Source organism: Haliotis rubra, unplaced genomic scaffold, assembly GCF_003918875.1.
Source record: "Haliotis rubra isolate DU_JTF1 unplaced genomic scaffold, ASM391887v1 Scf1713, whole genome shotgun sequence".
Taxonomy (NCBI): Eukaryota; Metazoa; Mollusca; class Gastropoda; order Lepetellida; family Haliotidae; genus Haliotis; species Haliotis rubra.
Window position 1 is genome coordinate 10153 of NW_025765685.1, and position 72089 is coordinate 82241.

The following is a 72089-nucleotide window of genomic DNA, read 5'->3' on the forward strand; positions in this document are numbered from 1 at the left end:
TCTTTAAAACCTACAGTTTATGGAATTTCAAGAAGCTGTCTGGGCTGATGATAGGAAATTGCATTTCAAACTTACAAGTAAATTATGAATGTACTGGGTCAATAATTCTATTTTACAGAGATTTTTAACTATTATTATTAATCACATGCATTTGACCAGAAGTGGGATAATGCCTTTAAAACCTACAGTTTATAGAATTTCAAGAAGTTTCCTTGGCTGATGATAGTAAATAGCATTTCAAACCTACAAGTAAATTATGAATGTCCTAGGTCAATAATTCAATTTTACAGAGATTTTTAACTATTATTATTAATCACGTGCCTTTGACCACAAATGGGATAATGCCTTTAAAACCTACAGTTTATGGAATTTCAAGAAGTTTTCTTGGCTGATGATAGTAAATAGCATTTCAAACTTACAAGCAACTTATGAATATACTGGGTCAATAATTCAAATGTTCAGAGATTGTTAACTATTATTATTAATCACATGCATTTGACCACAAATGGGATAATGCCTTTAAAACCTACAGTTTATGGAATTTCAAGAAGTTTTCTTGGCTGATGATAGTAAATAGTATTTCAAACCTGTGAGCAAATTAGGAATGAACTGGGTCAATAGTTCAAATTTTCAGAGATATTTAACTATATTTATTAATCACATGCATTTGACCACAAATGGGATAATGCGTTTAAAATCTACAGTTTATAGAATTTCAAGATATTATCAGGGCTGATGATAGGAAATAGCATTTCCAACATGTGAGCAACTTATGAATGTACTGGGTCTATAATTCTATTTTACAGAGATTTTTAACTATTATTATTAATCACGTGCCTTTGACCAGAAGTGGGATAATGTCTCTAAAACCTACAGTTTATGGAATTTCAAGAAGTTGTCTTGGCTGATGATAGGACATTGCATTTCAAACTTACAAGTAAATTATGAATGTACTGGGTTAATAATTCTATTTTACAGAGATTTTTAACTATTATTATTAATCACGTGCCTTTGACCAGAAGTGGGATAATGCCTTTAAAACCTACAGTTTATAGAATTTCAAGAAGTTTTCTTGGTTGATGATAGGAAATAGCATTTCAAACTTACAAGTAAATTATTAATGTACTGGGTCTATAATACAAATTTTCAGAGATTTTAACTATTATTATTAATCACGTGCCTTTGACCACAAATGGGATAATGCCTTTAAAACCTACAGTTTATGGAATTTCAAAGTTTTCTTGGCTGATGATAGTAAATAGCATTTCAAACTTACAAGCAACTTATGAATATACTGGGTCAATAATTCAAATGTTCAGAGATTGTTAACTATTATTATTAATCACATGCATTTGACCACAAATGGGATAATGCCTTTAAAACCTACAGTTTATGGAATTTCAAGAAGTTTTCTTGGCTGATGATAGTAAATAGCATTTCAAACCTACAAGTAAATTATGAATGTACTAGGTCAATAATTCAATTTTACAGAGATTTTTAACTATTATTATTAATCACGTGCCTTTGACCACAAATGGGATAATGCCTTTAAAACCTACAGTTTATGGAATTTCAAGAAGTTTTCTTGGCTGATGATAGTAAATAGTATTTCAAACCTGTGAGCAAATTAGGAATGAACTGGGTCAATAGTTCAAATTTTCAGAGATATTTAACTATATTTATTAATCACATGCATTTGACCACAAATGGGATAATGCGTTTAAAATCTACAGTTTATAGAATTTCAAGATATTATCAGGGCTGATGATAGGAAATAGCATTTCCAACATGTGAGCAACTTATGAATGTACTGGGTCTATAATTCTATTTTACAGAGATTTTTAACTATTATTATTAATCACGTGCCTTTGACCAGAAGTGGGATAATGTCTTTAAAACCTACAGTTTATGGAATTTCAAGAAGCTGTCTGGGCTGATGATAGGAAATTGCATTTCAAACTTACAAGTAAATTATGAATGTACTGGGTTAATAATTCTATTTTACAGAGATTTTTAACTATTATTATTAATCACGTGCCTTTGACCAGAAGTGGGATAATGCCTTTAAAACCTACAGTTTATAGAATTTCAAGAAGTTTCCTTGGCTGATGATAGTAAATAGCATTTCAAACCTACAAGTAAATTATGAATGTCCTAGGTCAATAATTCAATTTTACAGAGATTTTTAACTATTATTATTAATCACGTGCCTTTGACCACAAATGGGATAATGCCTTTAAAACCTACAGTTTATGGAATTTCAAGAAGTTTTCTTGGCTGATGATAGTAAATAGCATTTCAAACTTACAAGCAACTTATGAATATACTGGGTCAATAATTCAAATGTTCAGAGATTGTTAACTATTATTATTAATCACATGCATTTGACCACAAATGGGATAATGCCTTTAAAACCTACAGTTTATGGAATTTCAAGAAGTTTTCTTGGCTGATGATAGTAAATAGTATTTCAAACCTGTGAGCAAATTAGGAATGAACTGGGTCAATAGTTCAAATTTTCAGAGATATTTAACTATATTTATTAATCACATGCATTTGACCACAAATGGGATAATGCGTTTAAAATCTACAATTTATAGAATTTCAAGATATTATCAGGGCTGATGATAGGAAATAGCATTTCCAACATGTGAGCAACTTATGAATGTACTGGGTCTATAATTCTATTTTACAGAGATTTTTAACTATTATTATTAATCACGTGCCTTTGACCAGAAGTGGGATAATGTCTCTAAAACCTACAGTTTATGGAATTTCAAGAAGTTGTCTTGGCTGATGATAGGACATTGCATTTCAAACTTACAAGTAAATTATGAATGTACTGGGTTAATAATTCTATTTTACAGAGATTTTTAACTATTATTATTAATCGCGTGCCTTTGACCAGAAGTGGGATAATGCCTTTAAAACCTACAGTTTATAGAATTTCAAGAAGTTTTCTTGGTTGATGATAGGAAATAGCATTTCAAACTTACAAGTAAATTATTAATGTACTGGGTCTATAATACAAATGTTCAGAGATTTTAACTATTATTATTAATCACGTGCCTTTGACCACAAATGGGATAATGCCTTTAAAACCTACAGTTTATGGAATTTCAAGAAGTTTTCTTGGCTGATGATAGTAAATAGCATTTCAAACTTACAAGCAACTTATGAATATACTGGGTCAATAATTCAAATGTTCAGAGATTGTTAACTATTATTATTAATCACATGCATTTGACCACAAATGGGATAATGCCTTTAAAACCTACAGTTTATGGAATTTCAAGAAGTTTTCTTGGCTGATGATAGTAAATAGCATTTCAAACCTACAAGTAAATTATGAATGTACTAGGTCAATAATTCAATTTTACAGAGATTTTTAACTATTATTATTAATCACGTGCCTTTGACCACAAATGGGATAATGCCTTTAAAACCTACAGTTTATGGAATTTCAAGAAGTTTTCTTGGCTGATGATAGTAAATAGTATTTCAAACCTGTGAGCAAATTAGGAATGAACTGGGTCAATAGTTCAAATTTTCAGAGATATTTAACTATATTTATTAATCACATGCATTTGACCACAAATGGGATAATGCGTTTAAAATCTACAGTTTATAGAATTTCAAGATATTATCAGGGCTGATGATAGGAAATAGCATTTCCAACATGTGAGCAACTTATGAATGTACTGGGTCTATAATTCTATTTTACAGAGATTTTTAACTATTATTATTAATCACGTGCCTTTGACCAGAAGTGGGATAATGTCTTTAAAACCTACAGTTTATGGAATTTCAAGAAGCTGTCTGGGCTGATGATAGGAAATTGCATTTCAAACTTACAAGTAAATTATGAATGTACTGGGTTAATAATTCTATTTTACAGAGATTTTTAACTATTATTATTAATCGTGCCTTTGACCAGAAGTGGGATAATGCCTTTAAAACCTACAGTTTATAGAATTTCAAGAAGTTTCCTTGGCTGATGATAGTAAATAGCATTTCAAACCTACAAGTAAAATTATGAATGTCCTAGGTCAATAATTCAATTTTACAGAGATTTTTAACTATTATTATTAATCACGTGCCTTTGACCACAAATGGGATAATGCCTTTAAAACCTACAGTTTATGGAATTTCAAGAAGTTTTCTTGGCTGATGATAGTAAATAGCATTTCAAACTTACAAGCAACTTATGAATATACTGGGTCAATAATTCAAATGTTCAGAGATTGTTAACTATTATTATTAATCACATGCATTTGACCACAAATGGGATAATGCCTTTAAAACCTACAGTTTATGGAATTTCAAGAAGTTTTCTTGGCTGATGATAGTAAATAGTATTTCAAACCTGTGAGCAAATTAGGAATGAACTGGGTCAATAGTTCAAATTTTCAGAGATATTTAACTATATTTATTAATCACATGCATTTGACCACAAATGGGATAATGCGTTTAAAATCTACAATTTATAGAATTTCAAGATATTATCAGGGCTGATGATAGGAAATAGCATTTCCAACATGTGAGCAACTTATGAATGTACTGGGTCTATAATTCTATTTTACAGAGATTTTTAACTATTATTATTAATCACGTGCCTTTGACCAGAAGTGGGATAATGTCTCTAAAACCTACAGTTTATGAAATTTCAAGAAGTTGTCTTGGCTGATGATAGGACATTGCATTTCAAACTTACAAGTAAATTATGAATGTACTGGGTTAATAATTCTATTTTACAGAGATTTTTAACTATTATTATTAATCGCGTGCCTTTGACCAGAAGTGGGATAATGCCTTTAAAACCTACAGTTTATAGAATTTCAAGAAGTTTTCTTGGTTGATGATAGGAAATAGCATTTCAAACTTACAAGTAAATTATTAATGTACTGGGTCTATAATACAAATGTTCAGAGATTTTAACTATTATTATTAATCACATGCCTTTGACCACAAATGGGATAATGCCTTTAAAACCTACAGTTTATGGAATTTCAAGAAGTTTTCTTGGCTGATGATAGTAAATAGCATTTCAAACTTACAAGCAACTTATGAATATACTGGGTCAATAATTCAAATGTTCAGAGATTGTTAACTATTATTATTAATCACATGCATTTGACCACAAATGGGATAATGCCTTTAAAACCTACAGTTTATGGAATTTCAAGAAGTTTTCTTGGCTGATGATAGTAAATAGCATTTCAAACCTACAAGTAAATTATGAATGTACTAGGTCAATAATTCAATTTTACAGAGATTTTTAACTATTATTATTAATCACGTGCCTTTGACCACAAATGGGATAATGCCTTTAAAACCTACAGTTTATGGAATTTCAAGAAGTTTTCTTGGCTGATGATAGTAAATAGTATTTCAAACCTGTGAGCAAATTAGGAATGAACTGGGTCAATAGTTCAAATTTTCAGAGATATTTAACTATATTTATTAATCACATGCATTTGACCACAAATGGGATAATGCGTTTAAAATCTACAGTTTATAGAATTTCAAGATATTATCAGGGCTGATGATAGGAAATAGCATTTCCAACATGTGAGCAACTTATGAATGTACTGGGTCTATAATTCTATTTTACAGAGATTTTTAACTATTATTATTAATCACGTGCCTTTGACCAGAAGTGGGATAATGTCTTTAAAACCTACAGTTTATGGAATTTCAAGAAGCTGTCTGGGCTGATGATAGGAAATTGCATTTCAAACTTACAAGTAAATTATGAATGTACTGGGTTAATAATTCTATTTTACAGAGATTTTTAACTATTATTATTAATCGTGCCTTTGACCAGAAGTGGGATAATGCCTTTAAAACCTACAGTTTATAGAATTTCAAGAAGTTTCCTTGGCTGATGATAGTAAATAGCATTTCAAACCTACAAGTAACTTATGAATGTCCTAGGTCAATAATTCAATTTTACAGAGATTTTTAACTATTATTATTAATCACGTGCCTTTGACCACAAATGGGATAATGCCTTTAAAACCTACAGTTTATGGAATTTCAAGAAGTTTTCTTGGCTGATGATAGTAAATAGCATTTCAAACTTACAAGCAACTTATGAATATACTGGGTCAATAATTCAAATGTTCAGAGATTGTTAACTATTATTATTAATCACATGCATTTGACCACAAATGGGATAATGCCTTTAAAACCTACAGTTTATGGAATTTCAAGAAGTTTTCTTGGCTGATGATAGTAAATAGTATTTCAAACCTGTGAGCAAATTAGGAATGAACTGGGTCAATAGTTCAAATTTTCAGAGATATTTAACTATATTTATTAATCACATGCATTTGACCACAAATGGGATAATGCGTTTAAAATCTACAGTTTATAGAATTTCAAGATATTATCAGGGCTGATGATAGGAAATAGCATTTCCAACATGTGAGCAACTTATGAATGTACTGGGTTAATAATTCTATTTTATTATTTTACAGAGATTTTTAACTATTATTATTAATCACGTGCCTTTGACCAGAAGTGGGATAATGCCTTTAAAACCTACAGTTTATAGAATTTCAAGAAGTTTTCTTGGTTGATGATAGGAAATAGCATTTCAAACTTACAAGTAAATTATTAATGTACTGGGTCTATAATACAAATGTTCAGAGATTTTAACTATTATTATTAATCACGTGCCTTTGACCACAAATGGGATAATGCCTTTAAAACCTACAGTTTATGGAATTTCAAGAAGTTTTCTTGGCTGATGATAGTAAATAGCATTTCAAACTTACAAGCAACTTATGAATATACTGGGTCAATAATTCAAATGTTCAGAGATTGTTAACTATTATTATTAATCACATGCATTTGACCACAAATGGGATAATGCCTTTAAAACCTACAGTTTATGGAATTTCAAGAAGTTTTCTTGGCTGATGATAGTAAATAGCATTTCAAACCTACAAGTAAATTATGAATGTACTAGGTCAATAATTCAATTTTACAGAGATTTTTAACTATTATTATTAATCACGTGCCTTTGACCACAAATGGGATAATGCCTTTAAAACCTACAGTTTATGGAATTTCAAGAAGTTTTCTTGGCTGATGATAGTAAATAGTATTTCAAACCTGTGAGCAAATTAGGAATGAACTGGGTCAATAGTTCAAATTTTCAGAGATATTTAACTATATTTATTAATCACATGCATTTGACCACAAATGGGATAATGCGTTTAAAATCTACAGTTTATAGAATTTCAAGATATTATCAGGGCTGATGATAGGAAATAGCATTTCCAACATGTGAGCAACTTATGAATGTACTGGGTCTATAATTCTATTTTACAGAGATTTTTAACTATTATTATTAATCACGTGCCTTTGACCAGAAGTGGGATAATGTCTTTAAAACCTACAGTTTATGGAATTTCAAGAAGCTGTCTGGGCTGATGATAGGAAATTGCATTTCAAACTTACAAGTAAATTATGAATGTACTGGGTTAATAATTCTATTTTACAGAGATTTTTAACTATTATTATTAATCGCGTGCCTTTGACCAGAAGTGGGATAATGCCTTTAAAACCTACAGTTTATAGAATTTCAAGAAGTTTCCTTGGCTGATGATAGTAAATAGCATTTCAAACCTACAAGTAAATTATGAATGTCCTAGGTCAATAATTCAATTTTACAGAGATTTTTAACTATTATTATTAATCACATGCCTTTGACCACAAATGGGATAATGCCTTTAAAACCTACAGTTTATGGAATTTCAAGAAGTTTTCTTGGCTGATGATAGTAAATAGCATTTCAAACTTACAAGCAACTTATGAATATACTGGGTCAATAATTCAAATGTTCAGAGATTGTTAACTATTATTATTAATCACATGCATTTGACCACAAATGGGATAATGCCTTTAAAACCTACAGTTTATGGAATTTCAAGAAGTTTTCTTGGCTGATGATAGTAAATAGTATTTCAAACCTGTGAGCAAATTAGGAATGAACTGGGTCAATAGTTCAAATTTTCAGAGATATTTAACTATATTTATTAATCACATGCATTTGACCACAAATGGGATAATGCGTTTAAAATCTACAGTTTATAGAATTTCAAGATATTATCAGGGCTGATGATAGGAAATAGCATTTCCAACATGTGAGCAACTTATGAATGTACTGGGTTAATAATTCTATTTTACAGAGATTTTTAACTATTATTATTAATCGCATGCCTTTGACCAGAAGTGGGATAATGCCTTTAAAACCTACAGTTTATAGAATTTCAAGAAGTTTTCTTGGTTGATGATAGGAAATAGCATTTCAAACTTACAAGTAAATTATTAATGTACTGGGTCTATAATACAAATGTTCAGAGATTTTAACTATTATTATTAATCACGTGCCTTTGACCACAAATGGGATAATGCCTTTAAAACCTACAGTTTATGGAATTTCAAGAAGTTTTCTTGGCTGATGATAGTAAATAGCATTTCAAACTTACAATTAAATTATTAATGTACTGGGTCACTAATTCAAAGTTTCAGAGATTGTTAACTATTATTATTTATCACATACATTTGACCTGGAGTGGGATAATGTCTTTAAAACCTACAGTTTATGGAATTTCAAGAAACTGTCTGGGCTGATGATATAGATTAGCATTTCAAACCTGTGAGCAAATTATGAATGTACTGGGTCAATAATTCAATTTTACAGAGATTTTTAACTATTATTATTAATCGCGTGCCTTTGACCAGAAGTGGGATAATGCCTTTAAAACCTACAGTTTATGGAATTTCAAGAAGTTTTCTTGGCTGATGATAGTAAATAGCATTTCAAACTTACAAGCAACTTATGAATATACTGGGTCAATAATTCAAATGTTCAGAGATTGTTAACTATTATTATTAATCACATGCATTTGACCACAAATGGGATAATGCCTTTAAAACCTACAGTTTATGGAATTTCAAGAAGTTTTCTTGGCTGATGATAGTAAATAGTATTTCAAACCTGTGAGCAAATTAGGAATGAACTGGGTCAATAGTTCAAATTTTCAGAGATATTTAACTATATTTATTAATCACATGCATTTGACCACAAATGGGATAATGCGTTTAAAATCTACAGTTTATAGAATTTCAAGATATTATCAGGGCTGATGATAGGAAATAGCATTTCCAACATGTGAGCAACTTATGAATGTACTGGGTTAATAATTCTATTTTACAGAGATTTTTAACTATTATTATTAATCGCGTGCCTTTGACCAGAAGTGGGATAATGCCTTTAAAACCTACAGTTTATAGAATTTCAAGAAGTTTTCTTGGTTGATGATAGTAAATAGCATTTCAAACCTACATGTAAATTATTAATGGACTGGGTCACTAATTCAAATTTTCAGAGATTTTTAACTATTATTATTTATCACATACATTTGACCAGAAGTGGGATAATGCCTTTAAAACCTACAGTTGAAGGAATTTCAAGATGTTATCTGGGCTGATGATTGTAAATAGCATTTCAAACTTACAAGTAAATTATGAATGTACTGGGTCTATAATACAAATGTTCAGAGATTTTTACCTATTACCAATATTATTAATCACTTACATTTAACCAGAAGGGGGATAATGCCTTTAAAACCTACAGTTTAAGGGATTTCAAGATGTTATCTTGCCTGATGATAGTAAATAGTATTTCAAACCTACAAGTAAAATATTAATGTACTGGGTCAATAGTTCAAATTTTGAGAGATATTCAACTATTATTATCAATCACGTGCCTTTGAGCAGAAGTAGGATAATGTCTTTAAACCTACAGTTTATTCAATTTCAAAATGGTATCTTGGCTGATGATATTGAATAACATTTCAAACCTGTGAGCAAATTAGGAATGAACTGGGTCAATAGTTCAAATTTTCAGAGATATTTAACTATATTTATTAATCACATGCATTTGACCACAAATGGGATAATGCGTTTAAAATCTACAATTTATAGAATTTCAAGATATTATCAGGGCTGATGATAGGAAATAGCATTTCCAACATGTGAGCAACTTATGAATGTACTGGGTCTATAATTCTATTTTACAGAGATTTTTAACTATTATTATTAATCACGTGCCTTTGACCAGAAGTGGGATAATGTCTTTAAAACCTACAGTTTATGGAATTTCAAGAAGCTGTCTGGGCTGATGATATAGATTAGCATTTCAAACCTGTGAGCAAATTATGAATGTACTAGGTCTATAATTCTATTTTATAGATATTTTTAACTATTATTATTAATCGAGTGCCTTTGACCAGAAGTGGGATAATGCCTTTAAAACCTACAGTTTATGGAATTTCAAGAAGTTTTCTTGGTTGATGATAGTAAATAGCATTTCAAACCTACATGTAAATTATTAATGGACTGGGTCACTAATTCAAATGTTCAGAGATTTTTAACTATTATTATTTATCACATACATTTGACCAGAAGTGGGATAATGCCTTTAAAACCTACAGTTGAAGGAATTTCAAGATGTTATCTGGGCTGATGATTGTAAATAGCATTTCAAACTTACAAGTAAATTATGAATGTACTGGGTCTATAATACAAATGTTCAGAGATTTTTACCTATTACTGGTATTATTAATCACTTACATTTAACCAGAAGGGGGATAATGCCTTTAAAACCTACAGTTTAAGGGATTTCAAGATGTTATCTTGCCTGATGATAGTAAATAGTATTTCAAACCTACAAGTAAAATATTAATGTACTGGGTCAATAGTTCAAATTTTGAGAGATATTCAACTATTATTATCAATCACGTGCCTTTGAGCAGAAGTAGGATAATGTCTTTAAACCTACAGTTTATTCAATTTCAAAATGGTATCTTGGCTGATGATATTGAATAACATTTCAAACCTGTGAGCAAATTAGGAATGAACTGGGTCAATAGTTCTTATTTTCAGAGACTTTTAACTGTTATCATGAATGACATGCCCTTTGCCCGAAGTGGGATAAAGCCTTTAAAACTTACAGTTTATGGAATTTCAAGATTTCATCTGAGCTTATAGTGGTAAATAACAATTCCAACTTGTCAGCAAATTCTGAATGAAATAATAGTGTAGCATTAATAATGCAATAGTAATAATGATACTCACATGTCCTTAACCAAGAGTGGGAATATGCCTAAAAATCTACAGTTGGATGTATTGTATGAGAAGGATTGATTGTTAGCACACTATTAATGTATTAGTGATTTGCATGTAGTAACATTTAGTATTTTGAGGGAAACAGTGATTGTGCAACGTTTGATTTGTGTCTAAACTGTGTGCTGTGTGTGATGCCCTTGAAGGGTGATAGTTATTTGACTCAAGCTGAATGGGTGTGAGTGTGTAAACTGTTAGGTTCATGTTATATCTATCTGGTAAAGTTATTATGGCGTTCTTATTCCTTGTTGTGACAATATCTGCTTGAGTAAAGTTGACTAAAACATTACAGTTATCGAATCTAAAGATTCCTCTTGGCTGTTGATAGTATTTAGTCATATGTGAAACTTGTGAAACAGAGTCTACATGCAACAGGTCAATATTGCCAATGTTTAGAGATTTTTAAACTATTTTTTACTATTCATATGCCCTTAATTAGATAAAGGAAAACAACTTTAAAATCTGATGATAGTAGATCATATTTCAGACATGTAGAAAGCAGACTATGAAAGCAAATAGGCCATTACTTAGTACAACTTTAAGAGAGTTAACTTGATTTAATCCTGTATGCCTTTGACCAGGAGAGGGATAATGTCTCCTAAGTCTAATACTAACAGAATAATCTGACATTTAAAAATTGTTGGCTGAATCTTGAACAGGACAATATCTCTTATTTTCAGAGAATCTGTACAATATTAGTATAATACATACAGATTCAACCAGATGAGGGTTAACACCATAAAATTACAATCAATGGAATCTTCTGATTTCATTTTGGCTGCTCATAGCAAATCACACTTCATATTTATGAGCACACTGGGCTGATCTACAGTACTAACTTTAAGAGATTTGTTTAATAGTATTACTTATATTCCCTCAACCAAAAGTGTTTGAAGTGGAACAAGTTTAAAATCTATATTTTAATGGAATTTATTATTTTCTTTTGGGTTCTTATACTTCATACTTATGGGCAAAATCTAAAAGTAGTGGGGCAATATTGCATGTTTTAATTTCCTTGACTACATTTATCACACAATTTCCCTAATCCAAAGCTGGCATAAATTGTTTTCGTTAGTTTGTTGTTTGTTGCTACGCAATATTCTAGCTACATGATATCTGTAAATAACTGAGTTTGTACCAGACAATCCAGTTATTGAGATCATAAGCATCCACACATGCAATCATTGAGACTTGATGCTAGACAGTGACTAAGTCATTGAGCCTGACAACCATATCCACATCAGGTAGCATTGGTTTCTGGGGAAAATTACACACAAAACAGTAAATATGAAGGCATCATTTACCTTGACAGTTTCATCTCAGTAACAATATGTCATCAAAGAAGCTTCAGCTGCTTGGCCTTCTAACACAATGAGCAGATGACCCTTTCAAGCAAATAGTGAAGGGGGGGACAACTCTAACCGCGAATTAGTTCAGCAAATATAAGGTTATTAATGACAATGCATGGAATAACAAGTTCAAGCTGCTATGAAGGGCTCAGTGAATTTCCCATTTATATCAAGCTGACCAGGAAGGGGATTTTCAAAGGAACATTAAAGAAATGTTTTTGGATAATTTCTACACCATCATTTTTCTTCAAAGTTATAACTTTAGCCTTCTGAGATGGGGCACAAACTCTCCCACTTTTTTCATTCTGAAGTAATTATGCCTTGTATGTCTGGTGTCTGTTACAAACAGCTTCCATGTACACAATAATGATGAAAGCTATAAATGATCATTACTGGCAAATCTTATATGGTAATAGCAGTAATATTAACACAACATTACTTGGAGGCTAAACATGTTATAAAAAAGGGAGCCACTAACTGCTTAGGGGGGCCATGTGAACTTTTGGGGATGAGAACTTTAACTGGACCTTTAACTCAGCATTATCAGCGTAGTATTATGTGTGATGGTGATGTTACTGAATACACCCTACCATTATAAATAATAGATCACCACTCTTTTTACAGTGTCATGAATGTGTACATGAACCTGTATATTTTTCGAGTATTTCAAAAGTAATATTTTCTGAAAAGTATGACCAAGCAACATACCAATCTCTTATATACTCTCACAAATGGCATAACACAAATAACTTAGAAGTCTTAAATCCCCAAAACAAACTCTAACTGTTATACTTACATACCCATCAAAAATGGATGTAACATCATTAAAAAAATAATTATGACATAATTTAATTTTCTTTTATTCCCCGTTCTTACTTTAAAAGAAACTATTTACTGTATGCAAAAATGGCTAGGCTGGCCGATATTTAGATACAACTTACTATATTTTTACAAATATTAGCATAATTATTAAACTATAAAACAAAAATCCAATACCATTCACATCATATATTTTCTGGTTCTATTTGTGGGCATACACATATATTGTTAAAAGGAATAATTAGCTATATTTTAAAATATCATTAGATATTGCAAGAAAGTCATATTTCAAGTTGAGTAGTAACCATTTCTGGGAATGAATGAACCGTTATGAATACAAAATGAATGAAAAACACCTGACACCTAAATTCAGCATCCACAACCAGGAACATCACTTATTTTAAGCTAGTAGAGTAATTAGAGTAAAGCGTATGAAAATGAATTCTATTTCGTTTCAGTTTCACGTTTCTACATTTTTTGCGCTGCTATATTTAGCTATTATGGCGGACATCGACTATGGAGCGCTGACATTGGCATTTTTAGCAATCAGTAGTTAAAATAAAGGACACGAGTTGTGCAGCTGATTTTGATCTTAATAATTGTTTGTCGATTAAATACATAGTTGACAGTAGGACGTATAATTCTCCATATTAGTTATCCCAGTTCTGGTCGTATCCCAGTTCTGGTCGCAACAAACGAGAATGAGCCGTATAGAGACCGCCATTTTGATGTATGTAGGATGTAACTGTTTGTACATTTGAATATTTATGGAAAAGGTGTTTTTGTTTTGAACTACATAATTTGTGAGATGTGTTATAGAGATGACAAAACTTTATTTTAACAATGGTGACGTTTCGGTATAGATTCTTATACCTTTTTCAAGCATATATTTGCATATGCTTGAAAACGGTATACGAATCTATACCAAAACCATATATTTTATACCATATATATTCATATGCTTGAAAAAGGTATACGAATCTATACCGAAACGTCGCCATTGTCAAAATAAAGTGAGTGAGTGAGTGAGTTTGGTTTTACGCCGCTTTCAGCAATATTCCAGCAATATCACGGCAGGGGTAAAAAAAAGAAGTTGATCATCCATAAAGTTCATATGTTTGAACACGGTATAAGAATCTATACCGAAACGTCGCCATTGTCAAAAAAAGTTGATCATCCATAAAGTCTTGCCATCTCTATATCCGCTTGATTGCAGCAATTCATGGTTTGCAAATATCAAGTTTGCAAATATCAAATGTAAATAATTGTAGGTGGCGATGGGGTGGTTGGGGTCGGGAGAGTAAACTCACATTAATGAAGACTTCTCAGAACTTCACACTTCACACCTTGAGTAACAAAATATACCGAGTATCACATCTGACCTAATCAGATATAAAATACTAGAGTCGGCAGATGTAAGGGAAATAGATCTATGGTTTGTCTGCTTTGTTGTTTTGAAAAATATGTCTGTGTAACTAAGAGGTCGCTCTGACCCAGCACAGCTGTCAGTGAGAGGAAGGTCGATGGTTGCGGGAACCAGTCTTGAAGTAAGCTGGGCCCCGTCTCGCATATCGCAATATGCGCAAGCTAGAGCGCGCAAAGGGAGCCGGGAACCAGTTTAGTCTTGAAGGGCCTTGTACAAACTCCTCACACTGATCGGCAGATGACTGAAAGGAGTAAACTCTTGACAACGTTAGTACCGGAAGAGGATTCGACACAAAGTAAAGGGAAAGAGACAACGACGCTGTGAAAACATTTACTGTAACAACGATGAAATAACGGAAACAACAAGGGAAAAGCACTTCAATGGGAGCCAAATTCTGACCGTATGTTAATTTACATATAAGGTCTCTCTTAAACCCATAGGTCGCGTTGTTGTCACGTCTGTTGGTCTGATCTCTTCTATGGCTGTTTCTTGATTTTAGTGTTAGTCCCAACAATTAAACGTTAAAATTTCCAAAATATATGGACAAGACTCTTTCATTTCCAACGAAAAAGAACCATTCGGACAACACTGTTTGGAAATGCCTTATCAAGTTTCAGTTGAATTCTCGTTGTTTCAACGTAAACTTGTAAAGACCTTCTTGAATAGCAACTTTAAAACAAATCTTGTTATATTTGAATAATATGTCTTCATTGTTGTTAAGTAAGATACTTTTAGAAAATGCTTGCGTAGACATTGTTACTAACACTGAAGGGGGTAGTGGTCAGCATGAATAATATAGATTAATAGATATGTACCCCAGGTGTGTTTTTGAATGCACAAATATTCTGTAAACAAAGTCAAATTACAAGTAAAACAAGGTACTCTAAATGGCAGACGAGTCCATATTCCTCAACCCAAAACCAGTTCATGTTATAGTTCCTGTTCATCTGATCACAGTGCATCATTAAGAATATGTTACCTAGGTGAGGCACGGTCTACAAAAGTGTATACAGATAGGGTATATGAAGGAAGGTAGAATCTGTAAAGGTGTCAGGTTGACATGCAGCTTACTCTGTTACTGTACCCTTGATAACTCAAATAAAGCAGGAAAACATTGATAATATGCAACAACCTGTTTTTGATCAGAGATTGGAACATGTTGGAATGATACGTAATATGTGTGCATTCAACCAGAAACACCTTTACAAGGATCTATGTTCTTTAGACCCAAGCACTCATCATTGAATGCACTATAGTATCATACCACGCACAAACAGTGGACTTACCTGTATAAGACAACTCAGTTGATAAGGACTTACTTTTCTGGCTGATAAAGGGCTAAAAAGTGTAAGGGAGATAACTCTTCTGTTTGTCAACTTTTTGTGTGTTAAAGTGTGTGAGACTGAGAAACTTTCCCAAATTGTCACAAATATCTCTGCACCATTTTGTCGTTGATATTTTATACACTCTGTTCCTGAGGTAAACACCTGAAAGGGATACCTGTGAACATCCGGGGTTAGACTTGGTCTTTAGCAACCAATGCTGCTTGTAAAGGTGACTAAGGGGATCGGTCGGTCAGGCTTGCTGACTTGGTCGACACATGATCCTATCCCGATTGTGTAGATCGATGCATATGTTGTTGATCACTGGATTGTCTGGGCCACATAGCAAAATTATTATGAAACAACAAACACAACAAATCTGAAAGGGAATATTTGCCCTGCGTTGGTTTTCCTTTGATAACATTGAAATATCTAAATTGATGTGAGAAAGAAATGTGATGTTAGTGCGTTCAAGAAAGCCATCATCTAATTGGCCCAAAGTCCTCTCGTGTCTAATCTGATTGGGCAGTCAATGGGTACAATTAATCAAACACCCGGGTTCGATTCCCCACATATGTACAAAATGTGAAGGACAGTCTCCACGGTGTAGTGGTTAGAGCATCCGCCTGGAGAGCGGAAGGTGGCGGGTTCGAACCCCGGACCACGTCATACCAAAAGACGTTAAAATATGGTACTTGTTGGCCCCTGCCTGGCGCCCGGCATTAATGGGTACAACAAGGACTGGTCGGCTCGGAGTCAGTATAATGTGTCTGAGTAGGGTATTCATGTCTCACTGCGGCATGATATCTCAGTGGGCTAGCACTATAAAACCAGCTTCAGTCTGGGCTAGTACAATCAGCCGCACATACACATACACATGCATGCACATCATCAAATGCGCAAAATATTCTCAAGCACAGCGTTAAACTGAATTTCACCTCACTTCACAAAATGTGAAGCCTATTTCTGGTGTCCCACATTGTGATATTGCTGGAAGATTGCTAAAAGCTAAAAACTAAACTAACTAATCACTCACTCTTCACTCAGAGAGATATTGTATCCAAGTTAAAGGTCTGATTTTAATGAAATTGGCTTTATTTAGAAACGAAAAAGGATGCCTAAAAGACAAAAAATGATGCCATTGTATGTTGTCAAACTGATCCCTTCCCCAGTTGTGATATATTGAGAATAATGGATATATACCCAGTGGACTTATAGTGACAGTTGTCTAATGCTTGAAAGTGAATCCAAAGGAGCAAGAGGAGAAAACGATGAAACTGAGAAGAAATAATCACCTGGGAGCGTGACTATATTTGGAAATTAGAATCATTGTTAGACTCATGAAGATCCGGGTTAGAATTGATCTTCAGTAACCCATGCTTGTTGTAAGAGGCTTGACTAACGGGATCAGCTGATCAGCCTCACTCATGTGGTTGAGACCTCTCATCGCATCCCAGTTGGTAGATTGATGCTCATGCTGTTGATCACTGTATTTCAAGCATAGCATTTCAAGTTGGGGGTCATCTAAAAAAAATAATTTTTTTTAATCTTTAATCTTCGCAAAGACATGAGGGCCTGTGCTTCGGCGTGGCGAGTGAACACTTTAACCACAAGGCTACCCCACACCACCTGACTGGTCCTAACTGGTACAATGAATGTGAGGAAGCATTTCAGGAAGCAAGTTGCTTGGCACACATGAGAGACCCACTACCATACCAGTTTGGGAAAGCAGGATGTAACTTGTGTGCTGCTCTTCTGTGCGTCATGCTGAATTTCAGCCTTTTCCGTCCACGGACCTCCTTGGAACACGCTCAAGAAGATCCAAGTTAGAACCCATGCTTGTCATAACAGGTGACTATCAGGATCGGGTGGTCAGACTCGTTGACATGGTTGACATGTATCAACTTATCTCAGTTGCGTAGTATGATGCTCGTGCTGTTCAGGGTCGGTGGGGTAGCCTACTGGTTAAAGCGTTCGCTTGTCATGCTGAAGACCCGGGGTTCAATTCCTCACATGGCTACAATGTGTCAAGCCCATTTCTGGTGTCCCCTGCCATGATATTGCTGGAATATTGCTCAAAGCAGGGTAAAACCATATTCACTGACTCACACATGCTGTTGATCAGTGGATTGTCTGGTCCAGACTCGATTATTTGCAGACTGCCGCCATATAGCCTGAATATTGCTGAGTCCGATGTTAAACACCAACCAACCGACTAGAATCATTAGAATCACTGTGTTAGACACAGCCATAAGACTCTTAGCCCAAGACAAGTGAAAATCCATGAGGGACTGGTTGTTTTCAAACTCTAGATATCAGTGATCAGATGTGACCAGTATAACCCACCCTTGAGAATACATCCTGAACCGTTCACTCTTAACTATTATATGTTCATTCATCCTGTTCCCTGTACCAGTGAGTGAGTAAGTTTTAATGTCACTTACGGCAATATTCCAGCAACATCACAGCGGGAGATACCAGAAATGGGCTTCACACATTGTACCCATTTGTAAAATAGAACCCAGGTCCTCCATAACAGGATCGGGTGGTCAGGCTCGCTGACTTGGTGTTGACACATGTCATCGGTTCCCAGTTTGCGCAGATCGATGCTCATGCTGTTGATCACTTGATTGTCTGGTCGCCATATAGCCTGAATATTGCTGAGTGCGGTTTAGAACTAAACTCACTCATTCTCTCACTCCTCCACATGACAAGCGAATACTTTAACCACTAGGCTGTCCCACTGTCCCTTACCCTGTGCGAACAATGCATGTTGATATATATCTTGACGTCAGTGTGATATTTTTACCAACAGTATTTAATTTGTTGTGGCCTGATTTTCTTTACCAAAGTCTGCATCATTACTTTTCTTTCAGATCTAAAAATAGCTGTTTGCTACTGTTGTAGGGAGTCACACTTTAAGATGGACGTCCATGTAAGTATCTTTATATTTAGTATATTTTGAGGCCAGACATATTTTTACTGCTTGTAAGACCAGTCCCTCCTGGATTCCGCGATTCCGCGGTTGCAGAATAAATTGCAGAAATTACCTTTTGATGCAGAAAAACGTCTGGTCCGCGGAATTTCATGCAGAATACATGCAGAATGTACCATTTTTCTACTGTGGAATTTACTTATTTTGAATGTTGAATCAAGATTGACCATCAACCGAAACGAAAAGTAGGGGTAGATGTCAAAACTATGATTGGTTACACAAAAATGAACTGAGAAATTTGTTATAACGATATTTTCAAAAAATTCACAAAAAAAGATGACTTTATCATGAGGTAATATTTTCTTCAGCACCAGTCCTTAAAATAATATTATATGAATTTGACACTGCAATTATGTTCACAAAATCGATCTTTTTTGAAGATTGAAATTGCATTATTTTGTGTGTTTTTTTTCTTCAAGTTTTTAACTGTAGAATATTTTGCAGAATCTATTTAAATTTGCCGTGGAATTCTTAGAAATTTGTCACGGAATCCAGGAGGGAATGTCAGACTAGTCACGAAAGAAATGCTTCCAGTCACTGTTGCAGGTGTTTCAGTTTTATCTGAGGCATTGAAACATGACAAATATCATTCAGGGATTTACGTGACACGCAAATGTGCATCCAGTACTCAGAAATGTAGAGAATGGACACAGAAAAACAATTCACTGCGTACAGAGGGACGCACAATATTATTCATTGTACCCACAACACATCTAGGACTTTGCGATGTGTTTGGTTGTTTCTGTCAGAGCAGGTACGTGCATCATTTCATCCATCAGTCCACATGATCAATGATTCATTCCAGGCTCTAAAGAAATTATCAAATGTATACTGTTACTTCACAGGTCCCTGATATTGTATCGGGCCGGCAGTTTCAAATATTTGCAGGCCCTTGTGACCTTCAGTAAATTGTTGAACAGTCATTTTATTGAACTGGAATCTTTTCCATATTTTTTTCTTTATTAACTTTTGGGAATCATCCATGATCCGTCATGTTATGATAACTTACAGCGTCACTTCCTGATATTTCAGCACATTGCGCATAGGAATGTCAACCCCAGTATTTAACAAATAAAAACTTTTCTCTGCACCATAGGCTTCACTAATTGATTTTGTAGAAACTGGGTGGAACTGTGTACAGTGTAGTCTATTTTGTTTTTATTGGTTTGACTTCAACAAAATGGGCCTGCAGATTTCATTCAGGGCATGTAGGTTTTAAAGCCTGCAGGCGGCAACAACCCTGATGGCCAACTGGCAAATTAAAGTATTGCAAACACTGGTGTAGGACCCTTAAAACTAATAAATAGGGGTCTCCGGCACCTGCATGTTTGTGAGTGAATGTAAAACCCTGATCACTATTGATTAATAGAGGGATGGTTAGATCTCTACAATTGTCGGGCTGAGCCGTTGAAGCATCCAGGGTACTAGTGCAGATTTGTCAGTATGTATACCCTGCAGATTGTCGAGGGAGGGCTTGTCCAAAATATCTGGTAACTTTAGATCAAGTAGGTTTTCCTGCAGTGTCTGAATTTCTGATGAAACAGGAGCCATATGGAGAAAGCTCACGTCCAGTAGAGTGCGAGAGACTCCGGAATAACTACATGGATGTGGAGGTTGCAACTGACGACAGTCTTTTGTGTAAGTAGCATGTCTAGGTATAAAAAAACATACAGTGAAAGAGTTTTCTCAGGAAAACATTTTCTCAAAGAAGAATTGCCATGCCCATTCACACACTATTCTGATCAAGTTCAAGAAACATATCTCAACTCGAATGCTGATGTCTTTGCAGCTGTGGAAAACTTTTGAAACAGCCCAGAGAAGGCACTAAATGAAACTGGGGTAAAGTCCCCCTGACATGGTCAGGCCTAAAAAAAAATGTTGTGGTTCCAATTACCCCACCGACCCTTGAATTCTGGTGCCGACCCTAGTTTTTTTACGAGGTATGAATAAAATAAGTTTTCAGATACCATTGTTTTTTCCCGGCACCAACGGACATCGGTCATTCTGATGTCTGAAAGTCAACATGATGGCCACAAGCTTGATTGAATAAACAATTACACATTGATAAATGTGTTATTAGTTAGTACTTTACTTCTAAAAGAAATGTAAACAAAAATTCCTTCCTACCTACCTACCCTAAATTTTAAAGAGGTGTAATCGGAACCACAACATTTTTTTTTATTTGGCCTCAGTAAACTGGTATCAGTGTGGAAGGGCATGATTTTGAAAAATATGTCTTCATGTCAAGTCAAACTTTTTATGTGGAGGCTCAGAACATATCAATCACCCCTCAGTATTACCACAAAATGGTGCTTAATATCTCTTGTCTTATCTGTGTGTGCTGTCAAACTGTCACTAGTGTGTTTGTGTTCCTCAGATTGCGAAGACTGCAACATTGAGTACGAAGGGGACTGTTCAGTACATGGACCTCTCCTCATGGTTACAGATGTCAAGGTACACTCATCTTCATTGTGTTAATAAGTGGACTTCCATAGAGGATCTCATCATATTCAGTGGAATTGCATTTGTGACACAGTCGGAAAAAATATCATTTGTCTACAGAGGTGAAATGTTTATGTCGATGATTCTGCTAACATCTATGTAAAAGATACTTTCATATGGATATATGATTTCTTTAAGAGTCATTTTAGAAGTAGGAAAACCAAGTTCTATGGATAGTCAACTTCCTTATTGCAATGAATGCCACATTTCGGGGGTGGGGGGTTGTTAGGGTAATCAATTTTGTACACATGTACTATGGAGTGCGTCACTGATTTTGTGCTTTTGTGCATGACAAGCAGGGGGGGTGTCTTTGTTCATAAACTTTTGAGGGGTTGTCATTCACATTCACATGCTTCTCCATAAAAGTTCCACCATATTATCTGTCTCTTAGATATATGATGTTATAATCTATTAAAAGAAGGACAAATCATAACCTATCAGATTATCAACTCGTTACACTGCTATACTGAGTCTAACAAATCCTAGTAGAAGGTCAGCTAACCTTTTGGACTGACCAATCAGAACACATCTTACCAAATCGCAAAAGTTAACATTCGCACATACCATTTGAACCTTTACCTAAAAAAATCAAATGATTCCAAATACTATTTTCCGCATGATCGCTCCTGAGTGATACACATGGAAGAAGCAATGATTAAACAGTCGTTGAAAATAGCACTTTTGTCAATGTTCAATATTCTTGCAGAAATGTAAGCCATGTCATTAGAAACCCCTAAGCATATATACTGCAGGTCAAATATCTGTGTTTATTGCGGATTTTCATTTGTTGAGAGATCAGTGTCAGCAACCAGGGAAGAGAAAATCCATAAACTGTTTTAAGTCCCGAGGAACCCTAACAAGTAGTCGTTATCTGATTGGTTAAATATGTTCGGCCGTCTTGTGTTTGATTGGACAGTCATAGGTCGCTCAAAGGTTAGCTGATGCGACCTTCTACGAGGGTTTGTTAGACTCAGTATAGCAGTGTAACGAATAATACTGAGCCTAAGTTTACTTAGACTGAGTGTTTGCTCAAGTTATCAACAGTTGGTTAAGGTCAGTGTTATTCAGCCTCTGGTTTCATTCATCTGACATGATTAGTTTCACATTTTCAACCAATGAGTGTGAAGCTCATTATTAGCATCCATTTTCAATTCTTCAAATATTTCTTTCAAATGTTGATGATTATCCAATACTGATTTGATAGTTACATGCTCTGGTAGTTGACAAGGAACAAATCCTGTAAATTTAATATTCCAGGAAAGACCAGGAAGTGTAGACAGGGCTTGGAAAACTTTGCCTGTTGGTCTTGAGATTGAGGAATCTGGGATTCCAGGAGCTGGTCTTGGAGTTTGGGCATATCAGGACTTTGTGCCACGCACCTGCTTCGGCCCATACGAGGGAGACATCATCACCAGTGAAGAACCTCCTAAACGATCAGGATACAGCTGGCAAGTAAGGTGTTATAGTAACTTATACAGAAAGGTTGTTTCTTGACGGGTGCAATGGCATACCGCTGTATTTGAAGAACATCAGTATTTTCCCTTTGGTTTGGTATACCGTAATGCAATCCAAAAAGTTGGTCTTTTCGGTTTGCCTACCGTTATTTTATTAACCTTTAAAAAAAAAATTCTATTATGTCGAGAAATCGAATCATTTTGTCAAAAATCTATGCATTTCTTTGCTAGACAGCCACTACTTTCAAGGATGTAAGTTCTCGTATACCGAGGTGGACCGAACCGAACCCCTTGTACTGCAATACGTACCGTACTGTGGTAACAGCATACCGTTTCACCCCATTCAATGAGTTTGTCTGACATTCATTGCTGCAATGCTACGTTGAGTTTCACAGTCAAAAGGGTCACTACATGTAGTGTTACAAAGCCTGGTTGGCCCAGTCCTCAAGCACAGGAATTGTTTGTGCAGAGCTGCTTCCCTTGGGTGTGACAGAGACTAGTGACCTTTTGTCAAAAGATTTTGTCGAAGATTCTTACTGGCCATGTTTCTAGCTAAGTTGGGACCATACCCATGCTCAACAAAGAAGGAAACATCTGTGACTGTCCCAGACTATGTTTCTAGCTGCTTTGTATGTTGTTTAAGCCACACTCAGCAATATTCCAGCTATATGGCGGCGTTCTGTAAATAATTGAGCCTGGACCAGACAATCCAGTGATTGCCGTCATGAGCATCGATCTCAACTGGGATTTGATGACATGCATCGACCAACTCAGCAAGTGTGACCACCCGATCCCCTTAGTTGCCTCTTTCACCAAGCATGGGTTACAGAAGACCAATTCTAACTTGTATCTTCATCGGTATGGTCAGTTTGTTAAAGAACTGGACTGACCTTCGGTGTGTGGAAACATGGTGTGTCACACTTGAGTTAAGCCATTTTTGTGGTTTCAGCAAACCAGGAAACATCTAAGACTTGCTTCACTTCTTCCTTATACTTGATACAGAGGCAATAAGCCAGCCCTACTTTGATTCAGATGGATGTTGATAAAAGAAGTAAAATTTTGGGAACATTGTATTTGATTCCAGCAAGTGCTGAGGATATTTTCATAATCATTACCTATCCAAGGTCATTCACTGTACAAATTTGCTGTCTGAAGGTGTGTGAAGCCCATTTCTGGTGTCCCCCACCATGATATTGCTGGAATAATGCTAAAAGCGGCATGAAACTAAACCCACACACCCACACACCCACACACCCTCACAACCACACACCCACCCATTCACTCACTCACTCACTCAAGGTCTGGTAACACTACAATGATTCAGAGAGCTTTTCAGAATTTTTCAGAGGCAAAGGTTATGTAACATTTGCCACTGTCTGCAATGTTATGATAAAATTATTTGTTTTTAACACATATTTTTTCCATTCAGATACATACTAACGGACAACCTTCCCACTTTGTGGATGGCCACAACTGCAGCACGGCCAACTGGATGAGATATGTCAACTGTGCACGTACAGAGGAGGAACAGAATCTGACAACATTTCAATACAAAGGTCATATCTACTACAGAGTGTACAAGGAGATTGGTGTGGGTTCCGAGCTGCTTGTATGGTATGGACACAAGTATGGGAAGGAACTCAGTATTGAGAGACAACTCAAACTACCACAGAGTCAAGGTAACCAGTTCAAGATGTACTGAACAAAATACATGGAGATCATAAAATGTGTTTTGTATGCCTTAAACCTACATTTAAAAGATCCAAAAATATTCTTGGTCCATGACATGTGATCTATAGCATAGTAGTTGAGCACTTACGCAAAGAGTGAGTGAGTATAGTTTTACAACGCTTAAGCAATTTTCCAGCAATATCACACCGGGGGACACTGGAAATGGGCTTTACACATTTTACCCATGCATGACGATCAAACGCTTTAACCACAAGGCTAACCCATCGCCCCCACTTACACAAAGAATAATCTGTTAACGTAGATAGCATGTCAGCACCAGTGATAGCCGTAAATTATGCTCTCAGCAAACTGTCACTCTCACAGACCTGGAGTGTCCTGGATTTAGCTTTGGTCCTGATGGTGGTGAACTTCAAGTCACCTGTGACTGCCTCCGTGGTGTAGTGGTTAGAGCGTCCGCCTGGAGAGTGGAAGGCCGCGGGTTCGATCCCCGGCCACGTCATACCAAAAGACGTTAAAATATGGTACTTTTTGGTCCCTGCCTGGCGCTCGGCATTAATGGGTACAACAAGGACTGGTCAGCTCGGAGTCAGTATAATGTGTCTGGGTGGGGTATTCATGCTTCACTGCGGCATGGTATCTCAGTGGGCTAGCACTATAAAACCAGCTTCAGTCTGGGCTAGTACAAGCAGCCGCACATACACATACACACGCATGCACGTCGTCATATGAGCGAAATATTCTCAAGCACGGTGTTAAACCCAATTTCACCTCACCTCACCTCAAGTCACCTGTGAAATTTTTAAACATAAGGGGTTATTATAAATTAGGTGAGTTTGAAAATGTGTAATTATATTTGTTTTGTTTTGGTCACAATTTAGGTATTAAATTGAGGGCAATGATCAGATTCTTGGGGGAACCAACTGCAAACCTTATGCATATGAATTGCACAAGCATCATGCAAATTATTGAAAAGCATGTGCAAATATCGTGCATGTGAACTGCTGGGTTATGGTGTAAAGTTGTTAAGAATTCGCCAATTTTCACTGAGTTTCATCATTTATTGAACTCATGACAATAATCTTCTCAACATTACGAATTTGTTTTACAATACATCAATTCATGTGTAAAACAGTACCTTTAAACAGTATGGAATATTTTGCAAAAACAGTTGACTGAAGTAAGCGGTTACTTTTATACTGGTAGTGAGTCTAAACTTTTGAAGGGTGGTATATTTTAAAGCTTTCTAGCTATTTATACCATTCTTATGTATTGGTATATATTTTGCAAATCTCTTTCCAGAAAGCTACCCGTGTGACAACTGTGACCTTGGGTTCTCATCCGTGGTGTTCTTGTGGAAACATCTGAAGAAAATGCATAAAGGAAAACTGACAGCTCAGTTGCGGTTCATAGTGAACACTCAGGGCATTAACAGCTCCGACCTTGGAAAGGAAATGGAGAACCAGAACAGTAACCATGGCGACAACAGAACTGAAAGTGTCAGTAGTGCTGGGGGTGATGGGGCATCGATGGTTCCCATGAAACAGAACAACGGTTCCCCTGGAGTCCGGCGCTATCAGTGCGGTCAGTGTGGGAAGGAATTCAAACAATTAAGTCACCTGAAGATGCACATGAAATATCACAGTGGAGTTAAGCCTTTTCCATGTGGGGAGTGCGGGAAAGCGTTTACACAATCCAGCGACCTTCAAAGACACATGTTACTTCACAGCGGAGTGAGACCTTATCCCTGCAGTGAGTGTGATAAGACGTTTACTCGATCAAGTTACTTGCAAAAGCACCTAAGATGTCACATAGGCGTCAAGCCTTATAAGTGTAGCGAGTGTGGGAAAGCATTTGCAGAAACAAGTGATCTGAAGACACACATGAAGAGTCACACTGCTGTCAGGCCTTATCTGTGTGGTGAATGTGGGAAAACGTTTATAACGTCAGGCGACCTGACCTCTCACATGAGGTGTCACAGCGATGTCAAGCCTCATCAGTGTAGTGAATGCGACAAGACATTCACGCGGCCGAGTAACCTTCAAGCACACATGAGTTGTCACAGTGGAGCCAAGCCTTTTGAATGTACTGAGTGCGGAAAGGCGTTTCCATTGTCAAGCTACCTTCAGAAACACATGATGTGTCACTCTGGTATCTGGCCCTATCGATGTACAGTGTGTGGTAAATCGTTTAGACAGTCAGGTAACCTACAGACACACTTAAGGAGCCACACTGGTGTCAAGCCTTTCCCATGTAACGAGTGTGGGAAGGCATTTTCTAAATCCAGCGACCTTCAAAGACACATCAGGTGTCACAATGGAGTCAAGCCTTATCAGTGCAGTGAGTGTGAGAAGGCGTTCACAACATCTGGTGACCTGCAGCGACACATGAGGTGTCACAGTGGTGAAAAGCCATACCAGTGTACTGTATGCGAGAAAACCTTTTCAGAGTCAGGTGGTCTGCAGAAACATTTGAGATGTCACACCGGTATTCGGCCTCATCAGTGCACTGTTTGTGAGAAGGCTTTCACAACGTCAAGTCACCTGCATGTACACATGAGGTGTCATAGTGGAGATCGCCCATATCAGTGTAATCAGTGTGGAAAAGCTTTTACTCAGTCAGGGAACCTGCAGACACACATGCGCTCTCACAGTTGATGTAGTTTAGTTGGGATTTACTGCTGCTGTAGGTGTTGAAGGTCGTAGCATCAGTTTGTCTGCCATGAGACATTAGGGGAAGTGACTCAGGAAGATCTGGTTAGAATTCATCTTCAGGCAACCCATGGGATCGGGTCCACATTTGGTACTTTTCCCAGCTCTTGTGATAATAGTTGACAATAGCCAGTGTAAGTGCATGTTCCCTTCAAACACACGTGGGTCTGTGAAGATCTGTGTTAGAATTGGTCTTCAGCAATCCTTGCTTGTCGTAAGAGGCGACCATATATGGATGGTCAGGCTAAATGACTTGGTGACACATGTCATTGTATCCATACGAGGTCATTGCTCATGCTGTTGATCACTGGATTGTCTGGTCCAGACTTGCTTTTTTACAGACCACCGCCATATAGCTGGAATATTGCTGAGTGTGGTGTTAAACAGCAAACAAACATGACAGGAAACGTTGGTGGGCAGCTAAGTGTTGTAACATGACTTGATGATTCTGTCTTATATGTGTATTTACTTGTGTGCTGTGCAGAGAGAATCCTGACGTGAAGTTTTACAATCTCATTAAAATCAAATCTGTATCTGACACAGCCACCTCTGCTTGTAGATCTGGGAACACGTCTGTAGGAAGGCTGATCAGTTGAACTCTCAAATCAGCATCAATTATTCCAAAACTCTAGGTACAAGTGAGCGCCATATTCAGACAAACACGTCTTATTTCAGTGTCATGAAAATAATGTTAGATATCCTGTCATTTGTGAGCACCGTGGCATCAAAATAGAAAAGATTGGCTGCTTTTTTCATTTGGCAGAGATAAAAATTACTGAGTAAATAGTAAACAGTGGAGATTGGCCACATCAGTGTAATCAGTGTGGAAAAGCTTTTACTCGGTCGGGGAACCTGCAGACATGAGCTGTCATAGCTGATGTAGTGGAGTTGGGATTTACTGTTGGAGTAGTTGGTGAAAGTCTTAGCATCAGATGCCCCTGAAGATCTGGGTTAGGATTGGTCTTCAGTAACCCATGCTTGTCGTAAGATACCACTAACAGGATCGGGTGGTTAGGGTCGCTGACTTGGTTGACACATGTCATCGTATCCCAATTGCGTTGATTGATGCTTATGTTGTTGATCACTTGATTGTCTGGTGCAGACTCCTTGTTTACAGACCCCCGCCATATAGCTGGAATATTGCTGAGTGTGGTGTTAAACAGCAAACCAACCAACCAAGCACAGCTGATGTGGTCGGGATTTACTGTTGCAGTAGGTGTTGAAAGTCATACCTTAACTAGTTTAGAAATCTGAAACCTGGTTGCTTCAGGGACCCGTTCATGGTTTCTTTATTTGGGTGGTTGAAAATTGCTTATGAGAGGTTCTCTGATCTTCACCATGATGCAGACAGACTTGTCAGAGTACAAAATCTGATTTTGACGAAGTTGACGGATTTCAATTTGACTGTTATTCCAACAATGTTGCAGAATCCCCCTTTACATGAATATTCACACTGGGTACATTTATAAATAGTTAATCAATCAGAAATCATGTTTATTATTGTTCTTGTGTGGTTATGGTACACGTCAACAATGTTTTTTCATCAGGCCCATTACAAGTTATCCATTTAGAAATATTTTGATGTGGGGTTTGGTACAATAAATATGATATGTCAGTATACATTATATACTTGTCTCCTTATCTTTTATGCTGTCAGACTTGTGAAGATCCGGGGTAGTAGTCTCCAATAACCCATGCTTGTCGTAAGAGGCGAGTTACAGGATGGGATGGTTAGGCTCGCTGGCTTGGTTGACACATATCATCGGTTCCCAATTGATCGATTGAGCCATGCTGCTGATCACGAGATTGTCTGGTCCAGACTCAATTTATTTACAGACTGCCGCCATATAGCTGGAATATTGCTGATCGCGGTGTTATGCAACAAACAAAAGCTCGTTATTCGTGGCAGTTGAAGGCCTTCTTTTATCATGTCATCTACACAGGGGCGGTGGGGTAGCCTTGTGATAAAATCATTCGCTCATCACATAGAAGACACAGGTTCTGGAATATTACAGGAATTGCTGGGATATTGCTATTAGCAGCATAAAACTACACTCCCTCACACACACAACCCTAGCATACACCATCTACAGGATATCAGCAACATCAGCCTGGAAAGTAAATTGAGTAGATGGGTGAATTACACATCACATGTCTTCAAGAACCCTTCCAGATACCAACACTCCTTGTTGATGCAACTAACATTTACATTTTACTCATGGGATTGTGACAAGGACATGCACCATCTACATGATATGACCATGGGCATTATTATGTACATTTCAGTGGAGTTGACATTTACATTGTACTCATGGGATTGTGACGAGGACATGCACCATCTACATGATATGACCATGGGCATTCTTATGTACATTTCAGTGGAGTTGACATTTACATTGTACTCATGGGATTGTGACGAGGACATGCACCATCTACATGATATGGCCATGGGCATTATTATGTACATTTCAGTGGAGTTGACATTTACATTTTACTCATGGGATTGTGACAAGGACATGCACCATCTACATGATATGGCCATGGGCATTATTATGTACATTTCAGTGGAGTTGACATTTACATTTTACTCATGGGATTGTGACAAGGACATGCACCATCTACATGATATGGCCATGGGCATAAAAGTAAACTCACTCACATTTCAATGGACAGGTAAATCACATAATGTCCCTTCTCCAAGAGTTGAGGAGTCATGAATTTTGTACACATGTACTGGAGGGAGAGGGGGTTGGGGGTGGGTATTTTCTCCATATAAATCAACATCACACCCACACCCACACCCAAACTCCCTAGCCATAAATTATGAACCGCCTCCGTGGTATAGTGGTTAGAGCGTCCGCCCGGAGAGCGGAAGGTTCGATCCCCGACCGAGTCATACCTAAAAACGTTAAAATATGGTACTAGTTGGTCCCTGACTGGCGCTCGGCATTAGTGGGTACGACAAGGACTGGTCGGCTCGGAGTCAGTATAATGTGTCTGAGTGGGGTATTCATGCTTCACTGCGGCATGGTATCTCAGTGGGCTAGTGAGTAGGGCTAGTACAAGCAGCCACACATACACACGCATCACGTCGTCATAAGAGCGAAATACTCTTAAGTACGACGTTAAACCCCTTAAGGCCGCATTATATTCTGGAATCAATATACTTTTCAGTGTAGTAGTGGTAAATGAATGGCGTAAAGCCTACGTAATAAGACCGGAAACGTATTATTATTTTATTATTATAGGATACTTATATAGCGCAACTAGTGCATGCTCAAGGCGCTGGTATATTTTCCCTCGATCATTGGATGTCAGTCTCAACGGCACATCGTATTATCAGTCTCAACTCCCTGGGGAGTACACAAGAATGTAAGCACAAGAAGTTCCGTTGGATTATTGGTTATGTACTTACGTCAGTGCTACTCGGTGGATGAGCGTGATGTTTGTAGGCTACACATACATACATGCCGTGTTGTATTTTACCTGTTTTGCACAGGTGCATTATTCACGTTTATTTCAGAATCATGATGAACTTGCACTGGGCACAATGTGTGAATACAATTTCTGTTGTCCCCGTCGTGATATTGCTAAAAGTGAAATTGTAGTGAAATATACAGCGGCACAGATGACCGACGAGTCCACACATGTTTTCAGTTCATCTCGGACTAATTAAAGACCGTGGTAAACAATGTGGAGTATTCGAGTTTGCTGAATTGAGATATAATATATTATACCAACGGGAAAAAAGCAACTGTGCATAACATAAACTTGCATAAAGTAAAAGTTATTTGAAATGTCATTGACCTAACCCTAAATACATATATAGCATATATATTTTGATTAAAAAGCAGCTATGAAATGGAAAGAGTTGGCGTCAACTATGAAATGGAAATACTATTAAATCACTTTAATACATTTCGAGTAGGCCTACCCCTCCTGGGGCAATTTGACCAAAAATCCGGGGCATTTTGACCAAATGTGCTGGGTCATTTTGTGGCTGGGGCAAATAGACTGGTTCCCGATGCTCATACTGTTGATCACTGGATTGTCTGGTCCAGACTCGATTGTTTACAGACCGCCGCCATATACTACATTACTAGTAGCTGGAATATTGCTGAGTGCGGAATAAAGCTAAACTCACTCACTCAACAGTCTGTCTATCATACTGATCATCCTTTTATGCAAACTTTCCTTATACTTGCACAAAAATATGCAGACATTCAAAATCGCTTTGCGAAAATTATCCAATTTTGAACGTGAAGAAAATTAAATTAGAATATCAGACATGAGATCTACACATATGAACGTATTCATGGCCGTTTTTACCGCAACTTGAAATTGCCGTTTTGTGTTTTGGCAGTCTTGGCTTCAATCCAAACGGAGTAAGCCTTCCCATGGTTTGTTTACGTGTGCCCCGAGGGGAACCTTACACATAAAGTGTCCGTTTCGAGCAGGTATTATAATACGTGTTTATTTACAACAGTAGATTAGACCTACGTAGTATGATGCACGTGTCCATATCGAGCAAATCGGTCTCCCCGACATGCGATGCCCGTGTTTGTGTTCATCCTGTCATGTTTGTTCATTGGTGAAAGATATGGCCTGCTTTGAAATCGACTTTTCCCTTGGTGATCTGGTAAAACTTTACAATCATATTCATGCTTTACTTTATTGATGAATTCATGCATGTCCTTGGAACTTACACCCTGTTGCAGCTGAAAAATATAGCATACCAGTGTTCACGATTAGCGTCTGACCCTCTGACAAATCTGGCAGATTCGCCGACGGTCTGACAGAAGTCTACAACCCGCCGGCCCCAGTGTCTGACTGTATATTTCACAATGACTCTGACTGAAGTTTTATGTGACAGGTGACACTTGTTTGCTGTTTATAAATCTTATGTTTGTTAATAATTTCAATGTCAATTATAAGAAATATTAAATCTGAAATGTGTGTTTAATTTTATTCCATGGGTCCTGTGAATTTTCAATGGGTCAGACAGACATCTAAAACTTACAGGACCCAATGTCCTGTTACTTTGAAACACCATTTGTGAACACTGCATACAAAACAGTCCATTCCAAAACGTCTGAAACCGAAGTCGCATGTGGGGTAAGTTTTAAACAGCATGAATATGGTGCAATAATTATAATCCCTGTATTCTATTTATTTTTATTTATTTATTTATTTATTTGAGAGAGTTCTATTTATATTTGAAATTGTGATATTGAGGGGTGGGCTTTATAACTGTTATAACGCAAGTATTGTAATTATTGATGATGTTAGTTAGGTAGGGTAATAAATATCTATCAGTAGTCATAACCCCATAGTCTCTGTTGCACAAGTAGTTTGTCATTCAGACCCTGAAACAAATATTTCCAAGTCCATGCAAATCTAGAATATGTGGCAAGTCTAGATTTCCACAGTTTCGGGAAATGAAGAACGTTTCAGGGGTGAAAAGTTTCTTAAGCTTCACTTCTCTCACCCTGAGTAGCACAATCTATCGCAAATATGACATCTGATAGAATCAGGTGTCAAATACTAGCATAACATATGTGATTTTATATAGATCTATGGTTTGTCTACTTTATGGTTTGGAAAAAGGCTGCGTAAGTCTGAATGTCTCTGTCCGAATCTTAGTCTGTCATACAGACACTGAAACATGTCTGTTCAAGAAACCCCCTTATTATTTTTTGTATTATGAACTGGTTTTTTCTGTAAAATATGTTGATTTCAGAGAGTAGTTGTTAGTCGAGGGTACAGGTCATGTCCTACAAACTCTCACAGTTGACTAGTGGGATAAACCATGAAATCGCCTGCTCGGTCTGAGTGGGAAACCCATGAATACGTGATGATAAGCTTTGACATGACATCTCAACAACCACCAACTGGGTACAATGTGTAAAGCCCATTTCTGGTTTCCCCCGCCGTGATATTGCTGGAATATTGCTAAAAGAGGCCAGGGGTTCAATTTATTTTGTAAAAAGCCACTTGCCACAGGGCAAGTGACTTTAAGAAAGTAACTTGTCCTGACTAATTTTCCACTTGCCCTGATTTTTATGGCATAATCGTGTTGATGTAATTATGAAAGAATAAATCAACATGGTATTTGATGTTAATGTTTACTGGACTATTTATCGAGAAGTTATAAATAGCAAAGACAGATAACTCTATGTTAATATCATTGCGAAAATTACTTCATTTTGTTCACATCATGTCAAAGTTAAAAAAAGCTACATTTTGAGTAGATATGAAATGAAACCTTAAGCAAGTAGGATACCATTATTTGATCGCCCAAAATGAAAACTGACTTGTCCCGGGCATCGGGCGATGGGATTTTTTAACCCCTGGAGGCATAAGACTAAACTCACTCACTCACTCATTCTCTAGTTTTCTAGTGCTCGCTTGTCATGCCGAAGACCCGGGTTTGATTCCCCACATGAGTACATTGTGTGAAGCTCATTCCTGGTGTCCCCCGCCATGATATTGCTGGAATATTGCTAAGAGCTGTGTAAAACTAAACTCACTCACTCGAGTTTTCTATGTGAGTCATTTTTAGCAATATTCCAGCAATTTCACAGCAGGGGAAACCAGAAATGGACTTTCCACATTGCACCCATGTAAGGAATCGAACCCTATTCTTTGGTGTGATGAGCGAACGCTTTAACCATGAATCTTCCCCACAGCCCCAATTTTGTGTATTGAATGGTCATCAACATTCAATTAGCTGCAGTCTATCTCCTCCAAGTGTAATTCACACAGACCTAAGAATGTTGATCTTAGTAATCTGAGTTTGTCTTTATGTGTTTATTGCTTAATGCCATGCACATCAATATTCCAGCTGAATGACATCTAGCAATGTTTTGCTCATCCTTGTGAAATGGAAACTTCAGTTGTTGTTTTTTAAAAGCATTAACATTTTGAAAATGTATGCCATAAGTCACAATGTACAGATTATTTGGTTGTGAGTTTTTTTCCAAATGAAAGCACATTATTTATAGATAATAACGGCAATGCCATTTCAGAAATCTCAAGAACTAAATCCTCTGAATTTTTAGGATTTCTTTGTAATTCTCAGCAATCTTGATGAAAAGTTCTTCTATAAGAATAACTGTAATGTTTTTAAGGTATTTGCTCTTTCGTAGTAACATAAAGCATATGGTTGTTTTAAGCATTTGGGGTCAGACGTTATTTGGTTAATCCCAAAATATTCATTTTCATAATGTCTATATTTCAGGTGAGACCTCCGAAAAACTGCATAGACGATCAGGTGCAGACTGAGAGCATTCTGTGGGTGAGTGAAGATACCAGGAGGATGTTCATCTTACCTCTATCAGCAAACCAATGCAATTTACATTCACATATAAGGTGTCTCATGCCACTAAAATAGGTTATGACATGATTTATATTTTTTATCAAGTCTTAACAACTCAGGCCAAATATAAAAAATGTTGTGGTTCTGATTACACTGTGTTTAAATTTTAGGGTAGGTAGGTAGGTAGCCTAGTGGTTAAAGCGTCTGCTCGTCACACTGAAGACCTGGGTTCGATTCCTACATGGGTAGAATGTGTGAAGCCCTTTTCTGGTGTCCCCCGCCGTGATATTACTGAAATATTGCTAAAAGCGGCGTAAAACCATACAAACTCACTCTTATTCACAGGCCATGTCTGTACCAAAGGACCAAGTGTTACATTTTTCTCATTGTATTTTTCCTTGAGAGATACATGCCCATGTTGGAGTATGTGAGAAACCTTCCTGCTCCAGATATTCATATTGTATAAAAATGATTTTGCAGATGGTTACCCATGTGACAGATGTGACCTTGGGTTCTCCTCCGTGGTGTTGTTGTTGGAACATCTGAAGAAGATGCATGGAGGACATCTGTCAGCTCAGTTGAGGAACATGGAACATGGTACTAAGACAACCAACATTATTGGAGAAATAGAAGGTCAGGACCAGAATACTGACACACAGAACAATAACTCCTGTGATGTTGTGGAGGAGACTGTGAACCAGAACGAGAACACTGACAATCGTGATATTGTTGAGGCGATAGAGACTCAGAACCAGAACACGGACACCCAGAACATCAACACCCGCGATATTGTTGAAGAGACTTTGAACCAGAACCAGAACACAGACACCCAGAACATTAACACCCGTGATATTGTTGAAGAGACTTTGAACCAGAACCAGAACACAGACACACAGAACATTAATGCCCTTGATATTGTTGAAGAGACTTTGAACCAGAACCAGAACACAGACACACAGAACATTAATGCCCTTGATATTGTGGAGGAGACTGTGAACCAGAACGAGAACACAGACACACAGAGCATTAATGCCCTTGATATTGTGGAGGAGACTGTGAACCAGAACGAGAACACAGACGCTCAGAGCAGTAACATGTCTGGTATTTTAGGGGAGGGAGAGAGCCATGAACAGAACAGAGACTGTCCTGAAGTAAACATCCAGGACACTGTCATCAATGAAGACAGAAACAACGGAGTTGAGGGGACATCAACAGAAACCAATAACCCCCAGAAACATGGACAGAATCAGGGTCGGAAACGCCGACACTGTCGTAGATGTGGGAAGGATTACAGTACAAGACGTGAACTGAAGGCACACAGGTGCCTCAGAAAACTCAAGTCTTTTCCATGTAAGGAGTGCGAGAAAGTATTTGCACGTCCAAGTGACCTTCAAGAACACTTGCTAGTCCACGTTGAACGAAAACCTTATTCCACTTTTTGCAGGTTTTGTTTCAAAAAATTCAACGAGCTTTCTTCAAAGAGGAAACACATGAAGATTCATGCTGAAAAAAACACTTATTTGTGCGGAGAATGTGGGGAAACATTTGCACTGTCAGCTTGCCTGAAGAAACATATGAGAAATCATTTGGTCAATCCTGATCCATGTACAGAGTGTGGGAGAACATTTGCAACACTTGTAGGATTGAAGAGACACTACAAGCTGTCGCACAGTGGAGAAAAGTCAGCTCAGTTGAGGAACATAGAACATGGTACTAACACAACCAACATTATTGGAGAAATAGAAGGTCAGGACCCGAATACTGACACACAGAACAATAACTCCTGTGATAACCCACAGAAACATGGACAGAATCAGGGTTGGAAAGGCCGACACATGCTGGAGCACAGTGGAGAAAAACGTTATTCTTGTACAGACTGTGGGAAAACATTTACAGATGTTCACCATATGAGACTACACGTAGCCATGCACAGTGGAATCAAACCGTTTCCTTGTTTCCTGTGCGAGAAAGAATTTACACATCCATTTCACCGAAAGAGACATTTGGCTACTCATGGTGTTGACTGGCCCTTGTGAGTGATCGGGTTTGGTTTTACTCTGCTTTTAGCAATATTCCAGCAATATCACGGCTGGGGACACAAGAAATGGACTCTACACATTGTACTGATGTAGGGAAGCAAATCCAGGTCTTCGATGCACAGGCCCTCATGTCTTTGCGAGGATTAAAAAATTAAAATAATATTTTTATGAGATGACCCCCCGACTCGAAATGCTTCACAGTACAATACATTATTCTTGTCATAATGTATTGTACTGAGTAGCATTTCAAGTTGGGGGTCATCTCAAACAAAAATATTTTTTTTAAATCTTTAACCTTCGCAAAGACACGAGGGTCTGTGCTTCAGCGTGGCGAGTGAACACTTTAACCACAAGGCTACCCCACACCACCTGACTGGTCCTAACTGGTACAATGAATGTGAGGAAGCATTTCAGGAAGCAAGTGGCCTGGCACACGAGAACCCCACTACCATACCAGTTTGGGAAAGCAGGATGTAACTTGTGTGCTGCTCTTCTGTGCGTCATGCTGAATTTAAGCCTTTTCCGTCCACTGACCTCCTTGGAACACGCTCAAGAAGATCCAAGTTAGAACCCATGCTTGTCGTAACAGGTGACTATCAGGATCGGGTGGTCAGACTCGTTGACATGGTTGACATGTATCAACTTATCTCAGTTGCGTAGTATGATGCTCGTGCTGTTCAGGGTCGGTGGGGTAGCCTACTGGTTAAAGCGTTCGCTTGTCATGCTGAAGACCCGGGTTCAATTCCTCACATGGCTACAATGTGTCCTTCCCTACATCAGTACAATGTGTAGAGCCCATTTCTGGTGTCCCCTGCCGTGATATTGCTGGAATATTGCTCAAAGCAGGGTAAAACCATATTCACTCACTCACACATGCTGTTGATCAGTGGATTGTCTGGTCCAGACTCTATTATTTACTGACTGCCACCATATAGCTGGAATATTGCTGAGTGGGGCGTTAAACAAAAATCAGTCAATCCTTGGAAGACATTTGAATATGTACAAGCTCATGATGTCAATTAATGGACTGTCTGACTTGATTATTCACCAGCCACCATAATGTAGTTGGAATACTGCTGAGTGTATGCATTCACAACAGTCGAAATAATCTAGTAAGCTGCAAAACACATGAAGTTTCCCACTGTGGTGAGTGAACCTAGAGACACACGTCATGCTGTTCAAAACCTTTAGGGATGCCACGAATCCCCACGATACATCGATACTTTTTCTAAGACGATACATCTATTGATACATTCAAAACTGTATTGATATTTAGTTTTAAAGTATAGGTTTAAATATGTACCATGTTTTTTTATGTTATGAGAGTTATAAATGATTATTTTTCATGCACAATGATGGGAAATTAGAACTTTTTAATCTATGAGAATAAAAAATGTTGATCTTTTCATGGACAATTATAAAATATGAAATATTAATGTTCAAAATGTAACTAAGTTTATGCAATAATGCCGCTAAAATAGGTATTGTGATACGTATCAAATCGTAAGATGGGTATTGTGATAGGTATCGATTCATGAAACTTATGTATCGTGACATCCCTAAAAACCTTGAAGGGGATGGGGGAGGACATTTTCACAATCAGATAATCTTGAGTGTCTCTGGTGTCGGGGAGCCTAGTGGTTAAAGTGTTCGCTCGTCACGCTGAAAGACCAGGGTTTGATTCCCCACATGATTACAATGTCGGAAGCCCTTTTCTGGTTACCCAAGCCGTGATATTGCTGGAATATTGATAAAAGTGGCGTAAAAACTACAACTCACACTCACTAGTGTCGAATCTGAATAGTGTGTCAAGTGGGGGGAAAATTACTCACATGAGATACAGTAACACGCTTTGTATCATTATGTGTCAAGGCTCTTAGGTGAAGTGGTTTGGGAAAGCAAGGAGCGGGGACGTACACCTAGTTGGGTTATCAAAGTGGCATTTGACTTGTCCAATGTAGTGATTGTGGAAGAGGATTTGGACATTCAAGTAACCTCAAGACAAACATAACATCCTGAAGTGGTGTCAACCCTATGAGATGGTGCTGTAAGAGTCTGGCAACCTGCATTTCCACATGACGTGCCAAGTAGTAGTTGTAGTTGTAGTAGTAGTTCTTTAGTATTTGCTCTTTGTAGAGAATCTGTGTTGAATATGCCCTGAATATTAAATAAATAAGAAGATCAAACACAGTGACTTGGTTGACTGCGTTTCTTCAGACCCAGACATCATCTGTTGTTGCTCATAATATCGATCACTGATTCTCAACACACCAATATTCACATACATTAAATATTACATGTTGCATTAAGCAGTAAGGAAATTGTTTGACTTGTGAGAATATCAGAGTTAAACCAGCTCTTTTGAATATGAGTTACCTTCTCAGATATTACAAGGATAATTATAATAAGATATAAAAGTTCCACACTGTTTTATTGATGTGTCATCACGATTTTGTTAGTGAGATAAGGGTTTCGATTTGAAACTGATTTTGTCGAGAATGTATTTTATAAGGTATGTGAATAAACAGTTCATGATTTGCATTCTAGAATGTTGACTTGAAATTACATGTACAGTTATTAATGTGTTATATATGTCCATTGATTGCTGGGTCAGAGTTTGAAGTTCGAAAGTTACACACATACCCTTGAAACATCAGGGAGATGAATTACAGGATGTTTTTACCTTTTCAGTATTTTTAACTCTACAGTTGTCAAACTCTGGAGAAATCCCAATAACACAGACTGCAAGGTTGGTGTCTGAATAAATAAATTTGCTTTTTTGTGAAACAGTCAACAAATTACCGTATGCATTCTGGTAAAACAGATCACCTAAACAGAACTGTGGTGTGAGAGGTACCATTTACACACGTGCATTAATTCAACACTACTTCAATACATGGGCAAAGTTTGAAATTTTTGCCCAAAATAGGCAATCATACACCAGCACACAGGAATGCACATTTAAAGCATGTGCTTCACACATGATCTTGAAGCTATGCGTGGCATGTTCACGTGGTCGAAGCTGCCAGAACACTGGGGCATAAAGTTCACAATTACAATATGTGCACCAGGGTTTTCTGAGCTTGTTTAAAAGATGACAGTATGAAAATTAACTTCTTTGACACGGTAGGATGTTGACTCTCAGATATTACACAGTGGCAAGCTATTGGTATCCATGACCAAGGTATAATTATACTGGAAAGGCACCCTTGAAGAGCAACCTCCTCGTGGTGGGTGCTGGGTAACGCAAATGGCTCTTAGCGACCAAATTGGGCAACCCATTTGCTGTGGGTTGCGTCCCTGTGTTGGCAGAGGAAGGGGAGTCTGGTGGTTGAGGATGACGGAACTGGCAATAGTGTTCAATAATCCAACACACCACTTCGACCCTAACGTTGCCTAGACGGGTGGTAGAATAGGCCCGATTCTACCATTGGGCTGGTCATGCCTTGGCCTGTGCATGGAATGTTTATACCAAATTTGGTATTACATAACACTTTTGGCCATGTTCAAAATGTTAACTGATATTCTGCCAAAACAAATTAGCCTTGCAGACCCATGCACAGAAGACGGTGGCTCATGGGCCAATCTGGTGATGCTGACCTCCGATTTCTGTACGTCTCCAATTGATTGTCATGGGCCGAACCATCCTGACCTTTAATCTGGTAGACAGCTAGAGCATTTCATGTCAAATTCGCTGGAGTATAACACCCCCCTTATCCCTGGTCTTTGCAGCTTTCGAGATCCGCTGCAATATAAGATCGTCCCTGTTGACACTCCATGGTGGGTGGCGAGAGGGGATGCCAAACCACATTACTTACGACATTGGCTTTCCAATACCCTGGTTCAAAATGAAGACATATGGACTCTGACAATTCCTCATCTGACGAGGGTATGCCCATTCGACCCGATTACTGCCCACATTTTTTTTTATCATCGAAGCTTGTGACAAGCAGCCTTGGCAAGTGAACCCATTTGCAGTCTCCAAGGGTATAGCTGGTACCTGCGGAGAGGTTGCCAATGTCACAAAGCTCTGGTCCAGTTCTCTACTAGTAGTATGTGCTGGGAGACAGCAATCCTTGAATCTACTGAAATTACAAGAGTTTGTAAATGTAAAGGTTGCTGTCTCAGCCGCCAAAACACTGAACACGTGTAGAGGCATTGTACGGGACAGAGCTCAGTGTCTGACATGACTGAGGAACAAATTGTCTAGGAACTTAACCAGCAGTCTGTCACAGCTGTGAAGAGATTCACTATCAAGAAGGACGGTGTGGTTCAACCCACAAACACCTACCTCTTTACGTTCGCCCGATCGAAGATTCCTGAAACTATTAGAGCCGGTTATTGCAGCATTGGTGTGGAGGTGTATGTACCTAATCCACTCCGGTGCTACAAGTGCCAAAAGTTTGGACAAGGATCAAAGTCCTGTCGTTCCTCTGCTGTTTGTTACCGCTGTGGTGACAAGCATGAGAGCAATGACTGTTCTATGGAAGTCCAAACAGCGGTGGTAACCATATGGCTTCCTCCAAATGTTGTCCCGTATGGCAACGTGAATCAGAGATCATAAAGATCAAGCACAAAGAAATTGTCTCCTTTCATGAAGCTAAGAAGAGGGTTGCAAGTTTAACTGTAGCCCCTTCAACCATCACCTACTCGTGCTGTCTCCCGTCCTTCTATCACTGCTGAAACTTTCTCGTGTCAGACCGATCTGACATGGGTCATGTCTTCCTCAGCCAACTCAACTCAACTCAGACCATCTCAGCCACGCCATCTTCAAAGCCAAAACTTCTGAATCATAACCACCAGAACAAATGCCAAAACTAGAAACAGAAACTGCGCACCAAAAAAGGGGAAAAAAAGAAACTACAGAGACTAAAGCAGCTTGAGCAACTGCCAAACACAAAACCAAAGGCCACCTCTCCTTCAGAGGACCCCGTCGAGGTCCATAACTCCTTTGGCCCTCTGGATAGGGAGGTCACACCATCTCTACCTGACACCAATAGGAGTTCATCAAACGTTTTCTCACGTTCACGAGACATGTCACCAGTGGAATCACCATGAATCCACAAAACATTGATTCAATGGAATTGTAGAGGACTTAAGAATAATTATAACGAATTACAGTTATTGATTCAAGACTTCAAACCATCCACGTTTTGTCTCCAAGAACCTACCTGAAAGGGACTGATAAATTTGACATCCGTCCGTACAGTTCCTACCACTCCTTTTCTCCTCCCGGTGTCAAAGCTACAGGAGGCACTTCCATCCTGGTGAGGCAGGGCATCCCTCATAGCCCTGTTCCACTTAACACCAACCTGTAGTACAATCTTTTGCTGTCCACATGACGCTGCTTCCTCCACTATCGCCTAGCAGATCTTCAGAACTTGTATGATCAACTCCGAAAACCCTGCATAATCATGGGCAACTAGAACGGACATAACTCCCTATGGGGGAATTCCGATACAAACAACAAGGGGAAGATTCTTGAAGATTTTCTCTCACATAATGATCTATGCATCTTCAACAATGGATCAAACACTTATCTCCATCTTGCCACTGGAACATACTCTGCTCTTGATCTATCACTTACAGATTCTAATCTTTTAAACGAGTTTGAAAGGTCGGTCCACGATGACCTTTGTGGAAGTGACCACTTCCCAACAATTCTTACTCCTATCAATCCCGCAGATGAACCTCCTCCAACAAGGTGGAATTTTAGTAAGGCCAATTAGCCATTATTCCAAACCCTATGTTCTGAAAATCTTAAACCTGACAATTTTAGGAATGTTCCTGATCCCATGGAACTATTTTCAGACGTCCTACATGTCGTTGGAGACAAAGCCATTCCTAAGTCCTCTGCAAACCCGCACATACGCAAACAATGGTTTGATGCAAACTGCCAACAAGGAAGAAGGCGGAAACATCCCACTGTGAATAACCTAAATGCTGTTAAAATGCCAAATGCCAGGGAAAGACGTACCTTTAAGCAAACTAAACGCAGATCTTCGAGGAAATATGTGTCCAAAATCAATTCCAGCACATCCATGTCCAAGATGTTGAACATGATTCAAAAGATTAAGGGCAAAGGATCCAAATCTAGTGTTCACCATCTCAAAGATGGTGACCCCCTTTTAACCAATAAAGTTGAAATTGCAAACAAACTTGGCGAAAATTTAGCAAACCACTCCTCCTCATCAAATTATACTCCTCAGTTCCAGAAATACCAAACCCCAACAAGAAAAGAAATCAGTCAATTTTAACCCTCATTATGGACAGGATTACAATGAAACTTTTTCTCTCCATGAACAACGTACTGCCTTGGGGCAGGCTCACGACACTGCAGCAGGACCTGATGATATTCATTATCAGCTTCTGAAACACCTCCCTGATTCATGTTTGGAAACATTACTCAATATAATTGATGACATTTGGACAACCGGAAACTTTCCTCCTTCGTGGCACAATGCCATTATCATCCCTATACCAAAGCCCCACCGGGATCATACCAACCCCTCAACTACCGTCCTATATCACTAACTAGCTGTGTTTGCAAAACCATGGAGCGCATGGTCAACAATCCATTAATCTGGTACTTGGAGGCCAATAACCTTCCTAGTGACCTCCAATGTGGTTTCCGAAAGAACCGAAGTACCACTGACCATCTGGTACGTCTGGAATCATTTCGACTTGGAAAAAGCATATGATACAACGTGGAAACATGGTTTCTTAAAAGATTTACATGAATTTAGATTGAGGGGCAGATTACCTCAGTTCATATCTCAGTTTTTAAACAACAGACAATTTCAAGTACGGCTAGGTTCCACATTGTGTGATTATTTCCACCAAGACCAGGGCGTCCCTCAAGGCAGCATCCTGTCTGTCACACTTTTTAGCATCAAAATTAACTGCCTCACTAACGTTTTGAACAGCTGTGTTGACGGGTCCCATTTCGTGGATGATTTCAATATTTCATGTCGTGGTAAGAACATGCACGCAATAGAAAGGCAGCTACAACTCTGCCTTAACAAAATCCAAATTGGGCCAACGAAAATGGCTTTAGGTTTTTCAAAATCCAAAACAAATTGTATTCACTTTGTCGTAAATACAAACCACACAAGGATCCATGCCTATCCTTAGATGGCACCCCTATCAAGGTAGTAGAAGAGGCCAAATTCCTGGGACTCATATTCGACCGCCACTCGACATTCTTACAACACATAAAATATTTAAGACAAATGTTTGAAGGCTCTTGACTTGCTAAAAGTCGATCAAATCCAGAGTGGGGAGCGGATCAGACTACCCTACTTCACTTGTACAGATCTTTGGTGCGCTCTAAACTAGATTACGGCTTCATTGTCTATGGTGGAGCCTTCAAAAGCAATTTAGAAAAATTAGACTCTATCCACCACCAAGGCCTGAGAGCCTTTAGGACCTCTCCGGTAGACAGTCTATATGCGGAGGTTAACGAACCCTCCCTTGAACAACGCCGCATTAAACTTTCACTGCAGTATTCAACCACACATATCTGCAGCTAAAATTGACCTCAATATCATAGCACGTGTCCAGGTTCTGTCTTCGCCACCGTGGCAGATGGTGAAACCACAGGTGGATCTTACCCTCACCAAACTCAAATAGTCAGAAACAAATCCTTTGGTGTTCCAACAGGATTACAACCAGTTACGCTCCAAGTATAACAGTTTAAACACCCATAGATCTCATTTTCACTGACGGATCCAAGGATGATGGCCAAGTTGCCAGTGCTACAGTCATTGGATCCAAGGCTGTCTCCCCTAGAATTCCTGACAATAGTTCCATTTTCACTGCTGAGGCCAAGTTATCTTCACAGCTTTGAGCTATATTAAACAGCAGAACCATTCCAAAAACTTCATCATTTTTACACATTCATTATCTTGCCTTCAAGCACTTCAAAATGTTACTTCAAGTCACCCTATCATCCTGGACATCTTGGAACTTTACAATGATCTTTCCACTGGCCAATGCGACATCGTCCTCTGCTGGTTGCCTGGTCATGTCGGCATAGCAGGTAACACAAAGGCCGATGCTGAAGCTAAAACAGCTCTTGACAAACCCTTAACTCCACTGCTGATCCCATACAGTGATTTCAAACCCACTATCAAAAGCTACACTCGGGACCTCATGCAAAAAAGGTGGGACACCCAAGTAGGAAGAAATAAACTGTATGAATTGAAACCAACAATTGGTTATACCTACTTGGGTTGTCAGTCAAGACGTGATGAGGGGATTTTACGACGATATCGTTTTGGCCACAGTCAGTTTACTCATGACTATCTGCTGAAAACGGATGGGGATGGACCTCACATGTGTGTCTCTTGCGATGAAGTGTTTACCATCAAGCGACCCGTGAAGATCCGGGGTAGAATAGGTCTTCAGCAACCCATGTGCTTGCCATAACAAGGCGACTATCTTGTCGTAAGAGGCGACTAACGGGATCGGGTGGTCAGTTTCGCTGACTTGGTTGACAAATGTCATCGGTTCCCAATTGCGCAGATCGATGCTCATGCCGTTGATCACTGGATTGTCTGGTCCAGACTCGATTATTTACAGACCGCCGTCATATAGCTGGAATATTGCTGAGTGCGGCGTAAAACTAAACTCACTCACTCACTCATTACCATCAAGCATATTCTGCTTGACTGTGTGGACTTTTCGACTGCAAGGGATTCACATTATGAAGTGAGAAATCTAAAAAGATCTATTTGCCCGCGTGAGCGGACATCTCATTGTTAAAGGAGAATACGAACGAAAACAAAACTTTTGATATATTGTAAAGGATATTCTAAAAGTCACACTCCATGATTAAAATTGAACAAAAAGTTTTTAAAATAGCAATAAAAACACAAAAACGTACTCGTATTTCCACCTATTACGGAAACACCTGACAGTTAATGAGCAGTGGGGGTATCACATGACATGACGTCATAAGTGCCTGTTGCTGATGGCTTCCTCTTTGATTTTACCTCATAACTTAACAGTTTCCATAGATTCTGAAGCAGTAAAAGGTGTTCCTGATGTCATTTCTGAAATGGATGTTAGACCGTATCAATACGATCCGATTTTACATCTTGCAAGACAACCTTCCAATGAAGATGAAGAAGAAGTATCAAGCGAGACGGAGGCACCGCTTGAGGTCAAAATAAATTTAAAACTAGACCAAATCATTTAACAAGATTAATTGTCAGCAAAATGTCAAACAGTTCCAGCCCTAAGAATTATTTTAAAAAAATGTGATTACAGTTCATTTTGTGTCAAATGGGTGACTGTAGGGTGTCTCGGATTTAAAAACAAAATAATTATGCTTCAGACGAGGGAAAATAAAAATTATCTGCTTCAAAAATTACACTGGAATTATTTTGTTGAAATAAAATTAGGATCCTAGATCTCATTAATAACATATCAAGTCTCGATACAAGATCCCAGCCTGGTCAAGCAGAGATAATATTCGCGACGCAGATAAGTTATTCCCCGAAAACTGGTGAATTATAAAATACTAGTCAGGACAACGTATGTTTCCCCATTGTTTGGTTAGGGAAATAGTTATGGTACTCGGTCATAGCCTTAGAATGACATCCTGTCAGCCGATGAGAGTACAGAACAACTTTCACGGCACACACTACTGACAAATAGCGAGTCTGATGCCGACGTGCGTAATTGGACAAAATGGAAAACAATGAAAGCAACAAGTACTTCATGATTTGCCGTTGTATTCGGCAATGTTTCGAGTTGACTGCATCATTTAGGGCTCCAATTCCCAAAAGAACGTTATAGCGGAACATTTTCAAGCTGATGTGAAATCTCTTACTGATTTTGATAATATATCTCATGTGTACCAGTCGAACTGCCCCAGCTACAAAATGCCCCAGCAAATTTGGTCATTCATTCTAATTTGTTCAAATTTTATTTATAACGATTGAATATGTGCCGTAAATGCATAGTTTTTGTCAACTTATTATGATATTATGTTATTCATATAAAGTTATCAGGAAGTACTATTTCTGATAAATGTTTCATCAGTGAACTCATAACTATGTATATACTTATATAAGAAGAACATAATATCAAAGTTGACAAAACTATGCATTTATGGCCTACATTTATTCATTTTAAATAAATTTGGGCATTTTGACTACCCCACTGGGGCAATTTGACAAAATTTGCTGGGCCATTTTGTAGCGGGGGGCAATTCGACTGGCAATCGGACTTGATTTAATTTATGTTAAAAATACCACTGACAGTAAGTTGTTACAGGGAATGATGGAGTATAAGTAATGAATCTCGTGGGTACTTTTTCCTTCTTCAGCCTAGATTGGGGATTTCCATACCCCATGAGTGCTTGTCTCTTTCATATGCGTCCGACTCGGAATGATCGGCGCATTTCTCCTGCCGAAATCTGTCATTTCACTTGGAAAACGGAAGAAATGGTGGTGCTTTCCCATGTTCGATGATTCCGTGCATCCACAGGCAACGCAATACACCATCGTACCATTTAAAAAAAAACGACAGAAACAACACGATTTGTATTACTGTAGCGCTTGGTCTTTGGCAATATGGCGGACGGCACATTTTACGTCACGAGCGGAAAGGTCACGTGGGTTCCAGCGAAATATGCTTAATGGCCGAAGCTGAGATTTACAGAAACTGTTTTAGCGATTAAAACATAATTATACATACTTTTAATTGAAAATTCGGTAATATGTTTCTGATGACTTTATCTTTCACCTATCAAATTATTGCAATTCACTCGTATTCTCCTAATTGTACCTCTATATATATATATTAAATATAACCCTTTTGGACTGGACCTTGGACTTAAAACGGTAATGAATGGAAACTTGATCTCGTCACTATATGGCTGGAATAATGCCGATGTGACGTAAAGCCTAACTCATCTCAACTTAATACTGGAAATATATATAGCGCTAAATCCAACCACTAAGTGGTTGCTTAAAGCGCTACAAAATAACAATAATATTTGAATAGAGTCAATAGTGCAGTGAAAAGAGATGCGTTTTAAGATGTGATTTGAACACAGCAAAAGATGGGGACAGTTTTAAGGCGAGGGGCAGTTCATTCCACAACGATGGAGCACAAACACTGAAAGAACGCGTTCCATAAGAGGCAAATCTATAAGAAGGAGTTTTCAGAAAGAATATGCTGTCAGATCGCATGTTGTCTGGATGGTTTGTAGGGGTTTAGCAGTTCACTTAGATATTCTGGCGACATGCCTTTTAGACTCTTGAATGTGATACAGAGTACTTTAAACACTATCCTCTCCTCAACCGGAAGACAGTGTAATGACTTCAGTATCGGCGTAATGTGAGAGTACTTTGGGGCACGTGTAGCGATTCTTGCCGCTACATTTTGGACTGTTTAAAGTCTCCTCAGTGATTCTTTACTGATCCCTAGAAGCAAACTGTTCGCATAGTCCAACCTCGAGAGTACCAAACACTGTACCGGTATGTCCTGTCGCCACACCGGTGCTAACCTGGAACACTACAAACACGTGACGATTAGTGAACTTGTGAGGAAGCAAATGGCCACCAGTGATGTGAAGGATCTTTCAAGACGTAGAAGAGCAATGATAGTGATGACTTGAGTCCTAATTCATTTATCAAGACGCTATCCCGTGACCCGTGTTGAAGAACTGCGCCGGCAATGAGCATGAGTCCGACTCTCCACCAGTAGCATCAGAAGCTGGCTGTGGACTGATTGTCTTAGGAACGTCATCCGATCAGACATCCCTACCTCACCGATATGCATAGGCAGGAACATCCTGTCGTGGTGCAGGATCCGAGAACACCTGAGGACAAGGTAAAGGGTTCATTGGACGAATGAAAGTCGTTGTCTTCTACACGTTACCCACGGCTGTTGTCGCATACAGATTAGTATTAAAGAGGCATATCGGCGAGAGATTATCCATGCAGCTCAACCCCTGGCACTATGATGATGTCGGCTTTCGTTTCAGAAGTTGGAAAGTACAACATTGACAAATATATGGATAACTTGTTTCATTTTGTGAGTGTGACTTTTCAATACATATTCTTGTATCAACAAGACATCTGTATCGAAACGCCTCACTCACAATATATAAAAGTTCCTTACATTTGTCAATATTGTACTTACCAACTTCTAAAATGCGACTCAAAGAAGTTGACTGTAATTTGTGTATCACTTCAGTACCTGAGACACTTAAGAGTTCCTTTAGAAAATCCTGAAGAAAATGAAGAATACGAGAACTGACTGATCTGGCTTTTTAGAACAGTATGAGCCTCTGGGATCCACTGGGAAGAATAATTTCAGGAGAACCCCAGCTCTGCGGCACACACTACATCCAGAAACATAAACATGTTGGAATACTAGTTGAGGTAGTGGATTATTTGTTCAGATTGTTGCTAAAACATACCAGTGTAAATGTACTTTATAATAAACTTTCAATTAATGTTGTCAGCATCTAAGCGCCAAAGACATAGCTTCATTTGTAGTGAGTATGGTTTTACACAGTTTTTAAGCAATATTCCAGCAATATCGCTGCATGGGAAAGCATAAAATGAGCTTCATTCACTGTATCCACGTGTGGAATCGAACTCGGGTCTTCGGCGTGACGATCGAGCGGACACTTTAACCATTAGGCTACCCCACCGCTTCCGCCTCATTTGCATAGGGCATGCAGGTGCACAGGGGACGCAAAGGCCCCTTGACCTGTACAAGCTACACACCATAGTCACTTGTGATATTTCTATTGTTTCATAGCACTCTGTTCAGTGACATACAGTGCCTGAGATGATATATCCGTCCATACTTCCAATTCCCGCCTTGATCAATGACAGACCAGGTAAGGTAAATTCTAAGATGCCTAGCGGTTAGAACAATCGATAAAAAAATACATTATCAGACAATAAAGGTATAGTTTTTTAAAAGACGTAACAATTGAATGACGTTATCCCGTCACTGCGCCATTCTAGTGTGCCCCCTCGTAATCGAACCATTTTACATTACGTCACAATTTAAGCGCCGTCACGATGCATGTCAGTTGTCATCGCCTCGTACGGCCTCCTACAGTAAACTACACCGTTGCATCCCGTTTCTTGGTTAGCTGTTGCTTCACGCAGCTAACATCACTGGTGGAAACATTACGTTTATGTTTTACGACGGTTAAAATGTCTCAGTTCGTCTCACAAGTTTTCAGCGACACGGTAACGTTCGCAATGTTTACATTCCCACAATGGAATCGTGGAATGTCGCTTGACTACTCAACTTCCTCTAGATGTACTGATCTAAACTTACGTTGGTAGTAGAAATGCAACGTTCATATTGCCCCATATGGTTTATGTTAATAACAGATGTATTTAAAATAATTCAGAGAAGATACTTAATCCGAACGTAAACCGTCATCAAACTGTTATCATTTGTTTTTTTCTGGTAGCGTTCGTCTAAACGTAGGGGGCAGACACATCAATAGAACAGCGCGCCAGGTAGCCCTGTGCGAGGATTCTTAATTTAGGTCACCGACACCGTCGTTTGTTTTCTGCCTTAAATTAATCGTAATTATCCTTAGAAAGTATTAAATTTGGCATCTTAGAAAAGAAATACAGATCGCCCTGCCACCATGTATAGTGTAATAAAACACACTTTCGCCCTGAACTATCAGGGCAAAAGTGTGTTTTATTACACTATACATGGTGGTAGAGCGAAGTGTATTTCTTAAATATTCCTGGTACTACGAGCGTATTAAGAGAAACACACATGTATAGAGGATATTGTGCTAATGCTGTCAAAAAACATGTATGTTTCATCGAGTGGTCTGACAAAGTTGATATTGTCACGAGTGGCGCACGAGTGAACATATCAACATGTCAGACCACGAGATGAAAAGTACATGTTATTTCACAACATTAGCAAAATATTCTATTTATTATATTTTTGATCATTGTTTATAAATGATCGAGGCATCGGGACATTATGTGTAATCTGAAAGTAGTTCCAGGCAAAAGTGATATTCTACTCAGTGAAATAACATGTTATTCTACTCAGTGAAAATACCATGTTTATATTCACCAGTATTTACAGTATTTCACCCTTAGAATATAATAAAGTTTCTTACTTAAAACCGTTAATATTAACGCATTCTGTATGATAACAATAACATCCACCGCCCTAATTTTACGTTGAAGCTAATTTTCATTGTATTTCACAAAAACAAATCGATCTGTCAAAATTGGCTTGTGGAAATTAATAAACTTAATCAGAATGTCAAAATGAGACATTCCAGTGTTTTGACGGAAACTGGAAATTGCCGTTTTGTATTTTGGCAGTTTGAGGTTCAGTCGCAGCCGACTGTGCAATTTCCTTTTTGTTTACGCTTCTCCCAAAGAGGTAAGTAAGATGAACAATATTACGGTTCGAACAGTCTGTCAGGTATTCTTATGTGTACTGATGCATATATTTATGACGCCGTTTTGTGATAAGGTGGCTCCGATGCATCTAGTAAATAATACACGCCCATGTTTTGAGCGTCGATCTTGACGACCTGTGGCCGTGTGAGATCTAGAGTGATGTCAGAGTATGTGTTCATCATGTAATGATATGCGTTTAATATTGCATTTAGTCTGCTAAAACTCAACTTTTCCCTTGGGATTTTGTAACAAGTATGTTTATTTAGAGTTAATGAAACATTCAAGCATATGCTGGCCTGGTGGCCCCCTGTTGCAGCTACAAAATATAGCATATACTACGGTTCCGTGCTAAAACGGCTGTTGGCGAATTGACAGTGGTGTAACATCAAAACAACCTGACTATGGCGCAAATGTTATTCGAGCCATATAAATTAATGTGGGGTGGGGTGGGGGATGGGTTGGGTGGTACCTTTGCCAGTTAAATTTGAAATTCAGAACCCATGTCTCCCTCTCCCCTGGGTATGAAGCTGCATATGTGTGTTCATTGAATTTCTTCCTGTTCTTCAGAATACAAGGAAGCAAAATGGCCTTCTGCGTGTACAAGAACCTTGGGATGGACATTACAGTAAGTAACCACAACAATATTAAGTTCATATTCAAGAAGGAAGTTGTGAGTTCTATTTACTATCAAACCTCAGTCACTCTGTGGTTGAGTGAAGTACGATCACAAAGAAATAATGCATTAAACAGGAGTGAATGGAGCTGGTGCGCCTCCATCTCTGGCTAGTTTTGGAGCACCACTAAATATTACCTCGCATTCATACAGATATTAAGTAATACATATGCAGTCGTCCATGCTTTAGACAAACCTATGGCTGGTAACGAGTGTGATAACATGAGAGGCTTCCAATTCATTCGGTTTATTCGTCATAGTTCCCTTTGGGCAGGTACACACTGACCAGGACAATCTGGCGACTCATAACATGGCGGGCATCAAACACGTGCTCAGGGAGCCTTCATTGTATGCGATATTACACAAGATTAGGGAGTGGCTTATTATTTAAGTTGTATCATGACACCTCCCCTCTTTGAGATAAGCAATTGTACTATTGCCTGGATGTACAACCGGATATACCTGATGTTGTATGAATGGAAATATATCAATAAATTGTGGATTTAAACAACACTTCAACAAGAAATCTTTGCCCGAACTGAACTAATAATACTGAAAGGTTTTACACCTTCTTACTGCTGATTTACCTTATCAGACTTTAACACACTTGAACTGCTGAAGCTAGAAAATTGTCAAGAATTAATGCAACTTGATAACAATTAAACTTCCTTGTTCAAACAACACTTCAAATGTCTTTCAAACCAAGTCACCACATTTTTGTGGTGATTTCAGGACTCGACCAGAGGTAGAAGTGGTTTGCAGGGGAATGTCAGTCTCTGGTGCCATATTGGTTGTAGTAGGAATGTCAGTCACTTGTGGTGGAGATGTCTTTCCACTGCTAGAAATGTCATTTGTGCTGTCTTGGCACCGGGCATTCTGAGAGTCTCTCCCAGAAGATCTACTAAGAGATGTCGTCGGTTTCGTCTGAACGTCCCCTGGGAAGTGGCAACCTTGTAACTGCGCGTAGCGTCACATGCATTGGTGACGATGGCTGGTGTGTCCCAGCGCTTCTCAGAGTCTAGCTTCACTCTGACTTGAGTTCCTGGGCTAAGTGGTGAAAGACATCTCACGGAGTGTCTCTCATTGTAGAACTTCTCATAGGACTTCTTCACACTGTCATCTCTCTCCCTCACCTTTTCCAAGTCTGGCTACAGGAGACAGGTTTGTTGGCAGCGTAGGAATGTTCGTCCTAATGCGTCGTCCCATGATCAGCTCTGCCCGGTGATACACCAGAGGCTCTAATTGGCGTTGATCTGTACGCCAGCAATGCCATGTAGATCAATCTTCACTGCACTTTCTGCTTGTCCATTCGCTTGTGGAAAGTGCGGACTACTGGTTGATAGTGAGAAGTTATAGTCTCTGGCAAACATCCTAAAATCTGCTGAAGTGAATTGGCTGGCGTTATCAGAACAGAACTGTTCGGGTATACCCCAACGGGCAAATGTGGCCTTTAGTTTCCCAATCACTTGTTTGCAAGTCATGTCAGCAAGATGAGCGATCTCTATAAAGTGAGAGTAGTAATCAATGACTATTAGAAAATTCTCGCCTTTCACATGGGCAATGTCTGCAGCAACTTTCTGCCAGGGCCTGGCAGGTAGATTAGTGGTTATGAGTGGTTCCTTCCTCTGTGATGGCTTGTTGGTAGTACAATACTGACACTTGTTGATTTTCTTGATATTGTTGGCCACCAAACGCATGTTGCTGCTCTCTCATGGCATTTCGTAAAGCCCTGATGACCCTGGTGAATAATATCAACCACTTCGATTCTCACCTGTTGAGGAATCACTATACGGTTCCTGAATACCAACAGATTGTCAAACACTGATAATTCACCCTGAACTGCGTGATACGCATGTAGCTCTGTAGGTACACTTCGCTATGCTCTCTATGAATATGTTCACTTCTCCTTCAAGACATATGTCATTGACTTCACTTTGAAGTGGACTTCTGGATAGAGTATCCGGTACTATCAGTGACTTGCTGGGGATGTTCTCTGCAATGGCTTTGAATCTCCTCAATCTGAGTAGCAGTCTCTGACATCTTATGGGTGTACGATTGAGGTCGTATGAATTGATCAGAGGGACCAACGGTTTGTGATCAGTTTGCAACTTAAATGATTCCAGTCCCTCTAGATTCCCGCTGAACTTTTCACATGCCCACACTCCTGCGAGGCACCTTTTTCTATCTGTGCATATTTGGCTTCAGATGCTGAAAGTGTTCTAGAACAGAATGCAGCAGGTTGCATCTTATTGTCCTTGATCTGAAACAAGGCACCTCCTAGCCCGTAACTACTGGCGTCAGCACTGACAACTATCGGGAGAGAAGGGTCGTAGAATGCAAGTACTCTTGAACTCGTAACCAGTTCTTTGACTTTGGAGAATGCAGAGTCCTGAGCTGGTCCCCAAAACCAAACTGTGTCAGTTTTCAAAAGATCAGTTAATGGCTTTGCAGTAGAGGGCAGGTCTGGCAAGAACTTTCTGAGGTAGTTGATCATACCCAGTATTCGACAATGTTCTGCGACATCTTTTGGTGGTGCTAATTTCTTCACCGCTTCTATCTTGCTGGGGTCAGCGCATATCCCATCCTTAGTGATCTCGTGACCAAAGTATATGATCCCTGTTTGGTTGCAGATTTCTTCTGTACTGGTACCATGGGAGCGCACCATTCAGTTGGTTCTGTTACCTCCTCAATTATTCCTGCATCCTTCACCCGGATTAATTCTTCCTTCACTTCTGTCATCAAGGGGAATGGTACACAACGGGCTGTCGAGATACTAAAAGGTTGTGCGTCTTGTCTCAGTTTGATCCTAACTGCTTCACAGTCGAGAAGACCGACTGGTTAAATACATCAGACTTGATTTTGTTGATATGTGGCTCCACAAGTCCCATTTTCGTTGAAACAACTTGACTCAACAGATTGTTGCGGCCATTGGTCACACACACATTGAAGTTGTAGTCTTTTCCATGATATTTCACTTGTGTTGGAAATTGTCCAATACAGTCAATTGAGTGACTATGTCCCGACAGTTCCTTATCCAGAGGCTGAAGCTTAGGTTCATTATACAGCTTCTCATACGTGGCTTTTGACATAACAGTAACGTCTGCACCTGTATCTATTTTGAACTCCACAGGTGTATCTTGCACATAAAGTGTCACAAGCCATGCTTGACTGTCATCTTCACAATCAATTGATCCGATGAAGAATTCTGGTGTGCCTACAGCGTCCACATTATTCACTTGTCTTCTCCCTGATGATCGACACATAACAGCAAAATGTCCCATCTTCCTACAGTTAAGACACGTTTTACCACTTGCCGGGCATTTCTCCCTGTGAGATTGACCACATCTTGAACACCGTTGTTGTTCTTGCGTAGCATGCTGTGTTTGACCTCCATTTGCTTGCTGACCTCTCCTAGGCTGACCTGTATTGCTTCTAAAATGACCCCTTTTCTTTCCTCCACCTCAATTATAAGATTTCCGGCTCCTAAGCTCTTCAATGTCTTTAGCATCCTGGTTTCTAACTTGAGATTTGACTAACTCTGTCTCTCTAGCCAATTGTTTAGCCCCTTCTAAAGTCAGTCCGGATTGTAACTGCATTTTCTCAGACACCTGCTTGTCAGAAATTCCAATCACTAAACGATCTCTAATTGCTTCATCCTTCGAAAGTCCAAAATCACAGGTCTCTGCTAATTCATACAAATGTCTAATAAATGTCTCAACACTCTCGCCAGGCTTCTGTATCCGTTGATGGAATGGAGTCTGTTGTCTCTTCATTATTATTTTTATTTATTATTATAGGATATTTATATAGAGCACATATCCAGTGATATCTTACCTGTGAAAATGATGGCGAAGGTCATAGTGGGCACCATCATACTTTGTGGTATATATATTATAATCAGTTCTACCATGACATTTAAGTATATTCGTTTTTGATTGGCTGTTACCAGGGCTCCAGATAATCTTTGGGGTGCGGGTGTACTTACACCTCATATTGCAAGTGGAAGTGTACTGAGAATTTTGAAGGAGTACTGACATGTTTCTGTGGGAGCGAGTTGGTGATGTGGTTTGTTATTTTTAATATTAAACAACTTTTCAGCTATGAAACTTTATATGTGTAAGACTTACAAAGGTATTTATGTGCGTACATGATATGCTTGAAATGTTATATTATGTCATACTTCATTGATTTTTAGGCGTACATGACGCCTGTATGTCACTTATCTGTTGCCCTGTGTTACTAAAAAATTAGAAGTGAAACATTTTCAATAACCACTTCTGAGAGCCAGTTCACTGCGCGTAGTGTCAATACACTAGGCAAGGGTAACGAGTGCATATTTAAAACGCATTTTATTCTTGGTGCATATGTCATGGTAGAATGGAGATAATCCTATCATGTTTACATTTTGGAGTGATTATAGTTGGTTGAACGCTGTTAAATGTTTTTAGCAGCGTTCAACCGACTATAATCACTTCCAAAATGTAAACACGATAGGATTATCTGCTACGTGATTCTTTGTCAAGTAGCAGATCATTCAATTATCAGTATCATGGTTTACCAATTTCAGGTGGTACAGGAACCTTCTGAAGATTGTCCTTCCTCTCCAGAGTGTAAGAGACCTAAGAATAACTATATGGACAGTAGCCTGTCAGACGATGACTGTAAGTAACATGGAAAGCAGTGTAGATAAGGACTGTCTCATTGCCTCTGTAATCCAATCAAAGCATTGATCATTATGGTGTAAGGTGTTTTATACCCTTTCTGGTATCCATCAGGGGCGGTGGGGTAGCCTAGTGGTTAAAGCGTTCGCTCGTCACAAAGACTCGGGTTTGATTATCCATATGGGTACAATGTGTGAAGCCCATTTCTGGTGTCCCCCACCATGATATTGCTGGATTATTGCTAAAAGTTGTGTAAAACTATACTCACTCACTCTGCTATACATCAACCAATTGTGAAAACATCAATGTCAGCATTTCTTTCAACAGACCTTAAAATATGTTTCTTGGGTAAAAGATCAGTGTTTAATTGACAGTAGGTAAACTCATGGGTTGTTGTGACCCCAATACATTTTCTCATATTTATCTTGTATATATATATATATAGCCATGTAAAAGTATGATGAACCTGAATGTGTTCATATTGTGCCCTTTGCAGACAGCTACCCGTGTGACAGTTGTGACCTGGAGTTTTCATCTGCCATGTCCTTGTGGAAACATGTAGGGAACATGCATGGAGGAAGACTGACCGCTCAGTTGAGGAACATAGTGGACACTCGTGCTGACATGCATGATATCACTGGGGAGATAGGAAGCCAGACAGAACTCAAGGATGACATTAACATTTGTGACATTATTAAGCAGGAAGAGACCCAAGCAGATGACGCAGACACAAAGGACATTAACACGTGTGACATTAATAGGGAGGTAGAGACCCAAGCAGAACGCAGACTCAAAGGACATTAACATGCGTGACTTTACTGATGAGATGGGGACCCAGGGAGAGCACGCAAACATAAAGGACATTAACACGCGAGACTTTATTGGGGAGGTTAGGACCCAGGCAGAGGACGCAGACACAAAGGACATTAACACACGTCACATTTTTTGGGAGATAGGGACCCAGGCAGAGTACGGAGACGCAAAGGACATGAACACACATGAATTTATTGGGGCGATAGTTGCCGAGGCGGTGAACATAGACACTAAGGACATTAACATGTGTTACATTATTGAGGAGACGAGCAGTCACAAACAGAGCAGTGATTGTCGAGAAGTTACCCTCCAGGACAGTGTCATCAAGGAAGACAGAAGCAACGGAGGTGGGGGGATATCGACAGAAACCAATAACACCCAGAAACATGGACAGAATCGAGGCGAGAAAGTCTCCAAGTGTCCTAAATGTGTGAAGGAATTCAATACAAAGGGTGAACAGAAGACACACAAGTGCCTCAGAAAGGTCAATTCTTTTCCTTGTGGGGAGTGTGCGAAAACGTTTCCGCGTCCAAGTAACCTTAAGAAACACATGAGTGTTCACAGTAAAGAAAAACCTTATTCGTGCAAGCACAGAGGGTGTGAGAAAACATTTTCAATCCTAAGAAACCTGAATCGACATATGAGAACTCACAAGGAAGACAAACCTTTTTCATGCAGCCAGTGTGAGGAAACATTCACACAATCAAGTGAGCTGAAGGACCATATGCGGAGTCACAGTGGAGAAATACCTTTCTCTTGCAGTGAGTGTTGGAAATTATTACAATGTTAGGTACCCTTAATTCACATCTGTTGGTGCAAAGTGACATCCGGAAGTCACCTTAAACAAAATTTGGCCCGTGAAGATCCGGGTTAGAATTGGTCTTCAGCAACCCATGCTTGTCGTAAAATGCGACTAATGGGATCGGGTGGTCAGGCTCGCTGACTTGATTGACACATGTCAATGTATCCAAATTGTGTAGTACGATGCTCATGCTGTTGATCACTGGATTGTCTGGTCCAGACTCCATTATTTACAACCATACAGCTGGAATATTGCTGAGTGAGACATTAAAGAACGTCCAGTCCGATCCAGTCATTGCATATTGGAAATGACTGGAGACCCTCTTCTTCTTCTCGTGTAAGTGTGTGTTTGGCAATAATCTTGAATAAATTAGGGCCTGTCTATCTCACTTCAATATACAGAAGACTAACAATCACGTGGATAGATCAGCATCTCCCTGATAGGGACGATGAGAGGTTTCAGAGTGGGCTTGTATGTAACAACATTCTTTGAATTGTCTCCAATAAGTTTTCATAACTATTAACATATCTCACTATTAAATGTATACAAGACTGCTATGTCCAATAAACTTGGCATTGAAGTTCGAAAAAATGGTATTGAAATTGCAACTTAGTTCTTAGGTGCACCGATTTCTAACAGTTGGAATGGTCAGTGGAAAAGAGGAATGTCAGGTTTATGGGTACTGACAGCTTCCTGGAAGATTTAATCTTGGCAACTGATGCAACAGAATTTGCATGAGCGTTAAAGTTATATATGATTGATGGGAACATTGAATCAGAATGGTCTCAATGTTAGTTTTCAATGTTATGAATTCAAATTCAAAACGCTGCAGCTCGTCTGGTCTCTCGAACCCATCGCCATGACCATATATCGCCAGTTCTGAAATCCCTTCACTGGCTTCCAGTAAAGTACAGGATCTACTTCAAGATTCTGCTACTGACTCATAACTGCCTCTACGATGACCAGTCCTGTGACTACCTTCGCCAGCTTGTACATCTGCATCTACCCACCAGAGCTCTTAGATCAATAGATACATTAAGACTAACACAGCCAAGCACTAAAACCTCCATGGGTGATAGAGCCTTTTCTGTAGCAGCACCAGCTCTATGGAACAATCTTCCAGTCACCCTCAGACGAACTGAGTCCCAGTCACTTTTCAAGAACTTGCTCAAAACCTACTTCTTCAAGATGGCTTCTGAACAGAACTCTTTTCACACTTATTGTGTTTTTAACGATGTATGCAGCCCCGTTGAGCATCTGTGATGGAAACTAGGCGCTATACAAGCCAATTATTATTATTATTTATTATTATTGGCATATTGTGATTAGTGACACAATCAAAGGAGAAGACATTCCATGTAAAGTTACGTGGAATTGTTTAGCTGTTATATTTACTGTGACATGTATTAGAATACAGCTTGTTTTAAAAAACCAGAACAATCCCCGGCAAGCATGGCAGTTTCTCCTGAGCCAGTGGGTTTGGAGGACACATCTGACATCAAAGGCGAGGTGTTGGACACCAAGGACTTTCAAGCAGTTGTAGAGGTAATTAGACCACTAAAAACATTTTCGATCGTATGAGAATCTCCAGTGACACTGAAAACAAAACTGACCAGAAGACATCTATTCCCACAATACAAGAAATATGAAAGTAAGGTGCCTTTTGGATGAACAACTTCTTTATTATGTGTGATGCAACGTTTCGGGTATCGATTCTTATACCATTGTCAAGCAAGAGTGAATTACAGAACAGACTTATCTACATCAACAGCGATTATGTAAAAACAACATGTAAGTTTTTATGAAAAACATCATGTTGATATACAAAAATACCAAATCAAATTCTTTGACCATGTTAAATTTTACATTATCGTTAATACTTAATCATTTCAGACATTTCGGAGACTCCACCCAGCCAAACGACAATGTGACCCTACACGAGTACTAGACTCCAAACTTAAAGAATGGAGAGCTAAATGCATGACAGCTGTGGGTTTGGAATCGGAGAAGGTATGTGGATATCAAAGATGATTAGTGCATGTCAGTAGTTTGTCAGTGGGGTACAGCAACGTGCAGTAAACTTGGACAAAATTCTGTGACTATATGTCTCAGTCCACCCATCTGTGAATGGGTACCTCATAAGGATGGGAAAGCCACATCAACTTGGTGTGCCGAGTGGCTGCAAAAGTTGTATTATCCCCAGGGGAGTAGAGATTGATAATGTGATGTGACGTTGTGATTGACATCCAATGATGGAGGTAAAAACAAAGCACCTGTGAGCAGCCTAGCTGGAACTTGGCGCTATGTAAATAGATTAAATTTTTAAACTTATCCTATCTCACGACTTGCACCTCTCTCTCTTCATTCGACCATGAGTGGAAACGAATTAAAACTTTGCTCCAGGCCTACCTTGTCCCTCTCCAGTGCTGTGTGTGCCTTCCTGTCTCAGTCGTGCTCACTAGTCCATGACAGCACGAGGCATGCGCAGTCCTCACCCACGTGATCACCTCACATACTCATTCTCTTTCTTGTCGCTCCACTGAGTTGACGTGAACATTTTTTCGTCTGAGAATTGCTCAAAATGGTTAAGCCTGTTCAGGCCAGTAAATGGAAGTTTTGCGCCCGTTGTAATAAAGTATTTTCAGCATGGGACCCATTGATTGTGTGGGTTTTTGTGACAGGGACACACGCTGTCCTAAGTGTTCAGGTCTGTCTAGTGAGGCGTTTAAATCTTACAAACGTGCTTGTGCCAGACGTTTTGCAGATAGGGCTAGGACTAATTCTGCGGGGTCTGGTTCATCTCCCGCTAAGAAACAATGCTTAGATCGCCCCACCCTCACTGCTCACCGTTCTAAATCGCCCGTCTCTCCTGACGAAGATTTTATGGACGCTTCGTCGGATTCATATTTATCTGAGAACGTTGGAAGGCTTTTAGGGGAGCTTCCCTCACCCAGTTTAAGTTCTCATGAGTGTACCAGGGTGGTAATGACCGATATTTCTTCTACGCCAGACCTGCGATCTACATTATCTTGTAGGTCTGTTTCTTCGGAACGATCACAGACTTCGAGAACTTCTAAGCATTCATCGTCGAAGCGGGGATCGGCGCGGTTGGAACGTACCCGCTCTCCTATTTCCACGGTCTCATCTCACCGGAACAATTCAACCACACGAGTCACCATCTGGTGCGAAGGTTCGAATGCGTTCTTCCACGGCTGGGAGGAGTCGTTCTAGGTCTCGTTCACGCTCGAGCTCTTGTCGGCCTTCTAACATACCAGTTCCAATTGCTTCATGTAATCGAATGGGTTCACCAGGACGAATCAGTTCACTTTCCCGAGCCGGCTCACCCTGCCGAACCGGCTCACATGGCCGAGCCGGCTCACCATGCCGAACCGGCTCACCCTGCCGAACCGGCTCACACGACCGAGCCGGCTCACCAGAACATCCTTGAATGAGTTCAGTTGATCGAACTGATTCACGTAGTCTAATGGGTTCCTCTGGCCGTACTGTTTCACGTACTCAAATAGGTTCACCAGGACGAACCGGGTCACATTCCCGACTCAACTCACCTCAACATGTGCTTCCGTTCGACTCACCACAGCGTTTTGATTCCCGTAGTCGTTCAGTCTCACCTAGTCGAAGTGGTTCGTCATTTCCATCCGGTTCACCTAACCGCTTGGTGTCTTTGCGTCAGAGGGATAATAGAAGTCGGTCTCATTCACCTCAGGTGAATCAGAATATCCCCTCTAGCCAGCCTAGTGCTAGTGACGTCTTATGGTCAGTGCCTTTACATGATAGTACACATCAGCAACGCCGTTCTGTGAGGGTGGTTTCACCTGCTAGGTAGCGTTCCGCTTCAGTGGATCAGCGTTCACCTTCACGCCATTCCACTTCTACTTTGCCGCGGTCACAGATTATTGCTGCGTCTTGGAATCCTGCTATTGATTCCTCTCCAGCGCCGGATTTAGATACCATGCTTCGTGCCGTTACGTCGGCTTGGAATCAGTGTCGCTCGTCCTCACATGTTCAACAATCGTCTGGCGTACTTAGCACTAATCGTTCTGTGGATTTGAGGGATCGGACTCGATCTCAGACTACTTTCCCTTCACCTGGGCAGTCAGATATCTCCACTCCTGATGGCAGTTTTGATGTTGTTGAACCGGGCTCACGTGCTAGCCTGGATAGTTGAAAAATTCAGCTACCTCTTAGTAAATCTCCAGATGATTTGGCCACGTCTTATGCCATGACTAATAGAGATGTTTCCAGTATCACACTCCCTTTGCGTCCATGTCTTCAACAATTGCCTTCTTCTCTTGAGGCGGCTTTCAACAAGCTTAGAAGGACGAAGGATGGTTTGTCTGCTCCAAGGTTCCGACCATCGACGGCACATACTCATGGTGTGAAGCTTTGGTCAGCGGCACCTTCAGTCGATGATGACATTTCCATGGTCTGTGGCAAGCGTTCCATTTCGCCGTATTTGGTGGAAGACAGGGAATTGGCTCACTTAGATACTACGGTTCGCCATGCTATCCCTGCCATTAGCTGCATTATTTCAGCTGTTGACGCTGTGGCGGAGGCTGTCAATCATGCATATACGGACCAGGACGCATACATCAGGGGTAGTATGACTCTGATTTTAGACCAATTCCAGGTGGTCTTCGAGCAATTGTCTCATTTTTTTGGCTATTTACTTGCAATACGGCAACGGGGTCCGTTGAATTTCTCCTCATGGGAAGATAGATTCAAGGCTGAATTATTTCGTCAACCATGGTCGGGGGATACGGTGTTCAGTGGTGCTATTGCAGAAATCGCATCCAAGGTGGACCGTCTTAACCAATTTCAAGTATCTGTCGATCTCTTGGAATTGCAAAAAATTCAGCTCCAAGATTCTATGCGGCATCGCCGAACCGCACAATTTACCCCTTCCAACCCAGACCTCCGGGACTGTATGAAAGGCACGGCGCCTTCTCAAGCACGTGGCAGAGGCCGGAAGCCATTTCGTGGTTCCGCATCACGTCGCCCCTATCGACCCGACACTGGAACTGGACATAGACAGTCCAAACAGTGACTCACGGAAGTCAGAGCTCAGATTGGTTCTGCCGGATCCGGTGGTTCCAGTGTTCGATTCCCCTGTAGGAGGGAGGTTAGGTCTGTTTGCTCCCAACTGGGAGTTTCAACCTTTGCAGCAAATATATCCTCTGGATCGGGCTGCAGTCCTTTCGGCTACAATATCAACTCTCCTGGAGAAATATGCGATAGAACACCTCAATCCGGTGAGCATAACTCCAGGGTTTTACTCCCCGATTTTTCTGGTGCCAAAGAAAAATTCCAGCAAGTTGTGTCTCATCTTCAATATGAAGACATTCAACGCTTGATTCCTACAACAACCACCTCATTTCCCGAATGATATCAGTCAGTCTTCTCCGCTCAATTTTGAAGAAAGGGGATTTCCTCATATCCCTCGATCTTCAAGACGCATACCTCCACCTTCCGATTCACCCAGATCATCGGAAGTATCTGAGGTTCACATTCGCGGGCCATCACTTCCAATGGAAAGTCCTTCCATTTGGAATCTCTACGGCCCCGTGGCTTTTTACTTGGGTGACCAAACCCATCAGCAGTTTCCTGCATTCTCGGGGAGTAACCTTCGAAAGCTATATCGACGATTGTATTCAGGCACAACAGGATCCAATCGTTCTTCAAATCCATCGGGAGTTCACCATCAGGCTGCTCAAACAGTTAGGGTGGCTCCTCAATTACGAGAAGTCGGAGTTAACACCAACTCGCAGACATCAGTTCATAGGAGCAATCTTCGACACAGAACAAGCCAAGTTGTTTGTTCCCCAGGACAGGTGGACCAAAATTCAGCGTCTGGTACCACTAGCCTTGGATCACCTCAGAACTCTACGCCAGTGGCAGGAGTTGCTGGGAGTCTTAACGTCAGCTCAGGCTCTGACTTACAGAGGTCAGCTGCAGCTTCGTCCGCTTCAGGTGTTTCTGCGACCTCATCTTCAAACCAACAACCCTCAGGAGTTGATTCGGTTACCCAGGGATCTACGTCCAATTCTGCGTTGGTGGCTCAACGTACAGAATGTCTGCGCCGGCGTCTCTTTGGTGCCCTTCAGTCCAACCCATCAGTTGTTTGTGGACGCTTCTCTAGAAGGTTGGGGTGCCCACTTCCTTCAACATCAAGTGGCAGGGCGGTGGTCGTCCGGACGACAAGTCACTCCACATAAACATTCTGGAGTTCAAGGCAGTATTACTGGCAATTCAGCACTGGGCGGTTCTACTCAAGAGGTCTCATCTGCTGATACAGTCCGACAACTCGACGCGGTAGTGTGGTACATCAATCACCTAGGGTTGACGGGGTCGGCAGGATTCCTACAGTGGACGCTTTCGATTCTATCTTCTGATAGATTCTCTCAATATTGTCGCAAGAACCAGGCACATTCCCGGAACAAAGAAGCGTGATTGCCGATGCTCTGTCTCGTTCCAGTCGCCCGTCACGCCCACAGAGTGGCAACTCCTGCCCAAGATTTTTCGGACGATAATTTACCCGCTCTCTCGACCGAGTGTCGACCTGTTTGCCACTCGGTTCAACTCCCAACTGCCGAGATTCATGTCTCCAATTCCAGATCCACTAGCGTGGGATCACGACGCCTTGGCCATTCCCTGGGAAGGTCTCAACGCTTATGCGTTTCCGCCTCCGGCTCTATTTCACAAGGTCATTCAGAAAGTTCTGTTAACCAACAAAGTACAACTGCTTTTGGTAGCGCCATTTTGGCCGGCGAGAAGTTGGTTCGTCGGCCTAAAAAGCCTAGTCAGTCGAAGCAGCATTCCTCTTCCCGTGCGGGACGACCTACTAGTTCATCCGCACTCAGGCGTGTATCACGAGTCACCACAGACGTTCAATCTTCACGTATGGCACATTTGCAGAAATCACTAATAGCCAAAGGTTATTCTCACAGAGTGGCCTCAGCTATCACTGCAGCTCATCGTACATCCACACGTTCTTTGTATGACGATAAGTGGAAGAAATTTGAATGTTATTGTCGGGTCAGAGGGATCACTTCCCCTACTACTGCTTCGCCCCAGGTTGTTGCGGAATATTTACAACATTTACGGGCTACAAGGAAACTCAAGGGTTCCACTTTAGCCACCTACTTGGCGGCTCTTAATTCGGTCCTAGCCACGACTTCTGGTACGAAGGTTTCGACAGTCCCGGAACTGCAGTACTTGCTTCGTTCTTTTAAGCTAGCTGACCAATCCAGGAAATTTCGTCCACCAGCTTGGGACTTATCCGTGGTCCTGCGCCACTTAGTGTCCGAGCATTATGAACCCTTACAGGACAAGGAATTTGAACAGGTTTCGTTCAAGACCTTTTTTCTTATTGCCTTTGTCCAGTCAGAGCACTTCGCATTTACCTTAAAGCATCGCAAGAGCGCCGCCGTCTGCGTAAGAGACTGTTTATACCTTTGTCTACTGCTTCCAAGGCGGAAGTTTCTCGCACAATACTCTCATACTGGCTACGAGCTACAATACTACGAGCCTACACTTTTGCCGGTTTGCCACCACCTACGGCAGTCAACCCTCATGAAACCAGGGCATTGGCTTCTACTATGGCGTTGCATAGCAACTGCTCGTTAACCGCCATAATGGAGGGCTGTTTTTGGCGATGTGACACGGTATTTTCGTCTCATTACCTCAGAGATGTGTCGGTGACGGATATTCAAGGCCTTCATCAGTTTGGACCACTCGTCTTTGCCCAGCAGTTATCAGCGGCACACCATCGCAGATAATGAATTTCCTTGGGCTACGATGCTATATGGATCCCACTGTGCAGTTGATCCCAAGTCGCGATCGTTTTCTGCTTGTGTACAATCTGAATAAATCTGAAAACAAAATTTTCTGGTTTATGTCTTTGTTTCTTCCCGGGATTTAGATTTCTCCTCTCATTTGTTTGAGACTATAGAGAGTCGCCACCTCATTTACTGTCCTCTGCTCCACGGAGTAATTAAGTCAGTGAAGTGAGTCCTTCCCGAAGTGTTACACTTCGTAGCGTTCGTGCTCCTAAGTGCCTATACACATCTATGTGATCTTACTGTGGTAAGTAGTGGAAGTCATATGATGATGTTGTGGTACTGAATGTTAAAATTGTGAGTTTTTACCGATTCAATTACCCTTTCACCCTCCTCGTGACGGTGTCTGTGGGGGTTGTTTCGAAGCAGGGGCTGGCCCGATACTAGTCGTTCGACTTTTATTACGGGGGTACCTTGGAAATCGTGGCGATGCAACTGATTACACTCGCTAAGCTACGTCCTTTCACTTTGTGAAGGTAGTGACTGAACACCACATTGCTCGGGAATCTCGGTCCCTGGGAGCAATTGTGCTTAGTAAGTCAAGGGGTTCGCACTAACCCTTGCACGTAGTAACTTGGTAGTTATTGGCCTACCTTGTAGTTGCTTCCTACGGTTGTTTGGGCATAACGCTTAGCTGTTATCGCTTGAACTTCGGGTAATCTATGACCCACCTTCCTACCATGGGATAAGTGCAAGTCGTAAGATAGGATAAGTTTAAAAATTTGGAAATTTTAACTATAAATTGTATATTTATATACTTATCCTATCTCACGCGATATAGTCCCTCCCTACCTCCCCACTACATAGATTACCACCGTTTCGGTTTTGTCCTTTTATGGCTCCAAGATCGAGAATGAGTATGTGAGGTGATCACGTGGGTGAGGACTGCGCATGCCTCGTGCTGTCATGGACTAGTGAGCACGACTGAGACAGGAAGGCACGCACAGCACGGGAGAGGGACAAGGTAGGCCTGGAGCAAAGTTTTAATTCGTTTCCACTCATGGTCGAATGAAGAGAGAGAGGTGCAAGTCGTGAGATAGGATAAGTATATAAATATACAATTTATAGTTAAAATTTCCAATAATAATTATAATAAATAATAATAATAATGAGATTAAGTGTTTTATTCAATTTTAGACCTACTTTGGGGGAGCCTACAAGGAACACCTGGCAGTTTCCGTGATATCTCGTAGGTGTTATGATACTGCATCGAGCATCATGACACAGTATCGACTCAACCAACATCCGAAACAGAAATCCACGACTGTCAACAGGGCGCTTTTCAAGGAAGTCCCAGGAACACGAGACGAGGAAGCCTTGTACCAGGCACTGCTAGACTTTAAAGATGGAAGGATCGGAAAAGAAAAGTTTAACAGGACTCTAAAGATAATGAAACAGGGAAAGGTATGATTCAGTTTAAAATTACCTGCTGTCGAAATTTGTTTTAGAAAGTAGGAAATATCATCCTCGATAATCTCTAGGGTATCGTTACGATCACTCTCCACTATACCCTGGATGCATCCACGGCTTGGGGCGATGATTTTATTACCTCCCTTGGCTGGCTCCACATTCTCACAGTGTCCAATCAGCTAAGCCGCCGTTACAACCGAGCTTGCCAGTGTCAACAAGGATAGCAGTCGCAGTCGTGAAGGTTTGTTCGCAGTGCCACTCAGATTTTTGGGGAAATAATAAAGACAAATTGACAGATCTGAAACTTTAAAAAAATATATGACAGAACTCCTTCTACTTCTTTCAGAGTACCTCTGCATCAATTGTGTTGCCAAGTTTAAACGGTTAGATAATTTAAGAAGCGAAAGTGAGTTGTGATTGGTACACTCAACTTCCCAGCGTAGGCACCTGGTTGGATAAAAAGCCAGCCAAGGAAGTTAATAAATTCATCGCCCCAAGCTGTGGATGTGGGCACAAATAGGCCTCTTATTGGCCCACGTCGCCCTAAAACTATAAAACCAACCAACCAACCAAGCCGTGGATGCATCCAGGGAATAGTGGAGAGTTGTCGTAACGTATACCCTAGAGATTATCGAGGATGAGGGAATATATGCAGCATGTGTTACATTTGGGATCAGAATATGACAGATCCATTACGTCGATTGCACACCATGTATTACATGCATGCTGCATTGGGCAGCCAGATGCAAACTACAAGTTGGTTAAAGATTGGAACATTTTGTTGGTACAGAAAAAAGACGAAATGTCCTGGAAAAGGGAAAATGAAAAGTTGAGACAAGAACTGAAAAGGCAGCAAGCAATTGTTGAGAGTCAGGAGAAGAGGATTGCTACCTTAGAAGCAGAACTAACGATTTTGAAGGTTGGTAGAATATCAGAGAAGCCAACCTCTACAATTTTATCGTAGTCGCTACAACTGTTGGCCTCAATCAAGCTCAACAGGATTGCACAAGTCATTCTATGAAATTTGAAGAATATTCATTAAAATTTGGATATATAGACCAAAACATATATTTTCGCCGATTAAATACATTTTTGCCAAAAAGAGACGACAAGAAAAAATGCAATGCTGATAATTTGGAAATCTACTGTTGGAGGTATGTGAAATTAAAGCTTCACTCTTGATATGTGTCATATTATCTTTCTCAGAATCCATCATGATTTTAAGTATTGAGTTGACAACTAATTTTATGCTCGAACTAGTAATTTTGATCCTTAAAAGTAATATTTGCAACACTTTGGGATATTGATACACTTCACCAAGATGAAACTAATATTCATATATCCATACTCAACACATTCTTCATGCTGTGTTCTTGTGGTAGACACTGCGCTGTGTAATGTTGTGAAATGTTATTTCAGGCTGGTACCTCACATGGCAATGGCCTATCACAAATGGAAATAGTGGAATCTAGTGATGTAAGTACTATGCACAACTACACAGAATGTCAACTCATTATCGAACAGGTTTTGTCTCCCGGCAAGCGGGACTTTCACAGCTGTTAAATGAATGATAGATACATCTTTAACACATACATACGTAAAACAAATCGTCGAAACTTAGAATCAAACTCCAAATCCCAAGCACACAATGTCAGCAAACTAAAACGCTCAGCATCCGAGGCTTCAGAAAGGTGGTTATTCGACAACTGGTCTGAATCACTTTCACCCGGCCCGGCTCCCATTACTAGGAGCTGTGAATAAGTGCCTGGTCAAAAGTAACAAATGTGGAATTGCAAACTTAGACCTTGCCAATTTACCTCAGGTTTTTACTCAGCGCCAGCAAGCCAAAATATATCAATGGTTACATTTGAAGACATTCTCAAAGACACAATTAAGATTTCACTCCCACTAATTTACCACTCCAAATTCACACCACATCATGGAAAAAAGGCATGTTATATGAAGTTGTATTTAACATTTCTTGTTGTGGAGAATATTTACACTAATACAGAGCTACAGATAACTTTTAGGGTCATTGAGTTATGTACTCGCTGGTCTTCATCTCAATTGGGTATCCTAATTTTCCTTTGAGTAACGAAATAAATTGTACTCACCTCACTCAAACTCAATTGGGTATTTTGCCATGTTCTATTAATTATAAAAAAGCTAATAAAGTTTAAATGTTAGTGTTTGTGATTCACATTTGATCTGTAATATGAGAAACGATAAGAAAGACTGCAAGTTGTCAAGTTCATATCCTGAAATAGAACCTCTAAGTATACTTCAGTTATTTTATCTGTCCACCAGTACTGAAACTACGATTTGACATTTTCGTGTGTACACATGTAAGATCACATTTTATTGAGTACAATGTATTTACAAAACTTCAAGCGTACTTGTACGCAATAGACGTAATAGGAATTGAGTTTTCACATAAATATTTGAGTAATTTACGCAGATCTACACCTCTGCTAATATTTATATCTGAAGATCGGAGTTTCAATCAGCATATATATACTGAGGGGATCAAATATGGCAGTGTTCCTTTATTTATTCTCAGATTTCCTCCCACAGCGCTATTCAAAGCTGGTGATAAAAACTGGAAAATATTAATTTGAATTTTCCTGTGTTCCTTTATTTGTTTCCCTCAGTATATTTCCGGCGCGGTAAGTAAAGCAATATCCATGTATTCACGTACCCCCTTTGCTTCACCTGGTACATATATTAATTATCATGAGGGTGGATTTTATAGCAAGGATACCATATACTAGAATATAGTTTGCCATTTTTCGATGAGTACCGAAATTGTAACTCTGAAAGTTATCTGTACTTACAGCAGACTGTCTCGGAAAACCTGATCCATGGAGCAAAAGAGGATGAGAGTATGGTATGTATGACTTGCGTTTTTCACAGAACTGAGTACCTAATAATTAAATATATGTTACCAAGCAAAGTTTAAAGGGAACATCTAAGTAAATGTCAGTGTTGAAATTTGCATATGGAGCAATGTATAGATTGTAAGATATAATATAAAGATAGAATATACAGGGAGACAGACACCTGATACCCAGACACATTCGTTTTGGCGTATATCGTATATCTCGATTTCTGTCATCCAGGCTTAGGTGTTGAAACGGTAGCGAGCATACACTTAGGGTTTAAAATCACTTCCAAAACAGCGTGGTCGTTTGGATTTGCCAATAACAATTCCCTCAGTGTCTGATAGGCCTACCCGGTACTAATCAACACCAATACCCTGCTGGTTGGTCATTAATCCGGATTAGCAGACCTTGTCTGTGTTAAGACATGTGGAAGATCAAAGCTTTGTGCGAATAAGTGAGTCAATTTTGTGTTGATTAGCTGGTTGGATAGTAAAATTTACCACCCGGAAACGGAAACCAAATATCCGTTATAGACAGTCACTTTTATGACTGACTGACTGAGTTTGGTTTTACGCCGCTTTTAGCAATATTACAGCAATATCACGGCTGGGGACACCAGAAATGGGCTTCACTCATTGTACCCATGTGGGGATTCGAACCCGGGTCTTCGGCGTGACGAGCCAACGCTTTAACCACTAGGCTACCCCATCTCCCCTCACTTTTATAACATAGAGGTGTTTATGAAAACTGACCGGAAGGCGAGGTTTCCGGATATCTGGGGTCCAGGTATCTGGGGTCTCACTGTAAATATGAATAACGAAAGTTTTAACACCAATTATTACAGATCCTGGTTCCTTTGGGGGTTGAGTCGTGGTTAATTTGATTATCTAAAATGCATTGTGAATTTATTGATGTTTTTCACTCTTTCCATTTAGGTTCAACAGTTTCTTGGAAAGCAAGGAGAGAAGGAAGAAGCAAATGCTATAAGTCTTGGCTTTTGGGCTTTGAATTCGTTGTACATGTTCTCACACTGATCTTCAATCCTCAGAACTGATGCATGGAGCCAGCAATTTATTATCAAACGACCTAAACAATAAGCCATCTGGCAGTATGATCAGAGGAATGCCATAAGAATATCAGCTCCACCTGTGTTTATTTTTCTCATTCGGTTACATTTCAGACAATTGGGAAAATGATGGAGGGCAAGGATGAAGATACAGGAATGTGGTAGGAATCTTCGAAAACATGTATCTGTTGTCAACGAAGTCTGATGCTGCTAGTTATTACATTAATTAAATATTTTCCAATGGTTGGCTAAAGGTCATGCAGTGCAGAAAACTCCGAACTCATTTGTTAACATTTCTATGCAGTTATTGACTAATTCTAGTTGATGCGTTTACTAGGCAAAGAAATTATTTTTGCCATGTTCCTTATTTTTTGCCACGTTCCAAATTATAAGTTCATCATTGAGACAAGCGATTACACATGTACGATAATACATGGGCTTCTATTCATCTGTTTCTCATATTATGTTCTGATCAGGTTCAAGGTGAAAATTATAGAGGAAAGAAATTCTCGTGTGAAGGTTCACTGGATGGGTTATTCTAAAGACTATGATTCCTGGATAGAGCAGAGCCTCCTCAGACCCCTCAAGGCAAAGGTTAGTATGATCACAGGGAATATATTTGTCAACACGACTCTCAAATACTTCCTTTTCCCATCTTTTTGTGTGCCACT

General features: G+C 39.5%; 3 protein-coding genes and 1 long non-coding RNA gene across 6 annotated transcripts in view; all 4 read left to right on the plus strand.

Annotated features, from left to right (window-relative positions):
• Window positions 1–15055: 15055 nt before the first annotated feature.
• On the plus strand, window positions 15056–28503 carry LOC124272664 (zinc finger protein 883-like). Its single transcript, XM_046707847.1, has 7 exons — window positions 15056–15196; window positions 18995–19053; window positions 20658–20751; window positions 21491–21567; window positions 22873–23067; window positions 24499–24748; window positions 26061–28503. The coding sequence occupies exons 2-7, from the start codon at window positions 19042–19044 to the stop codon at window positions 27413–27415; spliced, it is 1983 nt and encodes a 660-aa protein (XP_046563803.1). The 5' UTR covers window positions 15056–15196; window positions 18995–19041; the 3' UTR covers window positions 27416–28503.
• Window positions 28504–31847: 3344 nt separating this feature from the next.
• On the plus strand, window positions 31848–37021 carry LOC124272665 (zinc finger protein 501-like). 3 transcript variants are annotated; one of them, XM_046707848.1, is made up of 3 exons: window positions 31848–31926; window positions 34710–34766; window positions 35268–37021. In XM_046707848.1, exon 3 carries the CDS (start codon window positions 35339–35341, stop codon window positions 36821–36823), a length of 1485 nt encoding a protein of 494 aa, XP_046563804.1. In that variant the 5' UTR covers window positions 31848–31926; window positions 34710–34766; window positions 35268–35338; the 3' UTR covers window positions 36824–37021. The 3 variants fall into 3 exon arrangements, with proteins under 3 accessions (XP_046563804.1, XP_046563806.1, XP_046563805.1); XM_046707850.1 differs by lacking the exon at window positions 31848–31926 and adding an exon at window positions 31933–32342; XM_046707849.1 differs by lacking the exon at window positions 31848–31926 and adding an exon at window positions 32452–32584.
• A 685-nt stretch (window positions 37022–37706) lies between these two features.
• On the plus strand, window positions 37707–39367 carry LOC124272666. The gene is made up of 2 exons (XR_006897399.1): window positions 37707–38319; window positions 38351–39367. It is a non-coding gene; the product is annotated as an uncharacterized LOC124272666 (long non-coding RNA).
• An 11788-nt stretch (window positions 39368–51155) lies between these two features.
• LOC124272667 overlaps window positions 51156–72089 on the plus strand; it is a 21608-nt gene continuing 674 nt past the window's right edge. The window contains exons 1-12 of the mRNA XM_046707852.1: window positions 51156–51235; window positions 51823–51880; window positions 56496–56589; window positions 57086–58163; window positions 59640–59749; window positions 60098–60214; window positions 67198–67464; window positions 68261–68389; window positions 68890–68946; window positions 70307–70357; window positions 71533–71579; window positions 71895–72012. Coding sequence (XP_046563808.1) covers window positions 57395–58163; window positions 59640–59749; window positions 60098–60214; window positions 67198–67464; window positions 68261–68389; window positions 68890–68946; window positions 70307–70357; window positions 71533–71579; window positions 71895–72012 — 1665 coding nt within the window. The 5' untranslated portion in view covers window positions 51156–51235; window positions 51823–51880; window positions 56496–56589; window positions 57086–57394. The remainder of the gene's footprint in view (window positions 51236–51822; window positions 51881–56495; window positions 56590–57085; window positions 58164–59639; window positions 59750–60097; window positions 60215–67197; window positions 67465–68260; window positions 68390–68889; window positions 68947–70306; window positions 70358–71532; window positions 71580–71894; window positions 72013–72089) is intronic.

Coding starts and splice junctions, on each gene's coding strand:
- LOC124272664 (XM_046707847.1), top strand. Junction 23,068..24,498: donor GATCAGGATACAGCTGGCAA/GTAAGGTGTTAT, acceptor TTTTCCATTCAG/ATACATACTAACGGACAACC. Junction 24,749..26,060: donor CAAACTACCACAGAGTCAAG/GTAACCAGTTCA, acceptor ATCTCTTTCCAG/AAAGCTACCCGTGTGACAAC.
- LOC124272665 (XM_046707848.1), top strand. CDS start 35,339: ATGCATGGAGGACATCTGTCAGCTCAGTTGAGGAACATGGAACATGGT.